This window comes from Lactuca virosa, chromosome 5 (genome assembly GCF_052849685.1).
Source record: "Lactuca virosa cultivar CGN04683 chromosome 5, Lactuca_virosa_CGN04683_v6, whole genome shotgun sequence".
Taxonomy (NCBI): Eukaryota; Viridiplantae; Streptophyta; class Magnoliopsida; order Asterales; family Asteraceae; genus Lactuca; species Lactuca virosa.
The window spans coordinates 437,636,545-437,697,492 of record NC_136430.1 but is presented as its reverse complement, the minus strand read 5'-3'; the positions used below and the strand labels follow the sequence as shown (position 1 = coordinate 437,697,492).

At 36.7% G+C, this 60,948-nt stretch overlaps 3 protein-coding genes across 4 annotated transcripts; all 3 read left to right on the top strand.

The window, feature by feature from the left end:
• The first annotated feature begins 8,675 nt into the window (after positions 1–8,675).
• EMB3143 (YCF54) lies at positions 8,676–10,309 on the top strand. The gene is made up of 3 exons (XM_079049786.1): positions 8,676–8,942; positions 9,293–9,531; positions 9,917–10,309. The coding sequence occupies exons 1-3, from the start codon at positions 8,721–8,723 to the stop codon at positions 10,107–10,109; spliced, it is 654 nt and encodes a 217-aa protein (XP_078905912.1). The 5' UTR covers positions 8,676–8,720; the 3' UTR covers positions 10,110–10,309.
• Positions 10,310–11,664: 1,355 nt separating this feature from the next.
• On the top strand, positions 11,665–17,101 carry LOC145113730 (Tetratricopeptide repeat (TPR)-like superfamily protein). Its single transcript, XM_079049784.1, has 13 exons — positions 11,665–12,018; positions 13,193–13,344; positions 13,510–13,651; positions 14,256–14,372; positions 14,524–15,025; positions 15,229–15,267; positions 15,397–15,518; positions 15,594–15,740; positions 15,811–15,900; positions 15,982–16,106; positions 16,190–16,395; positions 16,504–16,628; positions 16,727–17,101. Exons 1-13 carry the CDS (start codon positions 11,806–11,808, stop codon positions 16,916–16,918), a joined length of 2,172 nt encoding a protein of 723 aa, XP_078905910.1. The 5' UTR covers positions 11,665–11,805; the 3' UTR covers positions 16,919–17,101.
• Positions 17,102–24,334: 7,233 nt separating this feature from the next.
• On the top strand, positions 24,335–30,124 carry LOC145113728 (ABC transporter B family member 25, mitochondrial-like). Of its 2 annotated transcripts, XR_013710838.1 has the most exons (21): positions 24,335–24,927; positions 25,660–25,887; positions 25,990–26,176; positions 26,331–26,392; positions 26,476–26,519; positions 26,648–26,750; positions 26,850–26,957; positions 27,039–27,122; positions 27,225–27,285; positions 27,378–27,523; positions 27,603–27,719; positions 27,801–27,886; positions 27,982–28,070; positions 28,142–28,197; positions 28,324–28,404; positions 28,761–28,826; positions 28,943–29,035; positions 29,194–29,258; positions 29,328–29,463; positions 29,543–29,751; positions 29,871–30,124. XR_013710838.1 is itself a non-coding variant. In XM_079049783.1 (20 exons), the coding sequence occupies exons 1-20, from the start codon at positions 24,628–24,630 to the stop codon at positions 29,657–29,659; spliced, it is 2,229 nt and encodes a 742-aa protein (XP_078905909.1). In that variant the 5' UTR covers positions 24,335–24,627; the 3' UTR covers positions 29,660–29,847. The 2 variants fall into 2 exon arrangements, 1 of the variants encoding a protein (XP_078905909.1); XM_079049783.1 differs by lacking the exon at positions 29,871–30,124 and having other exon boundaries at positions 29,543–29,847.
• Positions 30,125–60,948: the final 30,824 nt, after the last annotated feature.

Genomic DNA, 60,948 nt, shown 5'->3' with positions numbered 1-60,948 from the left:
GTCCGCAAATTCGGGGTAGTCAATTTAGCGATAATAAGCGTTAAAAATGACTTTTAGGTAGAAGATTATTTAGGAGAAATAATCTTAGTCAAAGTTATAGTATATATCACAAACATTTTGTGCATATAAATAATGCTAAAATCCGACTTATAACGAAGAAGTTATGACCCGTTGGAGTTTTGTGATTAAACCGGCACGGCTCCGCGTATCGTAAAAAGTGAATTTTTGACGAAATACTTTTTAGACTTAGCGATATAAACGAAAATCATTGTATACGTTAAAACGAAAACGTGCATATAGAGAACGTCCAAATCTGACTTCGTTAGAGGAAGTTATGATTTTTCTAAGATTCAGTGTAGCAGTATACGGCCCGGAAATCGAATTTTAGATCGACCGATTTTTAGTCGACACAACTTAAAAGATAATTGAAGATCTCATTAATAGGAGCTTAACGATATAAAGACAGTCGAAAACGGACCTCGTATGCGAAAGATATGGACGAAACTTAGTCTCTACTCTTCAAGCGCGGCAAATTCAATACATATTTATAAATCTGAGATAGAATGAGAATTAGCCGAAGGAGTCTAAAAGAAAGTTGTAGCACTCATAAATACCAACACGTGGATATAAAGAACGTCGAGAATAAAGCTCGTATGCGAAAGATATGGACGAAACTTAGTCCCTACTCTTCAAGCGCAGCGAATTCGATACAGATTTGTAAATCTGAGATAAAATGAGAATTGGCCGATGGAGTCTAAATGAAAGTTGTAGCACTTGTAAATACCAACACGTGGATATAAAGAACGTTGATGATAAAGCTCGTATGTTAAAGATATGGACGAAACTTAGTCCCTACTCTTCGAGCGCGATAAATTCGATACAGTTTTGTAAATCTGAGATAGAATGAGAATTAGCTGACGAAGTCTAAATGAAAGTTGTAGTACTCATAAATACCAACACGTGGATATAAAGAACGTAGAAAGCGGATCTCGTACACGTGGATGATGAATTCTTCATATTGCCTTACTCCATTCCTCTAAACTCTCTTTAGAATCCTTCTTTCTTTCTTGTTCAATTTCTCATAGTTTTAGGGTGCGATAGAGAAACTCTGAGTCATCAAAATGCAGACGAAATAAGTTTTTAGAGTTGGAGTTCTTCCCACGTAATTTCCCGGTTTTCGTTAAAAGCCTGGTAAGTTAAGTTACACTATTCTATTTTCAATGTAACTTAGATTTATAGTCATAAGTTGTTATTATGAATCTATAAATAAGATTTCTCAGTGATTCAAAGTCGTTGTACTGATTTATCTAGTTACGGGGATGATGTCTAGGTTGTGATTTAGTGAGGTGTTTAAAGTGAGATTTCCAAACAGTATACTTCGTATACCAAACGGACCCTACCTCTGATATAATCATACCTGGTTGTTCCTTACTTGATAGATCATGAAAGTAGACTTTGAGTTAATGATGAATCTAGACCAATAATTTCTCGCAATAAATATTAGACTAAAATTTAGCGATAATAATGTCAGGTTACGTCAAAGGAAAAGACAGTTGCTAGAAGCGAAGCGCTGCCCAAACTTCAAGTCGTCACTTTAACAAGTGAGTGTATAGTCCCTTTCATGAACATGATTTTAATACAGATGTTAATTAAAGTATTAAATATATGTTTATATGTGAAATATTTGATATTGTCTGAAATACGTGTTAAGAGCATTTCTAATAATATATGATGATTTAGAATAAACCTAAATTAATTCAGATGAATATCAGGTAGAATCTTCTTATGAGTACGTGTGTGATATACACTGAGGATAAAAACTTTAAAATGTGTCATTGATCCGAGAACATGGATTAGACAATCATTTGTCCCTAGTCCGAGAGTGTGGAGTGTGCATAGTCATTTGTCATTAATCCAAGAGCTTGGATTAGACATACCTGATCCGGGAGTATGGATTAGGTAAAGTTATTTTTAGATCCAAGAGTATGGATCGTATTGTTGTGAGGATCGACGGGTGTGGGGTAAAATTCCTTATATGAGGCGAAATTGTATATTGCAAGTTCTAAAATATAAATATACAATATAACATTGTGGGATTGAAATCCCTATGTACTCACCAGGTTTCCCAACTTGACCCACTCAGTCGATTTGTATCACAGGTATCGATGCGAATATACATTACACAGAGAGATTAAAGGAGATGTAAATTATTTGTGTAAATGAATGTCCTTCACAACTCCAACAAGCGTCACAGTGTTGCATCCTCACCTTATACTATCCACTTGCAGAACAAGTTGCTACCCTATAACACATATATACTCAGAATCTGATCATATAACTAACAAAACCCATACAAAGTATTTAACATACTCCATCAGCATGTTCAATGCTTGGGGACAGACCTACTGATTGCTATAGCATAGCAGCATACTCGATACCCGGACATAGATCTACAAACGCTTATCTGGTTGCTTCCAAAGTCCATTGAGATCTCCCCGGTCCCAACTTATCTGGAATAGAAGTCCTGACCGGTTGTTGAGCCAATGCTAATCTCATAGTCGCCCCACACGACTCCCGAAGAAACTTCGTCTAGCAATAACCGCCCTAACCATATCGCCACTCATGGCTCCATCAATCCTTCTAATCCATTGATCATAGCAACCTGACAACCTAACGCTATCGAATCATATACAAAAAGTGAACGCTACCAAAATACTGTAGTCTTACATCATGTCCGGTCTCCAACGACCTACCGTTTTCCTGATTCCGATTATGCTATGGTCTACCCATAATCTTGCGAACAGGGCCACCCTGACCTGATCGTCTGTAAGAATTTGTGAATACTACAAATCATCTCGCAGCCTCACAACACTTCCCACACTATCTGAGTGCTAGTGAATGTTATGGCTACCTCCTTAGTCTTACAACACTTTCCATACTATCCGATCGCTTGTGAATGCTACGACCACCCCCACAGTCTTACAACACTTCCGTTCTAACACAAACGCAGTATGATACCTTACCCTCAATCTATCAATCCACTCACCCTCAGAGTCTATCACACACCCGACTGATCATCCGAACTGAACTCAACTCATGACTGGAACCCCAAACTGATTCCCCAAATTCTGCTATCAAGCACCGAGAAGACGCGATACACATGCTGGGAAGTTTACCGAACTCCCAGCTCACACAACCCTCAAACCAAACAGCCATTTGGGCCGCCTTTCTTCCTGACCACGATACGGAACTTAATCCATTTTCGACGCCGCTCGTGCTTCTGTATCCCGGGGAGATTCTCCCCCACTTAGATTCGACTAAGCCTTCGCAATGCATGAAAATTGGAGAATTCCCAATCCTTCTCACTGTCCAACGATCGATCCGATAACAACCAACTTTTCTAACTAGCGCTCCATTACTAGCCAATCCCAATTGGCCACACACTTCAAGAACCATATGAACACTTCCTGAATCCCAGTGAAACCGATAGTCACAAATGTTTGAATGACCCACACTCAAGTCCTGAAGACCAAAAGATAGATACTCCAACTAATACCTCAGCAACGAGCTACTTCCCTTGGTGCTTTCGTCCGTCAATCACGAACAGTTGCCAAAACCACTGATCGCTGACAATGCTGAATAACCCTTTTGTGGGACCCTAACCGCAGACCTCCCACATACTACCCCTTTTTCCAAAGGTTTTCCAAACAAATTTCCCGCTCAAGCGTTCACAGCTGAACTGCAGTAGCTGAAGCAACCTCTTCCCTAAACCGGGCTACAAAATATTTCCAAAACATAGTCTATAATCCCAAAATTGCAATAGGTCGCACAATCAATCCTTACCACCTGATACAAGAGATCCAAGGCAAACCGGACCTCACAAAATACTTATGCCACATCGACCCACCTGCGCTGAAATAATATCGCTAATCCCTGCACCCAACTAACCCCGAGCTGGAATACAACCCGATCTTGGGGTCACAAGCCTGCTCACTCCTTCGAGCTAGAAAAACTGAAAGGGCACAACCCTTAACATAAGTAATAAAATTCTAATCAACCACTTTACTTCCCATCCTCTAGTGAATCCCTGAACTCTAATCACCTACAATCATTTGATAATAAATTTCTCCTGACACCTCCAATGGCCTAACAACTCATGAAACTCCGCAACACATAGATCAGACAGAACGGGCAACTAACCCGTAATTACTGCTTATTCATACTCAATAATATTCCAAGACAAAATAAATACCGATCACGAACGACTTGACCCCAATATTATTACAAAATGGGGTTTTCCGGTTACATACCAAAGACTTCTTGCGGCTCGACCTTGATCTCCTGAGGAACGATGATCGCTGGAATCTGAATTCCTTCCGTCCTCAACGCAGGACAGCTGGACCTGAAATGAACTGGCTGGTGACAGTGAAAGCATATATGATTCTTCTTGCAATCCCGTTGCACATGCCCTCTCTCCCCGCACTTGTAGCACCTGAATTTGTAACAAGCAAATCTGTGGGTTCCCCCACACTTGCCACACACCTCCTGACTTCCAGTACTTAGGTTAGCTTTCTCCAACTCTTCGTCCTCTGCTGAAAAGTCCCTTCTCCTCTTTCTTAGTTGTGACCCCACCACTGACACTCCCCGAGTAGTCGTCCCGGTAGCAACATCTCTCACAGATTCGAACGCTGCAACTTGCTCCTCGAACTTGGCGATCACCCTGGCGGTGACCAGGTCCACGACACCGAACAATTCTTCTCGCAAAATCTGAGAAACCTCAACAGAAATCATCTCCCGTATCTGATCGACGGACAATACTGGCCTATCCTGGCCACTCGCTCCCGATCCTGATCCGAATCCCGCCTCAAATCGATTTGCCATCACCATATTGAACATATACCAGGAAGATATCAGATAATCCGCATACACGACGGGGAACCTACTCCCGACCGAACCCTAGGGGTTGTGACTTCCTTGACACGCATATGGGTCCTGTGCTTTCAGTAGTACGGGCCCATACTACCTTCCACACCTACCCATATTTGTCTCAAGTATCACCACAACACCCTACAATATACATATAGATAGCGAGCGCTAAGTCCTCACTCCTAGAGGAATAATAAATATCTCATAACTGGACTCCCGACCTCTCACTACCCACCCATCCACCAACTGCCACATGACCCTCCATTGGTGCCAGTTAACTATTGCATGAATACAATCACATACCGCACGGCTTAAACAATCTTAGACTAAAAGATTTAATCCCACAACGGTTGGACTCAGACAAGAGTTGCACAGCAGGACCAAATCCCTTACCCTAAGACCACTTAACCCATGTAGCATGTGACTTAGAGTATTCACCCAATAGTTAGTTCACACGCGAAAGGGTCACAAACAATCAATGAGGTACTCTACATAAGATAAGGCATCAAAGACCAGGAAATTCTATCATACGATTCCTAAGGATACCTATATTATTACTAGCATGCTGTTCTAACATATCACATAATATCAAATAACTTGTATGGTATTTTGAGGTCTACTTACTGGCTCTGGCTGATCGTACACTTGCATCCTCCTTTATTATTTGAAAACCATTCGAAAATTATTTTGAAAACATTTTCCTCAGTTTGAGACTGGATTCACACGAATGTTCCTCCAATTCACTCAAACCAAGGCTCTGATACCAACTTGTAACACCCATAAAAATTCAAGCCAATTTTAAACTTTTCAAAACATTTAAAACCAATAGTCATTACAAAAATTGTTTTCAAATAGTCTAATATCAGAGTTCATCCCAGAAACATGAATAAAACATGAGGAGTTGTACGATCACGCCTTCGCCTTGCCGCGATCCCCTGATATACCTGAGACAATAAACTGAAACTGTAAGTCCGATGCTTAGTGAGTTCCCCCAAAATACTGATACACTACACATAATACATATACAAATAACAACATGTATTGGGTCCATAGCTTTACAGACTGGATTACCCCTGGGCCCACAGTGTGAGTCTGGATTGCCTTACGGGCCCACAGCTCACATCTGGCTTGCCATCGAGCCCACAGTACGAGTCTCCCTCAGCTCGTAACTGGAATGCTATCGAGTGTGTAGAATGTCTAAAATGTATTAGACATAGCAAAGGTTTGCTACAACGTTCATGAGTGCTTATGAACTTGATTTGAGCATTGGAATAAACCCACGCTTGCTGGAATCACTTCATGGAATATATCACGATTGATCGCAAGACGGTAATATCATATGGTCTTAAAACCTAGATATATGGTTTATTGTTTGCTAGTTGGTTGTGCATTGATAATGCTTAAACGCATCCGTAACTTGATGTTATAAAACGCATTGTTGTGTATGATTTGATTAGTGCATAGTAAATGCATATAAGTCGAATTTTATCTGTTCCTTTTATCCTAAGAGGGTAAAAGCGATATCAGGGCCCCTCGATGATTTGATTTGACTTATGTGCCGGGCCCGGTCAGGACTGAATTTATGTGTTCAATTAAGTTCTATATCAAATGAATATGAGATCGAGACACAACCTGCTGGACAATAAGTATGACTATGTTCCACGTAATTGTCTGCACGATATCTAGAACAGAGGACTGCACGATATCTGATAAGACCAGAGTTCGACCGCGTCTTTGAGAGCTACGATTGCTAATCGGAATATGCTTACATTATAGTTACTAGACTTATCCAAGTAGGAGACTGTTGGATTAGTGTCTAAGCCCGTAACTATATTTGGTAAGTACTTGACCCGGTTGTGCATGGTCCTTTTGGGTTGCCTTCACCAAAGCAACATGATAGGATGATTTATATATAAAGAGGTTATTATGATTTATTAATATATTAAAGGAGAAATCATATGGTTTAATTAATATTAGACAATAATTAATTAAGAATTAATTCTGTGGCTAAAAGAGGTTAATTAAATAAAGGGGACTAGAACTGTCAATTGTGTGATAGTTGGTTTTGGGCTGTGGATCCTTATGGATCATGGGGTGGACGAAATTAAAGGTGTATGGACTCCTTGAATTCGTCCAAGCCCTAGTCTAGAAGGATCCTTGGACTGCTTAAGGCCTAAGTAATCTAATTAGGGTTTCAGGCTGTAACCCTAGCAGCTCAAGTATTTAAAGACCCCAAGGGCTACAGAAATCGACCACCAGAAACCCTAAGGAGTTCCTAGAGCCGATTTTGTGCCTACAACCTCTCTCCAAATCATCTTCTTGCTAGTTGGTGTTTGTAAGCCATTAGAGGAGTGGCAATTGTGACTCTAAGCTCCAAGAACAAGAAAAATCAAGCAAGCTACAAAAGGTATTCATCTAGATCTGGTTTTCTTATATCAATTTGAATTGTATACACTAGATCTAGGATTTTCAAGACTTGGATAATTGCATGTTCAATTAGAGAAACCTAGATCCAAGCATTAGGGTTTGCATGTGCACATAGAAAAGTTCTTATGGCTCAAACCCATCAAAAGCCGAGATTGATGTCGGGACCTATAATCCAGAAGGAAGCAATTCCCGTTCGACGGTCTTGAAGATGCTCTGTTGGCGTTTGAGACAATGGATTACGCTGCGATTCTTGGTTTGGGGCAGCTGGATATGGCTGGTCTCAGACTCGTGTGTGCTTTTGATGATGGTGACGATCATATGGATGGTCTTGGACACGATGGTGGTGCAGTTGGTCTTGGCGCAGGTATGGGCGGTGGTGGTGATGACAATGTTGCTGGTGTCACTGGTGGAGGCGGTCTTGAAGTTGGTGCTGGTGGTGCTGGTGGAGGCGGTTGTGCTGTTGAAGATGGTGCTGGTAGAGGCGGTGACGGTGGCATTGGTGATGCTGATGGTGCTGGTGGAGATGACGTTGAAGATAATGTCGGTGGTGCTGACGGAGGCAGTGGTGCTAGTGGAGGTAATTTTTAATCTGGGCGTGTCTCTTATGCTGCCATTCGGGGCGTGAAATATGGTTTATTGTTTGTATTGTCTATTTTCCCTTGTTTTCGTTAGGCCATGCGTGGCCTGTGTTTTGGTAAATGTTATTGAATAAGCATGTCTTGGCACTTTGTGTTAATGCTTACGTCTTGGTACTGTTTGTGTTCTAATTTTGGATTCTTTGGTCTTTTTGAATTTGCAACGTTTCTGTTTGATATATTCTCTAACACATCGAGGTTTGATATATGTGCCATGCGCTAATGCATTGGTATATTTGATATATGTGCCATGCGCTAATGCATTGGTATATTTGCTATATGTGACATGCTCTAATTACATGTAATGAAACCCTATATACATAACATCCAAAATTTCATTGTTTTTGGATATCATTGGTATGATTTGTTAAACTTTTGAAAATATAATGTATACATGAACTGTTTTTGGGTGAATGGTGTTGCTTAAATGCTACTTAACAAAAAATAAATACTTTTTATTTGACAAAATAATAAAACAGAAGGATAAAATTGTCATTTTCAACAATCATCACAATGACAATCGATCATTCACATACTCAAACAACATAGTTTCTCTCAGATAAGTTAATAACTATCAAACAATGACAAAACATCAAATACCAGGGTTAAAAGATGTAATACTGCGGTAGACAAGGGACGTCATGAAACATTTCGTCAGAGGGAGAAGTAGATAAGGTTTTATGATTGCTGATCGTCTTCTACCTCACTGTTTCTAATCCGAAAGAGCAAACTATGAGTCTGATGAAATCTCTGGGTGCTTCGGCGGTGGTGAACGTCCCCGCCGCCGCCGTCACCACCACCCAGCTTCATCACGGTACACATTCCTTCCCCTTCCTATCGTTGCCACAACATTTACCCAAACTAAACACCACCACCACCAGTATCAGCTGGAAAACAACTACCCCCGTTAGGACATCTGTCGCCGCCATCAATTCTTCCGACACCGTCGAAAAGGTCGGTTTCTATTTTTAATACGAGCATTCTAATCGATTCGGAACAAATTTTCGTATTTAAATGTCCACGTGTCGCACAGAACGGCAGAAAAGGGGTTAGGGTAATTGATAGTGTAGGAAGCGTAATTTTCAAAGTTTTACATAACGTAATGGAATTGTGAATAACTGTCAAGGAAACTGGCTAAATTTACTCATCCACACTTAGTAATTTGTCATTTGATGCTTGTTGATAACCTAGGGGTGAGCTCGAATCCCATACTTGTTTATCATCGCATGAATCAACAATTATCAGCTCGAATCTCATGTTTTAGCATAACAGATCAGAATTTTTCGCCATGTTGCAAAATGCAGGAAACAGAGAGTAAAAAGGAATACCATTTTGTGGTTGCGAATGCAAAATTCATGTTGGATGAAGAAGAACACTTTCAAGAGCAGTTGTTTGAAAGAGTCCGTCTTTTCAAAGAGAGAAATATGGAGCAGGATTTTTGGCTTGTGATTGAACCCAAGTTTTTAGACAAGTTCCCCACCATTACCAAGAGACTTAAGAGACCTGCAGTTGCTTTGGTTTCCACCAATGGTACATGGATCAAGTAAGTCCACCACCATATCTTTTTTTTTTGTCCAAAAGTTTCAAAATTTCCCATTTGTACTTTATATTTATTACTTTACTCTATTTTACCATTATAGGCAATGTACTTTTTTACAAATAATATCAATATGTAACATTGTAACCCATAGTAGCAACTTACTTGCATTTCACTACCAACATGAGCAATGTACTTTACAGTTTACATCATATTGCTATTATGGGTAAACATACATTGTAAACGCATTGCAATTATGTTTAAAGAAAAGGTAAGTACATTACTATTATATGTTATATAAAACAGTTAAGACTTAAATGAGTAAATCGATAAAATGATAAAAGTATGTTGTGCTTTTTTGTATTTTAATATGTATCTAAACGATAAACAGGTTCATGAAGTTGAGACTAGATCGAGTTTTGTTAGATAGCTTTGAAGCGGAGAGTATGGAAGAAGCACTGGCATCAAATCCTTGTGATATAGAGTTTGAGAAACCAAGTAATTGGGTCGCCCCATACCCAAAGTATGAGTCTGGTTGGTGGGGATCCTTGTTGCCTCCAATCCCTCAGACACAACAAGTATGATATGAGACAGACAGACAAACAGACATCATGTGTATTCCCATAAGCTTTGGGGAGGGTGTTTTGGTCTTTTGAGCTCACATCATGCCTAAAGCTGTCTAATTTCGTAAAATGATTAGGAATGTATGTTTGCGGTTATAAGAAGAATATTCAGGAACATCGGTATTTTTTTTTTCTTTAAAATTATGGTTGAGTTGAGTTTACTTTTTTCTCTAAGATAATCCAATTGAATGCTTGAAGCTCTATGCACCGGAATTTAATTGGATCGTAAACTGCCTACTACTAACTAGAACTTGGACAATTTGAAAATATATAAAAATACAAATTGATATTTATAGGTGTGGGTTCATTCACACCAATAACCAAGTTTTGAAATGTCCTGTAACTGATTTTCTAAGTACTCTAGAATTGATAAACATTATGAAACATAATCAATAAGGGCCTTGTTTGTCGATTTTATCGGTCTGGAGTGTTTGGGTCGATACAATTTCTCAAAGTCTTGTTTTAACGTATACTTTTGATTTCCAGAGTATGTAAAAGATTTCACCCGGTTTGGACTTTGGAAGTTGTAAAAGATTTTTAAAATTGGAGGGATATAAATCTTACCCTTCAAACCATGTGGAGAGGGCAAAGGAGTGGCTGAATTTTGTAGAACATTCGTGATGGGGTTCAAAAATAGCATTAGAACGAAGGGTATGCTTGTGTTGAGGTTGTAAAATTTGGGAATCCGAACATGTATGAAGCTGTTTGTGAGGTGGTGGAGGTGAACAAAGAAAGGGAAGATTAGAGGTGACGGTGAAGGACGACGGAGGAAGGAGGCGATGGCGTGAAAATGAGGGGCACTGTGAGGGCGGTGGCCAGACATAGTATGGGATGGTGGGTCAATTAAAGTGAGGAGGGATGTAACTTGTAAGTGAGTCCATATAATTGTAATCATAAATCAAAATAGTAAATATATAAAAACTTATAGAAATTTTAAAATTGAGATCAAACAAAATGATTGTCAAGTCCAAATCCACAATCAAACTAGACAAAACTATCATATAAGCAGTTCTAAAAGTTACTCAATTGTATTCAAAGAAATAAGCGAATACAATGACAATTTTTGTAATTTTTCTTTTATAATATATAACTTAATGTTGTGCGATGAGACAAAAACAAAATAATGATTCTAGATTTAATAGTATTTGTTTTAATTTTGATGCATTGTAATATACTAAATTTTATTCAATATTATTATCAAACACTTTCTAATTTATAAATACTAAACATGCTTAAAAAAATATCATATTAAATGAGTGAACCTCATAAAATATTTCACATAGATAAAAAACATAAATTAATTTTAAAAATAGTTAAAGGATGTTATTTGAGTTAAATAAATTAGGTAATTTTAAAGTTTTTATTTAAGTTAATAATATTTTATTTTGATAAAATAAATAAAAAAACACATTAATTAAAGTACACTTTTGTAATTTACATTTCTTAACCTTTTGGGCCGATAATTATAAAGGCCCATGGGCTATGATTACGAAATACCGAAGTCGACATTCAACGATTTGATTCGCGATTGACTTCGATGGACTTTGAACAGCAATCAAGAGAGAGAAACGACGGAGGGAGACGATGAAGCAAGCTAGCAAAGGGGAAACAGGGATCTGAAAATTGAAGTGAAAAATCGAAGTTATCGGAGTACGGAATGGATGGAGTAGCTGAAGGACTGTGGGAATTAGCGGATTTGCACGAGAAAAATGGCGAAATTGCGAAATCAGTCAAGTGTCTTGAAGCCATTTGTCAAAGCACTGTATCGTTTCTTCCCGTCATCGAAGTCAAAACTCGTCTTAGAATCGCTACTATGCTCCTCAAACACTCCCACAACGTTAATTATGCCAAATCTCACCTTGAACGATCCGTTAGTCAAATCTTCCCTCTTCCAGTTAAATTGATTTAATATGCGTTGGTTCATGTTCAGTTTGTCACGCTTCCGAAGTCTAATTTAGCTACGATGTTCTGAAAATTTCCGAACTTCATGAAGCTATGGACATTTATTTTTGTTCAGTTTGCTGTACCGTTTTTACACACAGAAAAACTTGCTATGGTGCTAGCTTGGTTATCCTGTATTCACTAAAAATGGGTACCGCAGTTGGTACCTGGTTACTTATATTGAATTTAGGCAAGGATACGGTGAAGTATTTAGCAGTATGTTTTTTCCATAATTCAACACAATGCGTTAAGCAGCTTAGTCTACTCTGTTCTGTAGTTATAAAGTAGCGAAATTGTTAATGAGCTCGTTTGTACTCTTGATTAATCCATATATAAAAGCAAAGAACATGAATCTGCATGCTTATGTCTAACCTCCATGGTACATATACAGTGGGAATGGGGTAGCATGACCATGAGAACCAAAGCCTTGAAAGGATTAGAACCATTTAGGCTTAAACAAAAAGAACTGTAATTGATTGTTTCAATATCATGGAAGCATGGCGATTATTCTAAATCACCTCTATAATTCCAAGCTCCTAGTCATTCGACTGTTTTATTCCCTCTTGTGCATATCCAAACTCATACAAGCTGTTCATTTTCTAAGAATGTAAAATAATCGTAGTCAGACATGCATAATTCCACTTGAGAGTTGAGTATATTAATCACGAGTTCTAAATCACTTTGTACCTTGTAGAATGGAAATGAGTAGATTATGCTCTCAAGCAAGATGAAAGGCCTCTAAGAAGCTAGTTAACCTCACCAGCGATAATTACTTGACCAATGTGATACAAAATATGTAAAACTCTGTATAGTTACCAACTTACCATAAAAGAGCCCTAGGCCCATTCAGCACGACAATATATAATCTCAATTTAAATTATTTGTTCCTTTTTGACTCTTTTGGTTGATCTAGAAAAAAGGTATATTGAGGTATTTGTTCACCAACCAACTGATGTGTAATCTGTGATGCTATGTGAAAATTATGGTACACTTGTTATGTTTTTATAGCATGTTGAGGTGTTTCTTGATCAGTAAGGTGAGAGGGCTCTTAAACTATGTAAATTGGGGTTAGCTAAACAGAGTTGCACTTGTTTTTTTTACAGCAACTACTCCTAAAGTCAATCCCCTCATGCTTTGAGTTGAAGTGCAGAGCTTTTAGCTTACTGAGCCAGTGTTACCATCTTGTTGGAGCTGTCTCTTCTCAAAAACAACTACTAAACAAGGGACTAGAACTTACTGCAGAGTTTGGAGAGGGGTATGCAAGTTTCCTTCCATGATTTTACTTTTACCATGCCATTTCTTTGTTACATGTTTTTCAGAGTATGGAGTTCTTCTCATAACTTTGTGTTTGAGTTGGCACCCTTTCATGCAAGTTGTTCAATTCTGATTTGTGCTAATTGCTATTGTTGTTTATTGGAAGGTTTTCTGGGAAGTTATGGTCATGCAACTTCAATTCACAACTTGCAAATGCTCTCATCATTGAAGGGGATTATCAGGGTTCTGTATCTACACTGGAGCAAGGTTATGTTTGTGCAACTGAGATGTACTATCCGGAGTTGCAGGTTTGTATGAGCTAATGCATATTTTAACTGGTGACTATAAATTCTCAACATTTGACATTATGTTTGTGTCTCCTTTATAATTTGACATTCCATTGTTGTTCTACCATATATGATTTTAGTTGCAACCATCATGAAGTTCCAAAATGCAGAGGTGCTTGCCTCTTTATTTGTTGGGTTAAATGCATGAAATAACAATGTACTTCCATTGATTTGTTTATTGTGACACCCTACTTTCTTTTCTTTCTATTACCACATTCATATATGAAAAATCTACCCAATTATATTTATAGGCTTATAACAATGTCATCCAAATACAACAGAATTTTTACTGCTATAACTGGATAGATTCTTTAAAGTGTATTGTCCTGATAAGAAAGAAGGATAATGGGTCAGATTTTACAAAGTACAATGCTGTAATAAAAAAAGTCTTTAAGTACAGTGCTGTGATATAAAGAAATGAAAGTAGGATGCTATAATACACAAATAAATGGTATTTTTGCATTTAACCCTTATTTTTTTTACTAATTAATATCATGTTTGCTGGCAATCGGTAATTCCTGTGATATTAAAGCAATCCTATTCTGTTTGCTATGCGTGTGGACAGATGTTTTTTGCAACTTCAGTTTTGCATGTACACCTCATGCAATGGGATGATGGAAGCTTAGTTGAAGCTGCTGTGAGTAGATGCAATGATATTTGGGAATCTATTGATGCAGACAAAGTAAGTTCATTTGCCTCTTACTAAATTTGACACCGAGTTTCAAATTAGTTGCAGAAATTTATATGAAATGTACATATAGTTTCTGTATAAAGACATTCTTCACAATTCTGATCTTTTCCACTTTCATGACTCCTCCTTTTGTCAAACACAGAAACAACAATGCCTTGGTTTATTCTTTTACAATGAGTTGCTCCACATATTCTATCTGCTCCGAATATGTGACTACAAGAATGCGGGTCAACATGTTGATAAATTAGATGCTGCCATGAAGACCGACTTACAGAAAATGCAGCAAGCTCGTGAGCTTACAAAAGAACTGACTATAGTAAATGAAGGTCTTTCACAATCTGATCTACCCCATAGAGATAGGGCTAAACTCAGTGCAAGAAGAAGTCAACTTGAAGAAGAAATCAGTAATTCTATTGGATCAAGTTTCAATGGTCAAGAGGGTTTAGAACCTGCATACTTTGGGAATGTGAAAAGAGAATTAGGAGACAAGCTTGAGTTGGCACCTCCTCCTATTGATGGGGAGTGGCTGCCAAAAAGTGCTGTATATTCGCTTGTTGATCTTATGTTTGTTGTTTTTAGTCGCCCAAAGGGACTCTTTAAGGAGTGTGGAAAGAGAATTCAGTCTGGACTAAAGACTATCCGAGGTTGGTCTTTCTTTTAATGTCATCACTTTAAATTATCAAATAATTAGAATTGATTCTGATAGTTAAAATTATCAAATAATGTCATCACTTTGTTGACCTTCTCTGTCCTATCTGTAAAGACTCTTTTATTTGTTTTTTTTTTTTTCACAAATTTGTCCTGTGTTGTGACAAGCTTTAGAAACTAAGTTACTTGTTATATGCAGCTGAGCTGGTGAAATATGGAATAGCTGATGGCACAACAGGTAACCCTTCTGCTTATAAGTCTTAGAGGCTGTTTCTCTTTTATTTTTCCCATTAAGTCGAATATAGATAAAGTGACTGAATGGGTAATAGTCATTTAAAAATTGACATCTCTTTTTCATTTGAAGCAGAAGTGGACTTGCAGCACTCAGCCATTTGGATGGCTGGTGTGTACTTGATGATCTTAATGCAATTTCTTGAGAATAAAATAGCCATTGAACTCACTCGTTCAGAATTCGGTGTAGCACAAGAGGTTTGTTTGTTTGTATTCATTCAACAACCCTAAATGACATGAAACTGTAAAAATAATAAATATATATATTTTCAGGCATTATTGGAGATGAAGGGTTGGTTTAACCGGTATCCCACAATCTTGCAAGCTTGTGAAAGCATAATTGAAATGCTGAGAGGACAATACGCCCATTGTGTTGCCTGTTATGATGAAGCTGCTTTTCATTTTGTTGAGGCTGCAAAGGTATGCCTGTTATTGTCATGCATCTTTATGTAAATTATCATATATGTTATATAAACTTGTAAGTTTTCAGCTGACCGAGAGCAAATCAGCACAAGCCATCTGTCATATTTATGCATCCGTGTCTTACATATGCATCGGTGATCCTGATTCTTATGCAAAGGTGAAACTAATAATAATGATCTCCTCATTGGTCGGGTTTTTTGTTCATGGCTTATATGTATTTTTATGTAAATGCCTGCAGGCATTAGAGTTGATTGGACCAGTTTACAAAGTAATTGATTCTTTTGTTGGCGTACGAGAGAAAACTGCAGCTCTTTTTGCATATGGGTTCTTATTAATGAGGCAGGAAAATCTACAAGAAGCACGGTATACTTAACTCTGACTATTTTAAATGTACAAAATAATAATAATACTAGGAAGGGCAAAATAGTAATTTTATAATGCAATAGGGTTCGATTGGCAAGTGGGTTGCAGACAACACACACGACTCTTGGGAATCTACAACTGGTGTCACAGTATCTGACTGTGCTTGGACATCTGGCACTAGCCCTTCATGATACGGGTCAAGCCAGAGAGATCTTGAGGTCGGGCCTTACTTTGGCAAAAAAGCTTTATGATATTCCAACTCAGATATGGGTCCTATCAAATCTCACTGGTATGTTTTGCATTTCAGTTTTCAAGTCAAAAAAATGTTCAAAGTACAATATGTGTATATCTGTGAGTATTTGCTTTAATCAAAATGAACCACTATGCCTTTTTGCAGCATTGTATGAGCAAGTAGGTGAAAAGGCGAATGAAACAGAGAATCGTGAATACGAGAAGAAAAAAGCAGATGAGCTGGAAAAAAGACTTGCTAACGCGCATGCGTCCGCTCATCATCTTCAACTTGTAATTTCATCCCTTCCACTAATTTAATTTTTACATGTATAATACTACTATATTTTAGGGGTTAAATGAATTTTTACATTTGGTGAACAAACAAACAGATTGAGAAAGCAAAATTCCAAGTGCAAAGACTAAATGAAGTTGATATAAAGCGAGCGATTGCGGGGCCATCCATGAAAGTTGATCTTGACATTCCGGAATCGGTTGGATTGTCATCACCCGCTCCAGCGCCTTCATCGCGCCGCCTCATGGATGTAGATATTGGTAGACGTGTCACCAGAAGAGGAGGCTAGTTTTGTCCAACTCTTTGTATTATCTAATTTGTTGTAGAAGCATAGTCGATTAAAGAACATCTTAATTATTAGGGTTTGTAGCATATATGCTAATTGTAGATGATTGCAAGAATCAAATGTAATCATATCGTTGTGATAGATGTAAAATTTATCAAGGTCAATCGTTAAGGTCATGTTTGCTTAGCTAGGGTTATTTTTCCTGATGATGAGGCTATTCACGTCTTTTACATATATAAAGTATAGTTTTTATTCAATTGACACGGAAACAGGTTCAATGCATGCATGCTGGATGCCGTACAGCCTATCTCTCATGACAAGAACGGATAGAAAGTTCGGATTTTTCATTATGTTTAAGTGTAAAATGACAAGGATCAACTACATTTTTACATAGCAAATAGAAGCAAAAAAGCTAACTATGAACGGTTTCCAACATGATCTAACTAACTTTGTGTTAAATTACAATAATGCCTACTTGAGTAAATTACGAGTTTGTCTTTGATGTGTATGCCAACATGAGAGATCACCTCAGGATTGAAATTTGAACCTAATTTTGTTTTTGGAGTGTTTCATACCAAGTGATTGCCACTATGTCATCTTGAAGATGATTAATAAGGTTAATTACTTATTAGTTCAATAAACTTGCATGTTTTTATCAACTTATAAAAATATTGATTTTTTTTACCAATTTATTCGGGCTTGATATTTAACCTTGTTAAAATTTATTAGTTTTATGCAAGAAATGAATTTACTACTCATTTATTAATGCATAGATTAATTATGTTAAGATAAAAAAACTGTATTAATCGATTAGGCCATGGGGTATATATATATATATATATATATATATATATATATATATATATATATATATATATATATATATATATATATATATATAGAGGTGCATTTGAGACCACCTATATTTTGTGAGACATGAGGACCAAATCTTAGCCTTTGATCAAAACTGATCTTGTGGCTCATAAGAAAAACAGATTAACACTAATTAATCTAACTGATTAGTTAATTAGGGGTAGATTAGTCACTAGGTTAAATTCAGATCTGATATATTGTTAGCGTCATCTTCACGTCATCAAGAAATCATCTCATCTGCTTCGATTCTTCTACCAAGATATCTGCTGGATCAACATTCTGTGTTCTTCATTTCAATCAGGTCGATCTTCTATCTCTAATCTTATATTCTTTCAACCGGTAATCGATTTGAGTTTGACATTGATCGAACAATCCTAAATCATAGCTTTTAAAGACGTAATTTTTTTTTGTTTTTCGAGTTCATGTTCTTCATTCTTCTACATCTGCAGTTGATAATCTGAGTGACTTTGTTCAATCATGTTCTACATTCTTCTACATCTACAATTTTTGTGATTTACGAGTTCATCTGCTTCGATTCATCTACCAAGACATTGATCGTAACAGAGAAGTCGCCCCCTTTTGTTGGCTGATGATTTCTCAATCGCAACCAAGTTTTACCAATCCTTCATAGAAAGTTTCCCCCTTCATTTAATGGAATCGTAACTAAAAGTATGATATTCACCAACTTCAAGCTTCAATTTAATTTTAGATCAACGATTTTTAGCCATTCATCAACATTAGTAATCAATCATCAACTGATATCGATTTCCATCTGATTGATGCTTCGAGTTTTACTCTCAAATCAGGTGTTTTATCAATTTAACTTCATCTTAAATCTATTATCATTTCAAGTATTTGATTTCAGTCATAGATTATCAATTTCAAGCTTTTGGTTTTTTCTGTGCATTCGAGCACATATTAAATGAAGATAAGCAAGCAAAAACAATGTATCTTCGAGTTATTTTGTGCTCATTCTATAAAATCAATGAGGTATGTACAAATCTATTATTGTTCTTGAGCCAATTCTCTTACATTATACATGCACTCTACCTGTTTGATGAAAGTCCTGAATGAATAAAGAGTTTGATGTAGAGTCTAATAGATCACTCCTTCCTTCCCACCCTTAAACTTTGTTACTATTTAATGATACTGGCCCCAAATTCCAAGATGATTTTTCTTAACTTAGTGATGACTGGTGTACTTATTCTTTTTGTCAGTGATTGAAGGATATACAACTGTCATCGATGCAAATGTTCAGTGCAAATGTTAGAAGAAGCATATAATCCATATCTTACCACCATTAATTAATGATGAGAACTTCAAGAAGCATATTGACATGTTGGTTTCAATGGTACTTGGTCCATAAAGAGTTAAAGTGACTTAGAAGTTGATGGATGATGAGGACTTGGTTCATCTTTAGAATCGAAATCTGTAATGAGGATGTTGGTTTAATTTACTCCTTGCACTCTCTTTATTTCTTTCTTAATGAATTTGTTCTCTACATTTGTGCAACTTTAAACATTGTTATTGCAGTAGATATATATCCTAATACCCAGTAAACCCCTTTCACAGTGTAAAGTGGTACATACAGTTATGAAAATAGCTAAAACTTTCATGTTTTCTATCATTACAACTTTTTAGGTAAGTCTTGAATGGAACTGTAGAGAATGTGGCTCGATAATAATTTCCTGGAGAGTCTCATTCTATGTAGTGGGATGTTGTAAATTTGCTTATATTTTTTTGGTTTGGTCTCAAGTGATGTATTTGAGGTAATTGAATAAAACGATAACACTATATTCTATGTTTTTACTTTTATATTGGTATTTACAAATAAATTGTGCATTATTTTAAGTTTCTTACATATATATTGTTATCTTCTGGTTCGATATTTGATGTTCATATAATCATTTAGTGTTACATTCTATTTAGAATGTTCTACATATACAAACAACCTATAGCATTATTCTATAAGAATATTAAGTTGTAACTTAAATATAGACAACCTAATTAAATTATTCTGTTAGAATGCTATGTATATTCAGAATATTGAATATAATATTAGAATCTAATGTAATATAAGTTCATTTTAAATGTTATAACACAATTTAGAATATTACACTTTAATATCAGAATATTTCATACAATTTCATAATATTAGAATAATTTACATATAACTTAGATTATCCTAGAACATTATGCATATTATTCTACATGAACAGACAAAGTACAAAATTATTCTATTAGAATATTCTATATATACGCATTAATTACGTCTTATTAACAGTACATACAAATTTAAACGAAATCATAATACTCAGAATAATCAACTTCAAACAAATCACCTTTTGCAAATTAGAGTATTCTAATTATAATATTATACTTCTATTCATGTTAGTACTCAACCTATAACATTATTCTACAAGAATATTCTATATGTACATTCAACATGTATATTGTTCTTTTAGAATATTCTACTTCTATACATGTAGTATCCAACCTATAACATTATTCTTTATGAATATAACTTATTAAACGATATCATAATAATTAGAATAATTAAATTAAAAATAAATCATAATAAGTATAATATCAAGTAATTAAATGAAACCAGAATATTCATAATAATCAACTTAAAACAAATCAACTTTTACAAATTAGAATATTCTAATATTAATATTATAGATCTATACATGTTACCACTCAAACTATAACATTATTTTGTAAAAATATTCTATATGTACATACAACATATTTTATTCTTTCAGAATATTCTAATTTTATACATGTTAGCAGTTAGTCTATAATATTATTATGTAGGAACAATCTATATGTATAGACAACATATATATTATTTATTTTAGAACAATATACATGTACATTAGGACTAATCATATTTCCAACCATTCCATTAAGCAGTTATCATATTACCAAACATAGAATTAAACAGTAATCATATAATCAACTATACCAACTGATTTACAAAACATTAAGTAATCATTAATATCTAATTTCCAGAATCTATATGGGCTTAGGCCTGCCCAAATGATGTTTTTTCAAAAAAAATAACAAAAGAAAATGCTTTCATGTTACATAACCATATTTTCAAACTTTCAAATTTGCAACAATTCTATTTTTCACTCGTTTCCAGTGCATCTCTTGCTTCAATTCTTTATTTCATCAACCTACATCAACAAAATAAAAATTATTCACTTGGTTGCCATCTTCAGCTTTCAACCAATTCCATGTTCCTTGTTTCTGAGTTTCTTTAACTCCAACCCGCTATTTTTCATTTTCTGGTTTATTGGTACTTGAAAACATAGTGCCTGAAAATAAGTCATTGAACTTCTTTGTCATACTTTTGTTCTATTGTCATTTGGAAACATAGATACATAATTAGAAATAATTTCTTCCATATTCTATTTTCTAACTAAAACTATTTTGAACACATTTTCAAACGTTTTTCATATTCCTGAAAAGTAAATATAACTTAGAATATCAAATGAAACTAGAATACGCAGAAAAAATAATCATTTATGAAGTAACGTATAATTTATCATATCAAAATACATAGAATATCAAGAATGTACCATAAGCATGTCACATTATAATACATAGAATTACGGAAAATAGCAACATACTTTAACTTTGATACAAATATAGACAATATAGTATAACTATATTCTGTTTTTCTAACTAATAAATTTATTATATAGTATATGAAATTTATGATAAAGTTCAAACTGTTGCAACATTCTAAAACATGTAAAACTAGAATACCTATAATTTCCTAGAATATCATCTATGACCCATAAGCATGTCATATCAAAATACAATTTATCTTATCAGAATACATAGATTATCAAGAATGAACCATGCGCATGTAATATTAGAATACATAGAGTTATGTAAAATAGCAACATACTTTAACTTAATACTAATATAGACAATGTTTTATAACTATATTTGGTTTTTTAACGAATAAATTTTATTATATATTATACAAAATTTAAAATAAAGTTCAAATTGTTGCAACATTCCAAAACATGTAAAATCATAGTACCTAGAATATAATCTATGAACAATAAGCATGTCATATCATAATGCCTAGAATTACAGAAAACAGCAACATGATTTACTCTTGCTATTAATATAAACATTGTACTTTACTTTTTACCCATTATAACAACGTACTTTTATTGATTAACCAATATAATAAATATATAGAACCTCTATAAAATGATCACATGTGTTACATTAATGTTAACATAAACATTCCATAAGATTGACGTTATAAACTATAAACTTGTATTATATACTATAAAAAAATGATAAACAATTAGACTTCAATGTGTAAAAAAATCCTATATCATCTAAATAAAATCAACAAAAAATCAAGTTATGAAGTACATATGGTTTATATCATAATACTTAAAATTACGTAAAATAGTAACATACTTTACTCTTGCTACTAATATAGACATTGTACTTTACCTTTTAGCCATTATGGCAACAAACTTTCATTTATTAACCAATATAACCAATATGTAACTTGAATCTTTGTAAAATGATCACATGTGTTCAATTACATATTGTTATTATCAGTAAAAATATTAGTTGAATTCTCCACATGTGATTTATCCAAGGTTAACTAGGTACTCGCATTTAGTATGAGAATGACATGAGGAATGCACAAAATGATGATGATCAAAGTCGTTATAATGGAATTTCTCCATTCCCTTGTTTCTTCAGATATTTCCATCTTGAGATTACGTATGGTATGTGTATAAAGCTTTGCAAAATACATGCAACACAATATTTCAAGATTTTTGTTATCCATAAAACCTATGTTCCTAAGTGAATATTCCACCAACCCTTGTTGCAGCAATCAATTCCATTGCTACACTAAACAATTTCATGAATTAAAACAAATATAATAACACTAGTATTATTTCAACAACACAAATCAAACTTTAATACAAATACTATGTTTTTACAAGTGATTCAAACTTAATCCATGGATTCATAGAAAACAGAATTGTATAAAAAAAAACTAAAAGACATATTAGTTTTATCTTACCAGATTGTGTTGAACGATCCGTTTTTGATGATCCTAATAAGAATCGCTAGCTTCATAATCAGAATCAAAATCCAAAATCTAACCCGAAAGGGATAAATTTGATTTTTTTGAATCAGATGAAGATTTTTAAATTAGTTTCATAGGGCTTTTCTCGAGAGATTTGGGAAGGTGATTTTTATCGGAAACAAATGTATTCTCGATCGAGCTTAGGTATATACGAGCTTAGGGTTTTCTCTAGAGAATGGGTTTTATCGAGAGATTTGGGAAACAAAATGTATTCTTGAACAACATTTGGATCGGAAATTGCTTCAGATCGACAAAACCACGATGTATTATGGAAGATTTGTCGAACAAAACGGAATCAGGAGGGATGTTTTTAGCATTTTGTCGTGAAGAGTTCTTGGGGAGGAAGATAAATTTCAAGTAGAATGAGAATAAGGAGCTCGAATCAGAAGATCAACTTAGATTTATGATTAATCTGAAACAAATTTGTGAAGGAAGTAGAAGATGTCGATGATCAAGATTTGGATCAAATGGGTTTTAGTGTTCGCATCTAGGGTTTTTAGGAAGAACACCGAATGTTTTTTGTGAGCTGAATGTAAAGAACGTAAAATTCCATTCCTACCTCTCTATGTCTTATTCTAATCCCAAAGTTCCATTTATTTACAAAAATGTCACCGCCTGCTTTATGTTCCTTATGGTTTAATCTGATTTAATCTTAGCCTTTGATTATTCAAGATGAGTGGTCAAGATTTGGTCTCTCTGTCTCACAAAATATAGTGGTCTCACATGAACCTAACCCTCTATATATATATATATATATATATATATATATATATATATGACACTTAGATGCCACGAGACCGTGCACACTACCCCACTAGTGACCTTGTGCAATGTTAATGATGTCTCTTGCTATATACCACGGAAGACCACACTCAATTAAATTGAACTTTTCTCTTTCTCTCTATCTCTCCGTTCCTCTCTATTCTTGTTGAGTATACGAGTGTTGGGAATACACTAGTTTTGATGTGATGCCTCTTTTCCTCCATCTTGTTTATCTGGAAAAAAAAAACCTATGCCAATGACGTGGGTAGTATACCCATCACCTTATACATTTTTTTTGCACAATTTAATAAAATCTATAACTTTATTACAACAACAAGTATCTAAAATATAAATCCAAAATAAGTAGTCAATACACTTCGTTTAGTTTGACACGTTTTTTAATGCCACAATATGGGCGAAGAAAAGATACTTAATATTTATACTTCAATTCAATTAAATTATTTGATATGAATTACAAATAATGAATATCATATTAATAGTTTCCCTCTTAATTTTTTATTCTTTAACCCTAAATTGATATCGTAAATACGGTTATAATAAACTATACATAGAAAACTGATCGATCTATTTTCTTGTACTTTTGTCCTAAATTAGTAAGTATGTTAGTATGTTATTACAAAATAAAACATGTAAATTTATTTATTTGAATACTGGTTGGTAATACCCAACGAAGAAAAGACGTCCCCGGCGAATCCATGTCCAAAAACGCAGATGCTCGCCGATGACAGGCCTTCATTGACGTTCAACGAAAAACAACTATTTCGTCTCCACGGTTTTCGTTGCATCAGATCCTGTATTTTTTCTTACTCCTAATTGGGGATCGAAGAACACAAATCAAATCTCAAAGAACAGCATTTCACAATTTAGTCAACGAATGTTTCAGCATGATGCCACAACCTTGAATTAAGCAAAAATGCAATCAACAATTGGTTCAAGATGCGGTCGGGCTCGTCAGCTTTTTCTTCTTCGGAGAACGGCAACCAACAAGATGATGACGATTTCGAGCTATACTAATACCAGTACAAGTATTTCTCGCTCATTTCTCCCACAAAATTTTGCTGATGCTTCATCAAGTTCCGGTAGTAGTGTTTTTACTAGACAATTCTCCGTTCGTCGTCGTGATCCATGGGATGTTTCGAGGAAGTCTAAGCATGTTTTGAAAAACTTGATTGCGTTTGTCTCGGATTTCTCTCCTACCCCCCTTGAAAAATCTGTAAGCTACATGCGCTCTTGCTTTTAGTTTATGATTATGTTTAATCCCTTGACTGACTTTATGTGAAAAGATTTTTTTAATAATCTTAAGAAGTATTCTTTGTTGTAGCTGGATCAATGATATATATTTGATTTGAGATGTATGAATTGGTTATTTCGGGATCTTCACCCTGAAATTAGTATGCAACATGCTTTCTTGAACTTGCTAAGGCTTCTAGTCAATAGTCCTAGGAAAGTTGTGCGAGGAAGTGTGTATTTGCCAGGGTTTATGGCTATGTGTACTGTTAAGTTTTGTAATTAAGATATTTCTGATGCATGTTGATATTGACTTATCATATGCGCGAGTAACCATGTAAACCATTTACTGATTATCATTATTTTAGGTCGAAATTCTAACTTGGATTCTGACTCTAGCAAGAAGCAGGGGCATACTGTAGTCTGGGACAGTGGTGTTTTAAACTTTTATGACTTTGAGCTTTGTAATCGCTTTAGATTATTGTTGATCTATGATTTGATTGTGTCCTTGTATGGCTGTTTGAAAGTATAGTGTTGAGCCTTTTAATACTTGCAGATTATGGTCGATCCATGATTGGTTGTACTCAGGGCCTTATGCTTTCTTGTGGTCAGTTGTGTTTCTTAACCAATATCATGAAAGAAAAATGGATGAACAAGTGTCACCACATATGTTAATATTATAAGATTTATGACATGTTTATATGATTGTAATTATCAGGGTTCTATACCTAAAGGGTATGCTTCATTCACAACATCCAGTGGCAATGCTGCAATGGGTATGAAGCAGAACAAAAAAGGGGAGGAGGAAAAAAGTCTTGTTACAAAAGGTGAGAAAATCAATAATGCTAAAATCCTTAGAACACTTGCAAAGTACTTGTGGATGAAAGATAACATGGAGTTCAAACTGAGAGTCCTCACTGCTATGGGATTTTTGGTTGGAGCCAAGGTGAGTAAGAGTAACTTTTCAGCATGTTCTGTTTTGTGTATGTATGTATATAAGGGTCAATTTTACTTAAAATTGCTCAAGGGGTTTCTTTTTCTCTCACAGGTAATGATTGTTCAAGTTCCCTTCTTATTCAAGCTAGCTGTTGATTGGTTAACAACAGCAACAGGAAACCCTAGTGCACTCTCTGAGTTCACAGCTGCTAATTCGACATATTTAGCTGTTTTTGTGAGTCCAGCAGCTGTGTTGATTGGTTATGGAATAGCAAGAATAGGGGCTTCTGCTTTCAACGGTACATCATTATGAAGTAATTGCTAGTGCTTGTTGTGATAACTGTGTAATTATATTAAAATCTAATAATAAAGCCTGAAACATTCATTTTTCCTACATACCTTTTACCCCCTTCCTCTCTTCAATTTTTGACTTAATTCTGTGTCTTGTTACAGAGTTAAGGACTGCAGTTTTCTCTAAGGTTGCATTGCGGACTATTAGGTCAGTTTCAAGAAAGGTATGATGAAACTAAAATGGAAATTTTCATATTTACAATTGTTTCCAAGGCATGAAACTTATGATATACTTCATGGGTTGCAGGTGTTTACACATTTGCACCAGCTTGATCTGCGATATCATCTTAGGTATATATGCATAACTGGATCCAACTTTTCTTTTATGTGAAATATAGGTTTTATTTCAAACTTTTATTCATGGATTGGTAATTAGGTCCAAGAGTTGTCTTCATATCTTGTTTCTTTTGTGTTTGAAGCCGAGAAACAGGTGGTCTAAATCGAATTATTGATCGTGGTAGCAGAGCTATTAACTTCATCCTCTCAGCCATGGTATTTAATGTTGTACCAACTATATTAGAGGTGAGACTTGTTCACAAACTTTATAGTTTTGTGATCCCAAGATTTCGTTTTAATCATTTGCATATTTCAATTCAGCAGATTCAGCATGTTTTCTTTTAGATTTCTATGGTATCAGGTATTCTGGCATACAATTTTGGAGCACCATTTGCATGGATTACTTCTCTGTCTGTTGCTGCGTATGTTGCCTTCACATTGGCTGTGACACAAGTAATTCATTTCCTTTAGTTTGTTTTGGTTCATTTTAACTTATATATATTAACCTCCAACTTTGAACTTTATTTGTTTCAGTGGAGGACTAAATTTAGGCAGGATATGAACAAAGCTGATAACGATGCAAGCACTAGGGCTATTGATTCACTTATTAATTACGAGGTGAGAAGTCAATAATTTTATGTATATTTTTCTTTCATATGTTATGATAATGTGTAAGATCCGCTTTTTCTGCACTGAGTGTTATACCTTTTCTTTTGTTAGACTGTCAAGTATTTCAACAATGAGAAATTTGAAGCTGATGCGTATGATAAGTATTTGAAGCGTAAGTAGCTTGTCTTCACAAGTGTGCTATATAATATTTATATGATTAGCTAAAATGTATTTAGAAGATTAGCTGCAAATTTTTTGTCTCAGGCTATGAAGATGCTGCCTTGAAGACTCAACGTAGTCTGGCTTTTTTGAACTTTGGTCAAACTCTGGTATTCAGTACAGCTTTGTCAGCAGCAATGGTACTGAGTTCAAATGGTATTATGAATGGTGTGGGCACAGTTGGTGATTTGGTAAACCCTTTTTATAGTTTTTTTATTCACAAAAAGACATGATTTAATGATATGATATGATATGATATGATATGCATAGGTTATGGTAAACGGGCTACTATTCCAGCTGTCTCTTCCACTCAATTTTCTTGGGAGTGTCTACCGTGAAACCGTGCAGAGTCTTGTTGACATGAAATCCATGTTTCAGCTACTTGAGGTACATCCGGATTTCAGAAACCTTCATGTATTCTTTTTTTCTTTCAAATAATAATAATAAACAATCGGTGTTTTTCTTCAGGAGAGGGCAGAAATCAGAGATGAAGATGATGCAAAGCCTCTGAAGCTGGATGGTGGCAGCATTGAATTTGAAGATGTTCATTTCAGGTGGAGTTTTTTTCTGTTACTGGTGAGATAGATTGTGATGGGTTTTGTTACTGATATGTAGTCTGTCTGTTTGTTTTTTTTCTTCAAAACTTTAGTTATCTGACAGAAAGAAAGATTCTTGATGGTATATCTTTTGTTGTGCCAGCTGGGAAAAGTGTGGCTATTGTTGGAACTAGTGGCAGTGGTGAGCTTCTTCCCAACTATTTCTTCTTATTGTTATTTGTTTATCTTCCATAAATTGAATTTCATGTGTAGGTAAATCAACAATCCTTAGAATGATCTTCAGATTCTTCGACTCTAATTCTGGAACGGTAACTATTTCTCAGTAATTTCTTTTAAAAAAAATATATAGAAAGAAAGCGAAAGCCTTTAATTTAGCAGGTGTTTGGTTGATACTTTAGCTTACCAGATGAGATGTGGTGGTTGACACTTGACAGGTGAGGATAGATGGTCAAGATATACGAAAGGTGACACTTGAAAGCCTTAGGAAGCATATTGGTGTTGTTCCACAAGATACAGTAAGTATCTTTTTATTTTTGGTGTGTGGATAAATGATGTTTAAAAAATATTTGAGAAAATGAGGGGGGCATACTTGAGGAAATACAAGGAAAAACTTGGGACTTAATGTGGAAAGCCTTATTTTCCTGACTTTGTGCATTGAGTCAAAAAGAAACATTGGTATATAGTTGATGAGCTTCAGTGAGTCATGATGTCCCCAATCCATTAAGTCCATATTTAAAAGAATAAATATGACCTCTGACCTGACCTAACCTAAGTTGGATAGATTGAGATGTATGTTATGTTTCTGTTTATATGATTGTGGAAAAGAAGGTGTGGTTTATATATAATATGATATGATGGATGATGTTGGCAGGTATTGTTCAACAACACAATATTCCACAACATTCAGTATGGTTGTCTCTCATCTACCCCTGAGGAGGTTTTATGTTTATCCCTCCCTCCCTTTGTATAAAAATCATGCAAAATCACTTTTTTTTTTTTTCCTTGGCTAATGGCATAATAATTAATAAATAAAGTGGTTGTTAATATTATTAGGTATATGATGCTGCTCGAAAAGCAGCAATTCATGACACCATCATGAAGTTTCCAGACAAGTATTCAACGCTTGTTGGTGAGCGTGGCCTTAAGGTGAGTTGATTTAATCATGTAATCTTTAAGTTAAGTTGATTTGAATAAGAAGTAAGAAGTAGCAACATGGTTGCATTTATTTATTTGTTTGTATGTATATAATGTATTACATTGGTTTTTGTTATTAATCAAGTAAGGCATTGATTTGAGTTTTGCAGCTGAGCGGTGGTGAGAAACAACGAGTTGCATTAGCTCGTGCATTCCTGAAAGCACCACCCATTTTGTAAGTGTCTTCGCATTCATATATATGTCACGATAATGAGTAGTAATTATTGTTTTGAAAAACGTACAGATTATGTGATGAGGCAACAAGTGCGCTGGACAGCACAACAGAAGCGGAGATCTTAAGCGCTTTAAGGTCACTGGCCAATAATCGAACCGCAGTTTTCATCGCTCATAGGCTTACAACTGCAATGCAGTGCGACGAGGCAAGACCTATCTCCTTTTCTTGTTTAAATCTTAATTCAAGAAATATTATTTTTGATTTTGATTTGGATTTTGTTACAGATAATAGTTCTGGAGGGTGGGAGGGTTGTAGAACAAGGTCCGCATGAAGTTCTGTTGTCGAATGCTGGTGGTCGATATGCGCAACTCTGGTCACAGCAAAACACCACCATTGATTGAATTGAATTCAATTCAGTCCATCAGATTAGATATAAGATGGTTTTCCTGTCGTTTTTTACTCATCGTCTTCGTGCCTACCAGTCTAAAATAAGGTAATGCCAGTTTTTGTGTCTAAAACTCTAAAATAAGGTCTGTGATTTGGGAAAACACCACGCCCGTAAATTATTATTATTATTATTATATCATCATTTTTTTCTCCAATTAAACCCAGCAAACTAATTGCCATTTGCACGGGTGAGCGAAAAAACCAACCAACCAACAAACAGAACATACAACCGATGGTTTGGTTTCTACTTTTTCAAAAACCGAATATTCGGTTTGGTTTTGGTTTTATGAGTTACAAAACTGTAAAAAAACCAAACCACACTAATTTATATAAACTGTTTATAAATATGTTTAATTTACAAATATTATATATAAATCTTTGTAATTTTATAACAATTAATACCATGGTGAGTTGGTTAAGGTGATGAACATATGAATTTAAAACCTGCGGTTTGAATTCCGTTAGTTTATTTTATTTGATTTTTAGTTGCTGTAGTTTACTCATCCCACATGGGTTGGATAGTAAAAATCGTTCTTTTTTATGATTACAAATGTATTGATCAATTTGCAAACTTCCGTACTAAATTACATTTAATTCCTCATCAATTAAGGGATATAGAAACATTTACTTTCTTTAACTTTAAAATAACAATACAAACTAGGGATGAGCAACGGGCCGAACCCGGACCAGACCGGCCCGAAAACCCGAAGACCGAAAATAGTGAATTACCTTACCCGAAAACCGGACCGTTTTAGATGTATTGGGTTCGGGTTCGGTCCGGTCCGGTTTCGGGTACTAAACCGGGTTTCGGGTTGTGGACCAAATATATGACATACGTACATAAATCTTTCTTTGTGACTAGTTATAGACTTATAGTTATAAGTTGCAACTTGCAAAGTAAAAATAAATATATGGTCCTGAACTCTTGATTGGGCTGTAATTCTAAGCAAATTAACATAAAGCATTTGACATTTTTTGACTAAGAAATCGTAATTAATGTCACATGCAGTCACGCACCATGTTATCTAGTGCTCCTTCACAAACGACGATTTATATGATTTGATTTTTACCTTGTTTTTCTTAGGGCAACATATATTAACATTCCTGAGTCCTGTTACGGCAAAATACATTACATGATTACAACATCAAAAACATATTGGACTGAGTTTGATTGTCTTCCACAGAACCAATCCAATTTTCAATCACCATTGAAAAAGAGAGAGAAGTATGTCATCAATAATATGGACTATAAGATTTTAGTAGGGTTTTTTTGTACTCGTAGAATGCGATCAAACTAGAAAAGGGAGCCGGACCCGAAAGAAAAAAAATCGACAAGCTTAATGGAGTAGGGAATAGGGATTACATCGATTAAAAATTAAATAACCTTAGTTTCCGGTCCGGTCCGGGGAACAACGTTTATTCCGGGTACGGTCCGATCCAAACCCGAAACTCGATTTTTGCAAAAAATAAAAACCGAAAACCGGCCCAACTAAATGCATTTCCGGTCCGGTCCGGTTCAACGGGTCATATGCTCATCCCTAATACAAACTACACACCTTAAGATTTGGAGTTGGATTCCACATTAATTTGGATGACTCAGGTGCTGTTTGTTTTTTGTAAAAAACCTTTTTAGACCTTTTATTGCTGCGTGGCACAGCATACGCGCAACACTTTTAAACATTTTCAGACCTTTTATTGCTGCGCGGCATAGCACACGCGCAACACTTTTAATCTCGCAGTTGTTTGTTTTTTAGAAGTCTTCAGAGTAAGGTTATTTTCCGGTCCGGTCTGGGTTCGGTCCCGGTTTTTTTCCGGTCCGGTCCGGTTCAACGGGTCATATGCTCATCCCTAATACAAAGTACACACCTTAAGATTTGGAGTTGGATTCCACATTAATTTGGATGACTAAGGTGCTGTTTGTTTTTTGTAAAAAACCTTTTTAGACCTTTTATTGCTGTGCGGCACAGCACACGCACAACACTTTTAAACATTTTCAGACCTTTTATTGCTGCGCGGCATAGCACACGCGCAACACTTTTATTCTCGCAGTTGTTTGTTTTTTAGAAGTCTTCAGAGTAAAAAACCTCTGCCCGTGTTCTGTTTGGCGCAACACTTGGATTGTCTCTTCCACAATTTTCTTCTTTTTTCTTGCTGAAATCTTATTTTACTTTTTTTTTTTTCGTTTTTTTTTGTTTATTCTTGTTGATTTTTTTTTTTCGTTTTTTTATATTGAATAATGATAATTTTTTGATTAAATATCATTATTTTTTGCTAAAATATCTTTATTTTTTTTTGCTAAAATGTCTTTATTTTTTTGTTGAAATATCATTATTTTTTTGCTGAAATATCATACATTATTAAATTTTCGGTATTAAAAAACTATTTTCGATTTATAAAATCAGTTTATTTTAATTTTTTAATATCTGCAGTAGCATGCAGATGTTAAAAAAAAAACAAACACGCTTCTTATTACAGTCTACGGCCGTTTGGTCCACCTCTTCTACTGCAAATGGTTGCAGAGGTGGTCCGCAGACTTCATGAATTTTTGCTTCAAAAAAACAAACAACACCTAAAACTATTTTTTAGTATATAAAATTTTATAGTTGCCATTTGGGTTTAAAAAAACTGAACCGCATTCGTTAAAACCGAAAACTGCAACCGATCGATTTGGTAATGTTTTGGTTTTGAAAATCAAAAAGCCGATATCTATAGCTTTTGGTCAAAAACCAAATCAAACCACACCATACTCACAGGGATGATTCTTATTATTGTATAAGAGTTGATTTTATATTCAACTTTGTACACCTATGGCAATTTAACATTGAGACCAACTTCCTATATAATTTCAATGTGCCCCTTATTGTACACTTATGAGACTAATGCTCATTGAGTACGATAGTGCAATTAAAATATTAGCTAACATATGTTATTAAATTAACTATATTTTTGCTATTAATTTTGAATTAATAAATTTTATATTAAAATAATTTAATTATTTTAAATACAATAAAATAAATACATATTAAAACCAAATTGTCTCAATAACGTCTATCCATAGGTTGCACATAAAAATAAAATAAATTTTACTTTTTGATTTATAGCTATTTTTAATTATTATACTTATCAATTTTAATAGACATATGTTATGAAATTATGATAATTTCATTTCAACGATATTTATTCATACGTTGTGTATGAATTTAACACCTTGATTTAAGTTTTATATTTACTATTATATATATAGGTTGCACATAAAAATAAAATAAATTTTACTTTTTGATTTATAGCTATTTTTAATTATTATACTTATCAATTTTAATAGACATATGTTATGAACTTATGATAATATCATTTCAACGATATTTATTCATACGTTGTGTATGAATTTAACACCTTGATTTAAGTTTTATATTTACTATTATATTTAAATTTTTATTATTTTTAATTAATTAAAAACTATTTCTTTTGAAAAAAATTATTATAAAAAATAGTTTTGATTAACTTTTTTGTTAATTATTTATGTTTTATTTTTAAATTTTTTAGTATTCTAAAAAATAGTATTTACATTTAAAAAAATATATTTGACATTTAGATTTATGTTTCTAATTAACGCCATTTTAAAATTATCAAATTAAATGTGTTAGACTAATAATTAATAAAGTGTGTGTGGGTGGGTTGCGGGGGGGGGGGGGGGGGGGGGGGGTAAGAACAAATTAAGTATATCTAATTTATGTAGTGAGTTTAACACTATATTTAAATTAACAAAATATATTAACCTAATTTAATTTACGATATAACTGAGTCGGTGTTTCGATTTCCATTTCAACTTGTAGTCGGTTTTATCCATCAGGATCAACGAAAACTTCAACAATCTAACTTAGTAACTTTGGGTCTTAATTCTTTTGGATTGTGTTTGTATTTATGGATTGGTATAGGATTCTTCATTCGGGTTTAGTAGTATATGTTTTTATTCGAAATCATGATTATTTGTATTATTTGTGCTGGCTACTTTGATTAAGTAATTCTCTTGATATGTTAACGTGATTCCAAGACATGTAATCGTTTTAGGAACCAAATAAGTCAAAGTAATGAAGGCTACTTTCATTATAAAAGTACATTACATGTTTGTAAAATCCTTTGAGCATACGAAAAGGTTAAATATTATTGGAAATTTTGCAAAACTTAAAGAAATATTGCATCTAAATTTGAGACTTGAGAGCGTGTGTAAATTTGATTAGCAATATTAAGTTTGTCTAGAAGAACTTGTCTTAGGATAAATATTTTGCAAGCATAAAGTTTGTTAGAGCTTAATAACATATCTCAGGATCAATTTAGAATCATATATTAACATCTAAAATACATATCCAAGTGAAATAAACACATCAAGGTGGAAAGATCCAAAGTCGGGTACTCCTTTTTCTGTTAGTCAATCCCAACTTTCATTTAACGCGTTTAGTCTTTAATTAATAAACAAAATGTCATAATTCTTTTCGATATTAATGCAATTCTCATATTATTATAGAGAGCTTATTCGTTCTTATATAGTAGAGAAAATAGCAGAAAAGTCATTATATTGCCATAAAATTTCGATTTTGACACCGAGTTTTATTTTCCGTAATTATGACATTATATTTATAACTTTTTGCATATCAACAAAATGACCGATTCTACCTGTTCTCCGGCTAACAACTTTTCCTGAATTGCAATAAAGTCAGTATGTTTACCAAAATTATGATTTTGTCATTGTGATTTTTTTCTCAGTTATGTCATTATATTTATAATTTTGCTGGAAACTGGACGACACAGCTGCTGAAAAAGCTAGGCGCCACAAGTGCTAACAAAAACCGGGTAGCGCGGCTGCTGAGAGTTGGGCAACGCAACTGCTGAGATCTAGGCAGAGCGGCTGCTAAAAGCTGAGCAACGAGACTACCAGGGCTGGTCAACACGACTGATGAGATTTGGGTAGCGAGACTGCCTGGAGCTGGTTAACACGGCTGCTGATAGCCGGGTGGTGCGTTTGCCGAGATCTAGGCAACGCGATTGCTGAGAGCTGAGCGAAGAGACTGTTAAGGGTTGGTCCGCACGACTGTTGGGATCCAAGCCACACAACCGCTGAGGATTGGGTCGTGAAGCTGCTCTTTCATTCATAACACTAATGTCTTCCATGGAATGCACAATCACATGCAATGTCTGCTTGTTATGTAGTTCAGCTCTTCGCTCGGAATAACGCGTCTGCATAATATTGTACTAACCCTTCTACTCCCCTTTTTTAGAAAGGGCGGGGAGTGAGAACGAATGAATATATGGTATTGGTTTGTGCTTGCACGTTTGAGACTCATTCGTTTGTAGATGCCATTGTAAACAAGAATAGTAAGTTATCTAATTCCATAATGCATGATAATGGCAGTTAAGGTATGTAAGCATGTAGTTTTAGAAGTTGTTCACAACATGTGCCTTTGTCTAAGCTTGTAAGGCACACCGCTTGTATATTAGATAAAATGCTTGTATAGCATGCAATTATTAGTTACGAACCAACGATGCCAAATGGTTAGATTAACTTGAAAACTGTTTGTCAATTCAGTTATCAAAACGTGGCATCTTTGCATAAGAAAATAAGATGTTATAGTAAAAAGATTATCTACTATGTAGTAGGTTAGTATTTTTTTTGCATAAATACCTTAACTCACTGAAGGTAAGAGCATGCCACGATTATCATAATAAATCTTTAGTAAGTATTTTAGTTTTACTAAGTTTAGGTAATATATATATGATATTGATTTACTTGAGAAAAGAGAGAAAATGGACTTTAAGTTTTTCTAGCGATCATATTCTGAAATGCTTCGTGGAGTAGCAGTAGTAATGCACTACTCTTTTCCTTTTTTTTGAGTATCGAGTGGTTCTGGCCACAACGCGTATTATGAAAACGTATTATGTTAAGCGGGGCTTGCGACACACCCGCGTTGAGCGGTTAATCTTTGTTTTGTAATATTGTCCAAATAGGGAGCCCAACTTATTGTTGGACCATATCATCATCATCATATATATATATATATATATATATATATATATATATATATATATATATATATATATATATATATATATATATATATCAAGGTTGTAAAAAACGACGATGTTAGCTAGTCGGTGGACTGAGGTTAAAAGATTAATCGGATAGACAGAGAATAATTAGGGAACATTAATTGCTAATTTGTTGTATTTAAAAAAATTAAATATGACTAATATCATAACAAAGTTTGTAAATACCACTGATATCATAACAAAATAAGTTAATATGATTTATACAATACTAATCATTCCTCAAATAGTTTCTATTGAGATAAAACATCTTCAAAGTGTTAAAATTTCATTGTTTTCTACTCATTCATTCATTGTGTACGTAGAGATTAATCGCTAGACGCTCGCTAGTCGGTTGAGTAACGCCTAGAAATTTATCGGCACCTAGTCGAGATTTTTGCAATACCGATATATATATATATATATATATATATATATATATATATATATATATATAAGTCGGACCAACCTAAAAATAGTTTAAGAAACCATTACAAAATAAAACTAAAAATAGTTTAAGAAACCATTACAAAATAAAATTTATCGGCACCTAGTCGAGATTTTTGCAATACCGATATATATATATATATATATATATATATATATATATATATATATATATATATATATATATATATATATATATATATATATATATATATAAAAGTCGGACCAACCTAAAAATAGTTTAAGAAAACATTACAAAATAAAATTTATGATCATGTTTTTTCCAACAATTGAACAATTGCATGATTATAATTTGAATGTCAATTATGTTATTTTTAATTTATCATATACTATTTCAATTCACTTGTTTTGAAATCCATGGATTTACTTTTTCCGCGTCTTAATAAAAGCATTTTATTGTTGTATCTTTTTTTTACTAAAACTAAGTCCATGTGGATCAACCCTCTTTACTATTATTACAAAGAGCTTACTTTTGTTCCTCTGTTTCGCAACTGAAACAAGTTCAATATTTCATCATCAAATAAAAGTTTTCTTATATTAACCAAACTCATCATCAAAATGGTTTCTTGTCGTTGACCGTAGACTACACGTACTAGGTGTTCGATGTAATGCCCCAGAGAGATCTATTCCCTTGGAACACCTTGATCTAAATTTATTTCTATCTTTTTATTATCTTTTAGCTTCTAAAGTTGAGTATGGAAACAAATTAGGAGGGCGGGTGATCTGGAGCTGGTTATATCAATTCTTAGCAATATATTTTGTTACTAGACTTGTTGATTCCGGAAGTGATGGGCAAAATAACATTAAAATATATGAAAGGTTGGAAAGTTTTGAATCAGATATATGGAGTAAGGGATGTATATTAATCTCGAGTATTCTTGGAAAAAAGAGCAAAGTGATTATTGATTTTCTATTCTTAGCAATGCTCTTGGGGGATGTACTAAATAAACGAGTTGGTCTTTTTTTATGTTTTGTTTATATTTCAGTATGGTTATTTCATGCTATATTTTTGTATTTTAACTTAAAATTAGGAGAAGAATATTAACATGAAAAATTATTTTGTGTTTTTTTGATCTGCACCTATGAGTCAATTTCTGGTAAAGCTTGACGGTAAGACTTCTAAGTGACTTTTATATTAAGAAAAACTTAATGGTCCAAGTATTTATATTTTGATAAAAAACATTATTAAAATTTGTACAATCTATAATTGTATATTGCTAAAGTTTTTTGATCCAAAATAAAATGATGTAATTTTTTACAATTTATAACAGTAAACATTCAAACCTTTTTTTAATACATTCAAACCTTTTTTAATACAGTAAAACTCGATCCAATAGTTTATGATCTGAAAAATATTATATATTTCTACGTCGTAAAGTTTTATGATAAAATTTTTTGTAATAAAATAATTATGAGATATAACAAAAATCCAAAATTGCAAAAATAAATACACAACAAAATAGTGTATATTGGCATACAATGACAAAATCATTATGAACCTAAAAGTACTAAATTTCGTATCCATAATATGCGATTACTACAAACTAACAATGTATCAAAACCAATTTCTTAACAACCAAACAAACATATCCATATAACTTTGTTTTCGAACCACATCACACCAATCATGCATAAACATATATAGTATAAGATTCATGTTCAAAAAATATAAGATGCGTCATAAAAGTGTAGATCGTGACTATTAATAATTGAACACTAAGATCCTAATATTTAAGATATAAATTTTTATATTCAAAATGTAACATCCTGTTTCCCATCATTTCTTATTTTAGGGCCGTGGGCCGGAAGTCGATTGTGTAAAGGCTTTGGGCCTTAAGGAGGTAAAGACTAGACCTTGTGGAAGGAGGTAATGTTAGTTAAGAGATTTAACCCTTGAATTGTGTTTTGGGCCGAAGGGTAGAAAGGGAAAAGTCATAGACCGGGTTCTTGCATGAAATATGGATTTTTGTTTGAGAAGTTTTTAGTCCAAGATATTTAGATAATATTGTAGAGCTCTTCAACACCTTTCCGTGGATATAAAGAACGTTGAAAACGGAGTTGGAACGAAGAAGTTACGATTGTTTGAAGTTAGGAAGATTTTTGGGTTAGCCGCGTACGCTGGGCGTACACGATCAGTGCCCAAACCCTATTTTTGTGGTTTGAGCCCTATTTAAGCTCCTTAAATTCCCCAAACTCATTCCATTCTCAGCCTCCACCTCTCCAACACCCTCTCTTGAAACCCTAACCCTAGTTTGAGCCTTGTGAGTAAAAAAATGTGTTTTTAAGTGAAACATCCCAAGAATACGATCCAAAAATTTCATTTTATATTATTAATAAAACCATAATTATCAAATCATCACATAAAAATCATAAATCATTGTTTCTCAAAACATTATAAACATCTGTCAAACATATCAGAGTAAAACATCCCAGGCTAAAATCATGGTGTGTGCACTGCAGTCATCCCGAGCTCTTCCCTTTGCTACCGGAAGTACCTGAAACCAAAACTAAAAACTGTAAGCACGAAGCTTAGCGAGTCTCCCCAAACTACCACATACCATACAAATAATCATGCTACTAGAAGATACGGGCCCCGCCCACACTCAACTACTATGAGATACGGGCCCCGCCCAGACTCAACTACTATGAGATACGGGCCCCACCCACACTCAACTAGTCATGAAAATACATACAAGTACCACACAGACAACAAGTATAACTAAGCATATAAATTTGTACCATATCATCTATCTATGAGATACGGGCCCCACCCACACTCAGCTACTATGAGATACGGGCCTCGCCCACACTCAGCTAGTCATGAAAATTCATACAACTACCACACAGACAACAAGTATAACTAAGCATATAAATTTGTACCATATCAGCTATCTATGAGATACGGGCCCCTCCCACTTTCAGCTACTATGAGATACGGGCCCCGCCCACACTCTATGAGATACGGGCCCGCCCACACTCAGCTACTATGAGATACGTGCCCACCCACACTCAGCTACTATGAGATACGGGCCCCGACCACACTCACATTCCTAACAAAACATACAAGTATCACACATACAACAAATATAGCAATCCAACAATCTGACTGATATCTATACTCATGTAATAAATAGATACGGGCCCCGCCCACACTCTGTGTTCCTATCAAGAACATATAAACTACACGGACTGACATTGGTGCCTTAGACCCGTTCAATCCAGGAGGAAACTCACCTCACACTGCTGAAGTCCTGTAGATAATTCTCTGGCCGCTGGCTGACAAATCCTCGAACTGTCAATCGTCAAAACAAAACCTAACTAACCATTTGGGTTTCAAAGCAGAACCATAAATACACACTTGGGGTAAAAGGAACATTTACCCCTAACATAGCTTGGTCCAAGACCAAGGCCCAACTCATACTCTGAAGGCCCAAAAGTCAAATAATCAACCAAGGCCCACTTATGGCCTAATTTTCCAAATAGGGCCCAAACCCCTTACATGTGCATTTCCCTAAAGCCCATCTAAATAATCTGGTCCAAACACTTGTCCTCAAATGGACCAACAAGAATCCAAACACCAAAGCCCAAAAGAGAGGCCCAACTTGAAGCCCAATCATAATTAGGGTTTCCACATAAAATGACGATTAGGGTTAAGTGTTCTTACTTAACCCATTAAGGACTCAACCCATTAAGGACTTAATCCATTAAGTCCATCACTCAACTAGGCCATTTATACAATGCAGCCATACATAATTCAAAATTCCCAATCTAACAGTCCAACCGCGGGTCCCGGCAAATCCCAAACTATCATTTCCAAAAATTAGGGTTTTCTAAACCCTAATTAGGGTTTCCAACCCAATCACTGACCAACTAAATCCAAGATTAAGCTATTGGGCCGATTAGGGTTTCACTATGTCCAGCACCACCCACTACCACCTTGGGCGGTGGTGGTCGCAGGTGGCTCACGGTTGTGGTGGTGGGTGTTCCGACCAAAAATGCATATACAACTTCACACCCATAGAGTACACTCTCACACCTACAAAAACATACACACACACACACACGCACATAGCCACCCCTCAAGGTGGCTGGTGGCGGCAGAAAACGATGGCAGCCACCACCATGAGGTGGTGGTGGTGGCGGTGGGTTTCTAGCCAAATTCACACATATAATCCCCATGAATGCAACAATCAACAAGTACACTCGAATATACAACCATACAGCCATCGCCTAGGCGGCATGAGTCGTTGGAAAAACGCACACAACGACCTCACAACCACCGACGTCGGGAGTGACGCTTCCGGCGTCGTACCCACAGAAAATACCAAGAGAGAGAGAGAGAGGAAAGATGGGCTGCGGGTGGGCTTACCGTGCGTTTCCGGTGGCTCACGACCCACACACGACGAACACAGCGCCTCCTTCAGTCTTCTGCGTAACTCTCGGTTGTTCGCGGCGTCGCTGGCAGCGGATTGTGGTGGTGGCGCTTCAACGGCACGGTAGCAAGTGGCGGACGGGCACAACCATGTGACGGCGACTAAGAGAGCTCCATGATGGTGGCGGTTGTTGAACACTAGGGTTAGGGTTGTGAATCGGTATCCTCCAAAACGAGAGGGAATGCGCATTTGACTGATCCCATGAATTCAACCAAACATTTGTCCATTTTTCCAGTTCTGGTCCCTCTCCACAAAATCTTCTTTCAACTTAAGTCCCAATCTTACCAAACAGCCCCCATCTTTAATAAATCATTACAATATAAGTCCTTAATTTTCCAAACACACCCTAACTTCTGAAATCCTTTTCAAATTAAATCCATAATTTACTAAGCAACCCTCAACCTTCAATCTCTCTACAAATTATTCCGGAAATTACATTTTAACCCCCAAAACCAACGCCTTGCTAAATTATTCCGCATTTAGAGCTACTATTCATTAATAAATTTTTATCTATTTATTTATTTACCAAACGGGATGTTACAACTCTCCCCCACTTAAATTAGATTTCTTCCTCGAAATCATTCCTTACCATTCCTTACACGCCAGACAACTTGAACGACATGGCCACAAACCCGAGCATAACCTAGCCTTTCCAAGGCAACCAAAACCATCCCTCACAGGGTTCTAAAACCCGAAGATAAACGAATTCCTTGCATTATGACCACATTACTCAATCTGAATTATGTGGTCTCGAGATGGCCTGACTCCCTGACAGACCGCCCATACTAAAGCATTATTGTTGAACCCAGTCCACTTATCTCTCAACTGACTACTCAACTTCTGATAACTCGAGGTTCCCACTAGAAAACAGAATCACTGACCTAATTATCCATGTATATCACTTATACTTGGCCAAGGGTCAGATAATCCCATTATGAGTGACTTAGCATGACCCTAGCAATCTGTTACCCATCTATACCTGAAATTCTAAAACACTAATACTAATACCGCTACAATACTGAAACTGCTCAAAACAGCATGCTGCCACATGCCTGCTTTCCAAAATCTTCAGAGACCTCCCTGGTCTCAATTCGTTCACCAGTCATCTGAAATAATAGGTTCCGGTTCGGTTGTGGAGCCAAAAGAATCCCACGCGGTCGCTCCACACGGCTTCCGAACGAAATCCTTGTCTGTCAACAGTTGCCACTAGTTATCTTGCCACTGTGGCTCTAACGACCTTCTGATCTAACTGATCGGGTCTATACATCGAGTTCTGACATTACCAAATCCAAGACTAAAAGTGATTGCTACATGACCAAGGGTAGCCTTATATCACAAACGACCTTAAACGGTCCATCGCTTCCTTGATCCCATGACTGTAGTGATGTTCCTATGGTCTTATCACTGGCTCAAACAGGTCTAATCCATCTGGGGAAATCTGTAAACCAATCTGTGGATTTGCCACGCCCTCACTGCTGCACCCGAACTGATGGGTCTATTGTTCCTTCCGCAATCTAACAATACGCTCATGCTATCTACCAACCTAGTGAATACTACAGCTACACCCGCAGTCTCACAACACTCTAGCACTATCTGCCAACCTTGTGAATGCTACGGCTACACCCGCAGACTTACAACACTCTAACACTGTCTGCCAACCTTGTGAATGATATGGCTACACCCGCAGACTTGCAACACTCTAACACTATCTGCCAACCTTGTGAATGCTACGACTACACCCACAGACTTACAACACTCTAACACTATCTGTCAACCTTGTGAATGTTACGGATACACCCGCAGACTTACACCACTCTAACACTGTCTGCCAACCTTGTGAATGCTACGACTACACCCGCAGACTTACAACACTCTAACACTATCTGTCAACCTTGTGAATGCTACGGCTACACCCGCAGACTTACAACACTTTCTCACACTATCTGGCTGCTAGTGAATGCTACGACTATCCCGCAGTCTTACAACACTTTCCGCACTGTCTCAATCGCTGATTACCAATCCGAACACATCCGGCGTTGAGTACACACACAATCTAACATCCCAAACTGAACTCATGTCCTGACTGGAATCCCCAACCTGATTCCCTAAGGCCTGCTATCAATCATTCTGAGAACACGATCTTATTATTAGCAAGTTTTTCGAACTTCTAACTCACACTATCCTCAATCCATATAGCCGCTTGGGCAGTCTTCCTTCCTGAAAAGGATGCAGAACTTATCCCAATTTCAAAACTGCTCCTGCTTCTGGATCCCTGGACGATTCTCCCCCACTTAGATTCGACTAAGTCTTCACACTACATGAAAATTGAATAATTCCCAATCCTTCTCACTTTCCAATGATCGATCCGATGACAACCAACTCTTTCCAAACAGTGCTCCATTACTAGCCAATCCCAAAAGATCACACAACTTCTAAGAACCAGACGAACACTTCACGAATCCTAGCGAAACCGATAACTCCAGATGCTTGAAATGATACCACACTTGAATCTTGAAGACCAAAAGACAACTGCCCCCACCAATACCTCAGCAACGAGCCACTTCCCTTGGCGCTTCCACCAGCCCGTCAATAACGGTTACTAACACCACCGAGTCCTGACAATGCTGAATAACCATCCTGCGGAAACCTGATCGTAGACCTTCCACATAACACCCCTGATCCGATCTCGACCATAAACCAAGACGACATTGTACACTCCCAACCTGCAATTAGGGAAATAACCTTCCACTACCCACTGATAATTCTCGGTATGCAATTGGCATATGACATCTCTTGAAAATATAAATCAAACACAAACAGAGGATAAACCCAGAGTTACACTTACTCAAACCCTTGGAAAGAAAGACTCCATCGTGTAGTTTCCCACACGTGCAGCACTGAATCCGACCCTGTTGGCCTCTCAAAAGCTGATCCAAAATCTTGGGTCTCTTCCCGAGACCCTCCAATATATGCAACTGATCTGGTTCCCTCTTCCAAATGTGCTCCAAGTCAATATCCCGTTCTCGGGCTCTAGAAGTCGTATCATTCCGGGTCTCGCACCCCGAGATACTCACGGTCTCCCTGACATCCTTCTGCAGTATGTCATGATACCTTACCTTCTTCATTTCCTCATCTGTTGCATACTGCGGCACCAATTAAGCTCTCTCCCGAGACTTGGCAGTGATCTCTGCCATAGTCTCCGTAGTATGGCGGAGATCTAACAACTCTTGCGCCAACTGCTGCGCCTCATTCGCCTGGGCAAACTCTACCCGAAATCTGGTCGAAGAGTCATCCCATGACATAGCATCAACCGCATCATCACCCAACTCACTACCAATCTCTACCCATCAATCACGTGCCCTGTTATTCAGGAGGCAGGAGGTGAGTCGGACCTTGTCCCTCTAGGGCAACGGCTGGTACGAAAAGTGTTGGTGACATCTGCCAACCATCTGCTGCTAGCAATGGGGTCCCTAACCCCCATGATAATCTGGAGCTTCATAAGCTTTGAACTCCCGAAACGTCAACGTAAGTGTCCCTATCATGGCTGCTATCTCAGTGCGGAATGCACCCAGCCTCTCATCACAAATCTCCATAATGCCCTCCTTGACCGTATTGAAGATCACAGGAGTCTGGTCAATGATATTACGCGTAATCTCAGATGGGATGAACTCCCTCATCTGATCATCGAGCTGCCCGACTCCAGAGTCCGAGCCTGATCCCTTGCCGGCACCAGATCTGCCATCTTGTCTACCACGTAGTGTCACCATACTCAAGTATATCATGACATTTTCAGAATACTCATCATAAATCGAGGGATCTCACACACTACAAGTTCCCTGGGTTCATCTCAGCCTTCCTTGATTCAAGTACAGATCCTCTTCTTTCAGTAGTACGGGCCCATACTACCTTCCACATTTATCCGTACTTTCCTCAAAAACTGCCTTGACTTCACCAAGTCCCTTCTACTACTACTGCTTCACGCGCTACTCTCATCCTAGGCTTGCCCTAGGGTAATAACCATCCCACTCTCCGCCATCAGCCGCATAAGAAGTCCTTGTTATCTCCCCTAACTAGCTCGCGAATACCATTACATATCGCTAAGACTAGATAATTCTTCGAATGAGAGATCCTACCCTACAACGGTTGGACTCAAACAAGAGCTGCGAAATAGAGCTAGACCTAACCTTCTAAAATTATTGAGTCCTTGCAGTATGTAACTTAACATATTCGTTTACTAGTTAGTAAAAGATAACTAAGACTCCTAAAAGCACAAAGCAAGCAGCATTCGAGCATTGAGTAAACATAATCAAGCATATCTCATTCAGGCCATCCTTGACTAATTTGTACTAGCATGCAATTCATAAAGCTGAGATACATATAACAGGCATACAAGTCATCCTTCCTAGATCCTTAGCCCTAATCTAGCATGCAAATCTCATAAAGCTGATACACATATAACAGGCACATAAGGCATCCTTCCTAGATCCTTAGTCCTAATCTAGCATGCAGTTCTCATAAACATATCATAACATAAACTTATACGGGTAATTTGGGAGTACTTACTTGAGCTCGGCTGATTGCATGCACCACACCCTTTTCTCTTTTTCAAATTTCTTTTCTCTTTTCAAATTTCTTTTCTCTTTTCAAAATTCTTTTCTTTTTCTCAAACTTCTTTTTATAAAAATGATTTTCTTTTGAAAATTTTCATACCAAGTCCTCAGTTTGAGTTCAGACACACCCGAGAGTGTGCCCGAATCCCTCAAACCAAGGCTCTGATACCAACTTGAAACATCCCAAGAATACGATCCAAAAATTTCGTTTTATATTATTAATAAAACCATAATTATCAAATCATCACATAAAAATCATAAGTCATTGTTTCTCAAAACATTATAAACATCTATCAAACATATCAGAGTAAAACATCCCAGGCTAAAGTCATGGTGTGTGCACTGCAGTCATCCCGAGCTCTTCCCTTTGCTACCAGAAGTACCTGAAACCAAAACTGAAAACTGTAAGCATGAAGCTTAGTAAGTCTCCCCAAACTACCACATACCATACAAATAATCATGCTACTAGGAGATACGGGCCCCGCCCACACTCAATGAGATACGGGCTCCGCCCACACTCAGCTACTATGAGATACGGACCCCGCCCACACTCAGCTACTATGAGATACGGGCCCTCCCACACTCAGCTACTATAAGATACGGGACCCTCCCACACTCAGCTATTATGAGATACGGGCCCCGCCCACACTCAACTAGTCATGAAAATACATACAAGTACCACAAAGACAACAAGTATAACTAAGCATATAAATCTGTACCATATCAGCTATCTATGAGATACGTGCCCCGCCTACATTCAGCTACTATGAGATACGAACCCCACCCACACTCAGCTAGTCATGAAAATACATACTAGTACCAGACATACAACAAGTATAACTAAGCATATAAATATGTATCACATCAACTATCTATGAGATACGGGCCCCGCCTACACTCAACTACTATGATATACGGGCCCCACCCACACTGTATGAGATACGGGCCCCGCCCACACTCAGCTACTATGAGATACGAGCCCCACCTACACTCAACTACAATGAGATATGGGCCCCGCCCACACTCACATTCCTAACAACACATACAGGTATCACATAGACAAAAAGTATAGCAATCCAACAATCTGACTGATATCAATACTCAGGTAATAATGAGATACGGGCCCCGCCCACACTCCGTGTTCCTATCAAGAACATATAAACTACACAGGCCGAAATTGGTGCCTTAGACCCGTTCAATCCAGGAGGAAACTCACCTCGCACTACTGAACTCCCGTAGATAATTCTCTGGCCGCTGGCTGACAAATCCCCAAACTGTCAATCGTCAAAACAAAACCCAATTAACCATTTGGGTTTCAAAGCATAACCATAAATACACAATTGGGGTAAAAGGACCATTTACCCCTAACATAGCTTGGTCCAAGACCAATGCCCAACTCATACTCTGAAGGCCCAAAAGTCAAATAATCAACCAAGGCCCAATTATGGCCCAATTTTCCAAATTGGGCCCAAACCCCTTACATGGGCCTTTCCCTAAATCCAATCTAAATAATCTGGTCCAAACACTTGTCCTCAAATGGCCCAAAAAGAATCCAAAAACCAAAGCCCAAAAGAGAGGCCCAACTTGAAGCCCAATCATAATTAGGGTTTCCACATAAAATGACGATTAGGGTTAAGTGTTCTTACTTAACCCATTAAGGACTCAACCCATTAAGGACTTAATCCATTGAGTCCATCACTCAACTAGGCCATTTATACAATGCAGTCGGACATAATTCAAAATTCCCAATCTAACAGTCCAACCGCGGGTCCCGGCAAATCCCAAACTATCATTTCCAAAAATCAGGGTTTTCTAAACCCTAATTAGGGTTTCCAACCAAATCATAAACCAACTAAATCCAAGATTAAGCTATTGGGCCGATTAGGGTTTCACTATGTCCAGCACCACCCACTGCCACCTTGGGCGGTGATGGTCGACGGTGGCTCACAGTTGTGGTGGTGGGTGTTCCGGCCAAAAATGCATATACAACTTCACACCCATAGAGTGCACTCTCACACCTACAAAAACACACACACAGCTACCCCTAAAGGTGGCTGATGGTGGCAGAAAACGGTGGCAGGCACCACCATGAGGTGGTGGCGGTGGGTTTCTAGCCAAATTCACACGTATAATCCCCATGAATGCAACAATCAAAAAGTACACTTGAATATACAACCATACAGCCACCGCCTAGGCGGCAGGAGTCGTCGGAAAAACGCACACAGCAGCCCCACGACCACTGACGTCGGCAGTGACGCTTCCGGCGTCGTACCTACAAAAAAGAGCGAGAGAGAGGAAAGATGGGTTGCGGGTGGGCTTACCGTGCGTTTCCGGTGGCTCATGACCCACACACGACGAACACAACACCTCCTTCAGTCTTCGACGTAACTCCCGGTTATTCGCGGCGTCGCTGTCAGCAGATTGTGGTGGTGGCGCTTCAACGACACGGTAGCAAGCGGCGGACGGGCACAACCATGTGACGACGACTAAGAGAGCTCCATGATGGTGGCGTCTGTTGAACACTAGGGTTAGGGTTGTGAATTGGTATCCTCCAAAACGAGAGTGAATGCGCATTTGACTGATCCCGTGAATTCAACCAAACATCTATCCATTTTTCCAGTTCTGGTCCCCCTCCATAAAATCTTCTTTCAACTTAAGTCCCAATCTTACCAAACAGCCCCCATCTTTAATAAATCATTACAATATAAGTCCTTAATTTACCAAACACACCCTAACTTCTGAAATCCTTTTTAAATTAAAATCCATAATTTACTATACAACCCTCAACCTTCAAGCTCTTTACAAATTATTCAGGAAATTACATTTTAACCCCCAAAACCAACGCCTTGCGAAATTATTCCGCATTTAGAGCTACTATTCATTAATAAATTTTTATCTATTTATTTATTTAACAAATGGGATGTTACATTAAGTGCTTTGGAGTGTTCTTGGTGTACCTTGGAGAAGAAGGAACTCATTGAAGAAGCGTCGGTTGCATTGGAGCTTGTAGATCCAAACCTTTTTCGCCTTGATCTTTCTTTTGGAGGTATAAAGTTTGAATCTTGATGATGAAATTGTTAGATACAACTAGTTTTGGGTGTTACGAGCCTTTGGTCACTTTAAGTGCATAAAGTTTAGATCTTGAAAGTTTGTGACCTTGTTATGGATAAAGTTGGAAACTTTATCCCTCTAAACATCATATTAATTAAGATATGAGGGTTGGAGACTTGGAATTAATGGAAGAAGTTGTAAAAGATGCACTTTTGGTCCCTTTGAGACTTAAAGACTAGATCTTGTTTGTTGGGACCATTCTAATGGATAAAGTTGGAAACTTCATCCATTATGGAGCTATTAAGAACCATAAAAATGTGATCTTGGTCCCTATATCCCTTCCATGCAAGAGTTGTGATGTCTTAATGGATTAATAAGTTAGGGTTTTAGCTTTTGGACGTTCCCTAGCCATGGAAGTCATAAAGGTGGAAACTTTATGACTTAAGACAATAATTTGAGGTTAGATCTGAGTTTGGGTGAAAATTCCTCAAGGGATTAAGTGCTTAATGAAGGAGTGGGATCATGTTGCGTATGCTAGGCGTACTCAACTGCCTCAGACTTTGACTTTTGTTGGCTTCCATTGACCGTTGAGTTTTTGACCAAGTTTGAACTTGGGTCAAACTTGAGGATTTTGGGCTATTGATTAAGATTTTATCTGGTTTTTGTGTTAGTGGATTTGTGGGATCAAGTAGTGCAGAAGGGAGCATATCTTAGTGTTTCAAGGTTCTTCGATTTAGGTGAGTTTCAACTCACTGTACCTGTGGGTGGAAGGCACCAATGCCGACCCACTATTTTTGGTTATATTTCGTAGAAGGATGCCATAGGGACTGTATATAGTCATGTAGGATAGACTAAGGACTCTTGATATATACTATTTTACCTGTTCCTTGTTTGGTTGTGGTTCCAGAGTAGGTTCACTTGTTCGGGTGTCTATCTCACATCTGAGTATATACGATTATGCATTCCTTGGATTGTTGGTATTTAGTATGTTGTTATGATGTATCTGCATCCTGGTAGTTGGTATGTTGCTATGTTGTAGTGACCTGTTAGATCTGTATCCGGGTAGTTATTATGTTGCTATGATGTAGTGATTTCTTAGATATGTATCCTGGTATTTAGGATGTTGCTATGAGGTAGTGATCTGTAGATTTGTATGTGTACATGCACTTACTGGTTATCATCTAGTAGAGTGCCTAGGGACTGTATGTGGTCATGGAGGATAGCCTGAGAACTCTTGATCTAGGCTTTCTTGCATGTTCCTTGTTTGGTTGTGGCTCCAGAGTAGGATCATCTGTTCGGGTGGTTATCTCACCTTTGGTTACTTATGGTTACGCATTTCATGGAGGATAGATGGTAGCGGGAGAGTGTGCGGTGTGAGGACTAATAGGCGGCAGTGAGCTGTATGATTTTGGTTTGCCTGTATTATGTGCCTAGTTGATCCTGATTGTTTATATATCGACATATGGTAGTAGTGGGTTGAGGAGTTCCTGGACCTTGACTTAACTTTGGTTTTACAGAAAGATGTGATGTGTACAATCATCTAGATCCCGAACAGGAGAGTGGTTTCCAAAATACCCATACTTGTGATGTTTGCTGAGTTTTGATTTTGCTGATATATGAATTATTAGAAAAAGCATGCTAGTGGATAAGGTTTTTTTAGAAACTGTTGGATAGAAATGCCTGATTTTTGTGATGCCTTATGATATAGGAAGTGGTCCAGGGAGATGCTAGTCAGGCCGAAGGTTCGGAGAACGGTCCAGATAGGCTGAAGGCTCAGAGAGGCAGTCCAGACATGCTGAAGGTTCTGAGAGTGGTCCAGATAGACTGAGGTCCTGGTGAGGCGGTCCAGTCATGCTGAAGACTCTGTATGTGTTTGTAGATCTATGTGCGGGTATTGAGTATGCTACTATGCTATAGCAACCAGTAGGTCTGCCCCCAAGTTTTGAACATGATGATGGAGTAGGCTGAAGACTCCGATGTATTTTTGGTTGGATTGGAAGTTGTTATTGGAGACCGGATGGAGTATAGAGGATCTTGGTGATCTCATCAGTTCAGAGTGTCTCAGAGGATTAAGCTTCTGGGATCGGGTAATACTCCAGTTGGGGACTGGGAGTAGACCCGAATGGGTATTCATCAACTTTAGGAGGGCTTGGGATTAGAATGTCTTGTCATTCAGGTTCTGGGAACCGGGTTAGATATTTCTCCTGATCGTTTATGGCGACACATTATATGTGGGTAGGGTTGAGGAGGTCCTGCTCTATGCAGTAGGCCAAGATACCCAGTGCAGACCGACTAAAAGTCGTAGGCACGGAGGCTCAAGAGGAGCGGTAGGGTTGAGGCGGTAGGCCAACAAACCTTGAGAATTTCAACCCGATGGTTGAATTGATTCGACATGTTGGTATTCCAATCTAGGGTATTCCATCCCGAGGATGACCGGACCTTATGATCAATTGGACTTGGCATATTGGTATTCCAACCGGTTGGCCGGTAGTAGTAGGTATGTTGTTGGTGGTAATCGCTTGCGGGACGGTATTCCATGGAAGGGGTGGGCGACAAGGAGTGACATGGTAGATTATCGTAAGTAGTATGTAGACATCTTATCCTGATGGTCTATTAGGTGGCATGTTGTGCTTGATCGGGCTGAGGCGGTCCTGCTCTATGCAGTAGGCCAAGATACCCGGTGCGGGCCGACGGTAAGTCGTAGTCACAGGGGTTCAACAGAATATGACCCATGGTTCTATTTTCGGGTAGGAACCCCAGGTTCCCAGGGCCGAGTAGTCTATTAGTAGTAATGGGAAGGGAACTAGTGATGGTTAGTATGAGTGGTCTGTCAGAGAGTCAGGCCGAATTCAAGTTTCCAGCTATGTGGGTTTAGGTGGAGTAGGGTTGTGTGCCGCATGGGTTTATGGATTCGTCTTCTCTGGAACGAAGAGATTTACATGGGGTTTAGTCTCCTTCGAAAGTCGTCAGATGTCATGGTTGTGGAGGTGCCCCTCATGATGTAGGGTTGCCAGGGACGGTAATGAATGATTTCGAGGACGAAATCGAATTTAGGGGGGGGGGGGAGAGTTGTAACATCCCATTTTTCAATTAGCTTCAAATTCATCCCTCGGATTTTAATTATGTCATTTTGGCCCTTGGTTTGGAAGGAAGTGGAAAAAGAAGGTCCTAGTGGCAAAATGGTAAGTTTGGGAAATTGAAGTAGTACGTTGGGCGTACATTTGGTACGCTAAGGCGTACTAGGGCGTGTCGTAGTATGCTGGGCGTGCACATGTGTACACTGGGCGTACAAGTGCCAGGATGGAATCCTAACTTTTAGGGTTTGTGGAGTATTTAAACACCTTATGGACCATTCCCTCTCATCTCATTCAACCTCCACACCTCCCTTAGCCATCTTGAGAGAACCCTAGACTCCTAGTGATCATTCTTGAGCTTATAAGTGTGTTTTTGTGCCTTCAAGAAGAAGCTTGTGCATCAAGGAGCCAAGGAGGGAAGATTGGCTTGTAGATCTTGGTTCATCATCTGTTTTGGGAGCTCCAGAAGGTATAAAGTTGTTACCTTTATGCCTATTTCTTCTAGATCTATCCTTGGTAGCTTATTTGCACTCTTTTGTCCCATAAAGTCTCATTATAATGCATGGTTCGTGTTGGACGATTTGAGTTGTCCTTTCGGACCATAGAATGGGTCCTAAGGCATAAAAATGAGGTCCCTTGAGCTAGTTGGGTCCCTAGTTCTTTGTAGGAGGTCTTAATGGATTAAGACCATGTATTGAGCCCTTTTCAGTTGACCAAAGTCTTAAAGTTTGAGAATTTATGGTCCTAGAGCACATTTGAGTAGTGGATTTGAAGTTTAAGCTTAAGTGCTTAATCCATTAAGCACTTATGGAAGTTTTAAGATCTGTGAGGTTACGCCCCGCGTAAATCCAGTACGCCCAGCGTACTGGGTCAACCACCCGATGGTGGTCAACATCAGGAGAGTACTGTTGGATTAGTGTCTAAGTCCATAACTATAATTTATATGTACTTGACCCGATTTGGCATGGTCCATTTGGGTTGCATGACATCGGAACATTTGGATAGACTTTTTGTGAGAAGAGGTTATTTGTGATTTATATTGATATATTATAAGTTCTAATATATTAATATGAAATCATATTATTTAATTAGTATTGATCAAGAATTAATTTGGAATTAATTTAGTGATCAAAAGAGGCTAATTAAATAAAGACTCTTATATATATATATATATGGAATGGGCCAAGGTTTATTTAGGATGGGCTAAGAGTGTATGGAAGTCCATGGAGCTTTTATGTGAAATCCCCAATATCACGGCCAGAAAAGACCGATTTAATTTATGCTTTTAAAATAAAATCAGAGTAATCCTTTGATTAAAAGAGTTGCGGAATTTGTTCCCAAAACAAAATATGATAAAAGTTTATCAAAGCATTTCTTAAAGAAATGAATTTTCATTATATTATAAAACCTCGGGATGTCATGTTCCGATACAGACCAAAAGCATAAACAATACCATAAAGGCCTTACAACATTTATTTATATCTACTGGCCTATAATCCAAAATCCCTCGTCGTCGTCCAATTATGCTCTTGTTCCACTACCTGTAATACAGAAAAACTGAGTGGGTCAGGCTTGGGAGCCTGGTGAACATATAGGGTTTTCAACCCACAATAAATAAATTTATTATGTTTAAACATCAAATAACCAACCAAATTTTCCCTTCCCCATTATCTTTTTTTTTTATTCTTAAAGATCTTAATAATCATTTGTCCTCCATTCATTCTTTCCTAAGGATTCTCCTAAGGAGATTACCCGCGCCCGTATTCCTCACTTTACGTCCCTAAAGTATCTATTTATAAGGGACCTAGTCTAAGGATTTTCAATGGGGCGACAACACTGCTTCGGGGTTTCCTTAGCAATTTATGTCAAATAGGGCAACCATCGGAGTGACAACATTGTTTTCCCCAACAATTTATGTCAAATAGGCACGAAGTACATCATCACCAGGGTTTATACAACAGACACTAATTCCATAGCTACCAATATTCATCTATACAATACTAAATCCATACTGTCAACGTACATCTATAAGGCACTAAATCCATAGCTTCCAACGTATATCTATAAGGCACTAAATCCATAGCTGCCAATATTATCCTTTAGGCGTAGCTGCCAGGATATTTAGATTACAACTAGTGAACACTTAAATCAAAATACTTGGTAAACACTCCGTTTGAAAATACTTAATGAACACCTAGTCCAAACAATGTGATAATAATGTATATCTAAATGCTGTAAGACCACTATTATTAATTAACATATATACATATATATATATATATATATATATATATATATATATATATATATATATATATATATATATATATATATCATATTTATAAAACAATCTATCCATCCCGTCGATCCCCACATACTGACCCTATACAATGATCTTACGAGATCTAGCCTAAGGAATCGATATGAACAACAAACTGACGAAGCTGCTTCGGAAATTCCCTGGCAGCAAACGAGGATGAATAAAGACATCAAATGAGGGGAATGGAATAAGTTTCACCACGAACCTCCGTTCGTAAAAAAGACCACAAGACAATTAAGTTAGGGGTGGTTATCTAGATAACTGTGCCTAGCAGTGGTCTGAATATCGTGAGGTATTTTACCCCCAGACTCACCCTATCCGACAATACAACATCAGACATACCTGGCAGTGGTCTATTACGGACACACTTTATTAGACAGTCTACGAAGTTCCCTCAATTACTTCGTGAAAGAAAATGCTGACACATGAAGCTCGTCCGATTACTTCATAAAAGAAATGAAGACTCCAAAGCTCTCCAAAATAAAAAGTATAGGGAAATACTAATAAAGTACTCCCGTACGCTCTCGTAACCTGACACACAATAGTATCAAAAAAAGACTTTGTACATGATAGTACCTCTGGCAAATTATAGTACTCTGGTATGCGTAGGACTCGTACCCGAGAACATAATAATACCCCGGCACAAGCAGCACCTAAGACACAGAGCTTTGAAAATATCTTCGTACATAAAATGTACTTCTGTACGTAGGACGTACTCCACCGATCATCAATCTCACCACACACGTACTCTTAATAAGAGGCTACCCAATGTCCAAACTTAATTGAACTAAACATCCCTTTTTAAGTCTTAACCCATCACTAGGCAAACCTACAATGCTTATAATCAATTTTCGATACTATCTCCGTTTAGGCAACGCTAACTAGTGTATACTTAACACAAAGTTTTAAGTAATAATATCATATATACACATCTTAACACATATTGGACCATAACTGGTTCGCACGTTGTATATCATCAAATATATATCTAACACATATTTCGAGCAATAATAAATATTTCACACACATATATATTTAATACTTTAATCAATACTTGTACTAAAATCATGTTCATGAAAGGGACTACGCACTTGATACCTTATCGGATGAACACATAGTTCAAAAATATCTGATGAACACCTAGTTCAAAATCACCTAATGAACACATAGTTCAAAAATACATAGTCCGTACTCCCGGATCTAAAATTTACCTCTTTACCTAATCCATATTCCCGGATCGGGTATGTCTGATCCATCTTAATAAACAAACAATCTATATACACATAGCACGTATTTTATAAAATAATTCATATCTATGTGTAAGATGAAAGTGACTATACACTCACTTGATAAGACGATGATCGGACAACACTACGACTCTTAAAGTAATATTCTTCGATGAAACCGGGATGTTTTCTCAGAAACCTGGCTTCTCGCGGGCAGAGTTTCGGCTCGAAAACTCTTTTTCTCGGGATCTTCGGGGCTTCGAGACTTGCTTCGGGTATCGGGGATGATATCGGGACTTCGTGGGGCTAAAAGTAGGCTTAATGATGAGAAAAGTAGGAGAGAGGTTGAGAAATTAGCAACCAAAACCGGCTGCCTTCGATTTCTATTTATAGGGCTGAATTTCGCTATTCACGTCGTGAACCAGGCTTGTTCACGTTGTGAACTTGGTCGTCATCAGGTGCGTAGTCGCGACATCAGTCTGTCAGGCTCTGAAGGTGTCAATCACTGAGTTCACGTCGTGAACTCTATGTTCACGTCGTGAGTTCTGACACAGGTTGAAGTTCGTGCCCCGAACTTCAAAAATTCATATCTTTCGCATACGAGCTCCGTTTTCGACGTTCTTTATATCCACGCGTAGGTGAGATTATGCTTTACAACTTTCATTTAGACTCCGTCGTCTAATTTTGACTTCATTTTGCATATTATATTTTTAGTAGGCCGGGACAGGAAAAGTTCATTATAAATTCATAACTTCTTCATCTGACGTCCGTTTTCGGCTGTCTTTTTACCGTTGCACTACTATTAACGAGATCTTCGATTCTCGTTTAGATTGTTTCAGCTAGAAATCACTCGATCTAAATATCGAGTTTTAGGCTGCATATTGCTAAGCTGAAACTTAGAAAAATCATAACTTCCTCATACGAAGTCAGATTTGGACGTTCTTTTTATGCACACTCTCGGTTTAACGTATTCTATGACTTTCATTTAGATCGCTAAGGCCAAATATCGCTCTATCGTAAATTCACTATTTACGTCGCATAGTGTCGTGTCGGTTCTGTCGCGAAACTTCGACAGGTCATAACTTCTTCGTTATAACTCGGATTTCGGCATTCTTTACATACCCGAAATCCTTGTCTCGACCACTAGCTCTTTATGTATAGATATCGGGTTTATCTAACATTTTATTATGACGCTTATTTTTACCCTTAATTCATTTAAGTCACACAATTAAGCACAAAACACATAAAACCCAATAATACATTTCTATTATTTCGAAACGGGCTACAAAGGTTAACCTATACTATTACATCATCATTAGTGCCTAGCCTAGAAACACGGGCGTTACATTTTAACCCATGGATCCTATGTAAATGAAAGGTCATGGGTATTAGGGTTTACATGGATGTAACCCTAATCCTCCATAATATATAAAGGAGTCCTTGGTTCACAAAATTGGCACTAGTGATACATATATGTGAGGGCTAGCCGATTTGAGCATAAGAACCTTTTCTCCCAAGTTATTCCAAGATGTTGGTGATGTTGTGTGAACCATTTGAGGTGTCACGCTTGAGGAACTAGGCTCTTAAGCTCCATGGAATCAAGCTACAACAAAAGGTATGTATTCTAACTTGTTTTATTACCCATATATCAAAGATTGTATGCTAGTTAGGGTAATACATTGAAAACTTCAAGTTTGCATGTATAATAGAGAAAACATAGATCCAAGGTATTTAGGGTTGCATGTACACCATAGGAGTGTTAGAATTCTCAAAACCCTTCAGTGGTATCAGAGCCTAGGCTTGTTTTCATTTATACTTGATGCAACTTATTTTTCAAAAACCAAAATCTGCCTAGACTGGAGAACTGGACGAGTTTGTCTTCCAGTTTGCAGTTTTTCGAGTTTGGCTGCTGGAAATGGGCTAGAAACATTACCCTAAAATGTTTTGGTCTTATAAAACTTGTTTTAGATGGTGTAATGTTTATGCTAATCCATTTTCAATGTCTATTATCAAAATTTCAAGTTTTGTATGGTTTATTTATGATTCTTGAAATTGTTGATATGGATATTCATACACTTATTATGAGTTTAGAAGATCATAGGAATTATTTTAAAATAGTTTGTTAGTTTAATTCTTGATCTTGATGTGTTTAATGGAATCCATAATTTGTCCTCAAGTTATGGATTACCAAAAGCCACTCTTTTAAAGTCCATTAAAGAAACACATAAGTTACATGAAAATGAAGAGGCTTCATTTTAATAAATCATTAACTCATAAGTTATGAAAGATGAAAAGTTTTGAAAGTTACAAAACTTGCCCTCAAGTTTTGGAACATGTAAAGTCACTTTAAAAACTTTAGTTCCAACCCCTAGAATTTTAAAAGTTAAAATTCAACCCTTATACTTTATAATATTATAAGTTAATAATATATATATGTATAAGAGCAAGTCAGTCTTACCGTTAGTATGCCTCATTCACGAAGTCGGTCTATAAGGGGGTATAAGGTTGTTGCCTATAAAATGACAGCTTAATGGGTGTCTACTCTCACCCACCGCTTCCTTGACTGGTGGAGGGTCGTTAGCCGAACGGGTAGGACAAGGACTATAATTCCCCCTCCATTATAAGTATAATGATAAATATAAAGTAACTAAACCTTTTATAAATTCCCAATCTTAGTTACTTAGAAAAATGTGAAATTACACTTTGCACTTTGCTTAAGTCGTTAGTGGAGCGTGTGTGGTTAACCGACACGCTAACTTGGATTTAACAAGGTAGGCAAAGGGTAACTTAATGTTTATCATAGGATCGGTGGAGTGCGTGTGGTTAACCGACACATCGATTAAGTGATAAATATTAAGGGTACCAAGTATATTTGCATGGTTATTCACACCTTGTTTTGTGATCCTCGGCATCCCAGTCACAAAACTTGAGAGGGCACAATCGGGATTGAAACATGCCATTGAAAAGTTCAATGAATCTCAAAAGATCTAGGAGTTTCAAATCCAATTAAAACCTAATAAATTATTTCGTTTTTCATGGTGGAAATTGGTGAATCGTCATTCGACTACCTTCAAATATTTTATAGCTTGGATTACGGCATCCCTCTTCCAAGTTATAAAAGTATTGTGTTGTGTCCTAGCCTTAATATTTCATATTGGGTGTCATATTAAGGACTTAAATCAACTAACTTGAATATCTCCCATTGTAGATGTCTGGTTCAGACAACTATGATCTTCCCAAATCCCTAGGAACAAGCTTTCCTAATGAAGATGATGTCCCATGGTTGATTCATGGAAATCATACTTCTCTTCCTTCACCTCCTCCAATTATTCTCCCTAACCCACAAGTTCTTGAAAAGTTCAAGGTCACTCAAGCCCTATTGGCAAGCTAAGTCTATGTGTGCTCACATCTTGGAGATAAAGTCACATATTGACAAGCCGGGAGAGTTGGGTGTCAAGGTCTAAAGGAAGTTGGTTGTTGATTAGGTTCTTCAGTCACTTTCTAAGTCACATAGTGAGTTCCTTTAGGACTACTATATGACAGACCATGACATGACCCTTAATGATCTTACCTATTTGCTTGATGATGTTGAATCAGCAATGATTTGAAGCACGGGTAAAGCAAATTTGATTGGAAGATCGACTTCCCAAACTCCTATGGACATTGACAATAGTAACATTGGAAATCCAGAAAAGCTTTCTCTTCCCAATGGAAAGGGATCGGCCATAGTCAACTTGGTTGACCAAATGGTAAAGAGAAATGATGAGTCTGAGATAGTCTCGTGTACCATGACTAAAGAGTCCATAAGTTTCTATTGCCAAAAGAAGGGGCATTGGTCGTGAAGCTGCCCTGTTTACCTGAAAGATCATAAGGTTGGTCAAGTCAAAAAGTTTGATTCTACTTCTGGTAAGTCCACTATCTAACTCTATTAAGTTCCTATTTGGAAATTCTTATTAAATGATGTGACTGGGTCACATGTAGAAGTTTTAAGAATCAAAGAAAAGAGAGGAAGCTTAAACAAGAGTAAGCTGATTCTGATCGCGAAGATGGATTTCGATCGCATGGTTCAGTGATCAGAATTTTTGAGCTGCTGCTTAAGAGTTGTGATAGATTGCTTAGGAATAGATAACAACATAGTTTTCATATGCATTTGCATTGTAAGGATAAGTTTTTCCGCAAGTTTTAAATAAAAAAAATGTTTCGTTTTTATTTATTTTAAATATCCTTACAGTGGCATTTGTGGAAAAATTGTTGTTTATATGATTCAATTGATAGCAACATTGGAAAATGGATTTGATTCTTTCGTTTGTGGTAGTGTCATAATTTACCAAATAAGGAAAGATTCTCATCAACCAAGTTTCAGTTGGATAGAAACTTGGAATTATGCAAGTTGTATTGTATGGTGAATGAGAATTTTCATCTTTGGAAAATTAAGACTAGTTCCTTGTTCACATGTATATGTGAGTCAAGTGAAGGACTAAGGGACCGAGTACACATTCTTGTGCACCGGTCAAGTCCACCACAAAGATCGATAAGATTATTCGTCATGATTTACTGAAGTTCAGTAAATATGGTTATACTTACAAGTTTAAGTATAATTCTGAAACATTGGAAAAGTTTCGATGTATGGAAGAACGAATGAGAAGAATCAAATTTGGTAGAAAGATAAAAGTTTCTCAAATTTGAAAAGATGGGAGAGTACTTTAGTATCATGTTTTATGATCATCTTAATGATTATGAAACCATATCATAATTTATTCTCAAAGGACATCTTAGCTCATTTGTTTGACTAAGAAGAGGAATTGTGAATTGTTGAATTAGTTAAATCAAAAGATGAATCATACTTAGTTCCAAAACAAGTCTTAGAGTCATACTCCAAGATTGTAATTTGAGTGACTCATCTTCAAGAAGGTTTATTAACACTTATCAAATGTAAGAATAAAATGTGTCCTACTCTTGTACATTTGAAATTGGTAAGTTGTGATGTTTTGGATAAAACAGAGGCCAACTTAGGCCAATTGTGTGAAGTGTTTGTCTTGATAAGAATTCGCACTATCTCTTGAATATTTGTTTGTCAAGCAATGGGTCTTGGCAAGAGAGTCTTATATGTCAAGAGGACAGTGGGAGTTTAAAATATCCTGAAATAGTTTCAAGATCTAATCAAGAATAAAACCTGTAGGTGATCACTAGCACATGACTTGAGGTTTATAACCTTTCGTGTTGACATATTCCTATTTTTGTGCCCATTCTAGTTAAAGTTGCCTTTGCATATGAGTTCTGAGAGTTCTCTATTGGTGGCATAACAACTTGGAAGCAATGGCAGGCCCTTGTGCTGCTAGGTGGCAACAAGTTAAGACTGCACAAGTTCAGTCCATATGAATTTGTCACTAACCGTGTCTTCTGATTATGGTTTTGACAAATTCACATGGAAAGGAACACATACACCATAAAATCTAAGTGTCATAAGGTTTCTCTCCGATTCATGAAAATGATGGTGAGGAAACGCTTTCACTAAGAGGTTTTAAGTAGATAGCAATTGTGATATTTGCATTCTCAAAGTCGTTAGTGGAGCGTGTGTGGTTAACCGACACACTAACATGGACTTGTGAGGAATGACAAAGGTCTAAACAATTGAGACTATGATTACGGCATCCCTTTTCATAGTTCTAAAATTGTTTAGACATACATATGAGCTATCTGAGAGAAGGTGTATGACTTTGATAAAGTTTTATCAAAGCATCTCGTATCAGAAATCTGAACTTTGGTAAGAAAGTCAATAACGTACTGATTTCTAGAAGTCCAGCTGATTTCTGAGTACATGTCAAAGCTAGTGGGAGCATAAGTGTTATGCTAATAATCATCATGTTAGTGGGATCATGATAATCATGATAAGTGTTGCAAGTTAGCAATGTTAATTATAGAAAACAAAAGTTTAAATTGGGAAAAGTTGTTATGCTATAATTAAGGGAGAGGAAATTATACT

Coding starts and splice junctions, on each gene's coding strand:
- EMB3143 (XM_079049786.1), top strand. CDS start 8,721: ATGAGTCTGATGAAATCTCTGGGTGCTTCGGCGGTGGTGAACGTCCCC. Junction 8,943..9,292: donor CTTCCGACACCGTCGAAAAG/GTCGGTTTCTAT, acceptor TGCAAAATGCAG/GAAACAGAGAGTAAAAAGGA. Junction 9,532..9,916: donor ACCAATGGTACATGGATCAA/GTAAGTCCACCA, acceptor AACGATAAACAG/GTTCATGAAGTTGAGACTAG.
- LOC145113730 (XM_079049784.1), top strand. CDS start 11,806: ATGGATGGAGTAGCTGAAGGACTGTGGGAATTAGCGGATTTGCACGAG. Junction 14,373..14,523: donor AATCTATTGATGCAGACAAA/GTAAGTTCATTT, acceptor TGTCAAACACAG/AAACAACAATGCCTTGGTTT. Junction 16,629..16,726: donor CCGCTCATCATCTTCAACTT/GTAATTTCATCC, acceptor ACAAACAAACAG/ATTGAGAAAGCAAAATTCCA.
- LOC145113728 (XM_079049783.1), top strand. CDS start 24,628: ATGCAATCAACAATTGGTTCAAGATGCGGTCGGGCTCGTCAGCTTTTT. Junction 26,751..26,849: donor TTGTACCAACTATATTAGAG/GTGAGACTTGTT, acceptor GTTTTCTTTTAG/ATTTCTATGGTATCAGGTAT. Junction 28,405..28,760: donor GTGTTGTTCCACAAGATACA/GTAAGTATCTTT, acceptor TGATGTTGGCAG/GTATTGTTCAACAACACAAT.